At 37.4% G+C, this 72089-nt stretch overlaps 2 protein-coding genes across 7 annotated transcripts; one reads left to right on the top strand and one right to left on the bottom strand.

Annotated features, from left to right (window-relative positions):
* Positions 1 to 44181: 44181 nt before the first annotated feature.
* Positions 44182 to 46847, top strand: LOC107790161 (uncharacterized). 4 transcript variants are annotated; one of them, XM_075230772.1, is made up of 4 exons: positions 44182 to 44353; positions 45666 to 45762; positions 46128 to 46182; positions 46284 to 46421. In XM_075230772.1, the coding sequence occupies exons 1-4, from the start codon at positions 44213 to 44215 to the stop codon at positions 46288 to 46290; spliced, it is 300 nt and encodes a 99-aa protein (XP_075086873.1). In that variant the 5' UTR covers positions 44182 to 44212; the 3' UTR covers positions 46291 to 46421. The 4 variants fall into 4 exon arrangements, with proteins under 4 accessions (XP_075086873.1, XP_075086872.1, XP_075086876.1 ...); XM_075230771.1 differs by having other exon boundaries at positions 44183 to 44353; positions 46291 to 46847; XM_075230775.1 differs by having other exon boundaries at positions 44183 to 44353; positions 46128 to 46187.
* A 594-nt stretch (positions 46848 to 47441) lies between these two features.
* LOC107790171 (serine/threonine-protein kinase BSK2) lies at positions 47442 to 59617 on the bottom strand. Of its 3 annotated transcripts, XR_001648978.2 has the most exons (13): positions 59471 to 59617; positions 59044 to 59255; positions 58701 to 58836; positions 56927 to 57060; positions 55765 to 55870; positions 54386 to 54471; positions 53401 to 53589; positions 53158 to 53316; positions 52742 to 52855; positions 48333 to 48660; positions 48057 to 48087; positions 47840 to 47947; positions 47442 to 47716 (listed from the first exon to the last, which is right to left on the bottom strand). XR_001648978.2 is itself a non-coding variant. In XM_016612073.2 (10 exons), the coding sequence occupies exons 1-10, from the start codon at positions 59541 to 59543 to the stop codon at positions 48409 to 48411; spliced, it is 1461 nt and encodes a 486-aa protein (XP_016467559.1). In that variant the 5' UTR covers positions 59544 to 59617; the 3' UTR covers positions 48154 to 48408. The 3 variants fall into 3 exon arrangements, 1 of the variants encoding a protein (XP_016467559.1); XR_001648977.2 differs by lacking the exons at positions 47442 to 47716; positions 47840 to 47947 and having other exon boundaries at positions 48066 to 48189; XM_016612073.2 differs by lacking the exons at positions 47442 to 47716; positions 47840 to 47947; positions 48057 to 48087 and having other exon boundaries at positions 48154 to 48660.
* Positions 59618 to 72089: the final 12472 nt, after the last annotated feature.

The raw sequence follows: 72089 nt of genomic DNA on the forward strand, positions 1-72089 counted from the left end.
TATCTGCTCTGTATATCATGCTCGGTCTCCTAAGTCACCTCCTCAGCCGATTGATCTCGCTATTGAACCTTTACTGGTGCAATATCTTCTAACCTCAACTTCCGAACCTGCTTATCCTATATGGCCACCGGCTCCTCCTTATAAGTCAAATTCTCATCCAACTGCACCGAGCTGAAATCCAACACATGTGACTAATCTTTATGATACTCCTGAGGCATGGAAACATGAAAAACCGGATGAACTCCCGACAAGTTGGGTGACAAAGCAAGAATGTAAGCCACCTCACCCACTCTCCAAAACCTCAAATGGACCAATGTACCGAGGACTCAACTTGCCCTTCTTCCCAAACCCCATCACGCCCTTCATAGGCAAAACTCTAAGTAGAACCTTCTCACCCACCATGAATTCCACATCACAAACCTTCCTATCAGCATAACGTTTTGCCTGGACTGAGCGGTGCAAAGCCTCTCCTGAATCAACTTCACTTTCTACAAAGCATCTCAAGCCAAATTTGTGCCCAATAATCTAGTCTCATCAGGCTCAAACCAACCAACTGGAGAACGATATTGCCTCTCATATAATGCCTCACACAGATCCATCTGAATACTAGAATGTTAGTTGTTTTTGTAGGAAAACTCTATTAGAGGTAGAAACCGGTCCCACTGACCTCCAAAATCAATGGTGTATGCCCTCAACATATCCTCCAAGATCTGAAGGGTCCGTTCAAACTGCTCGTCCATCTGAGGGTGAAATGCAGTACTCAACTCAACCTGCGTGCCCAACTCGCGTTGGACAACCCTCCAAAAGTGCAAAGTAAACTAAGTGTCACAGTCTGAGATGCTAGAAACAAGTACACCATGCAGGCGAACTATCTCCCTAATGTAGATCTTGGCTAACTGCTCTGAAATGTAGGAAGTCATAACAGGAATAAAATGCGTTGACTTGGTCAGCCGATCCGTAATGACCCAGATAGCATCAAACTCCCTCAAGGTTTGTGGAAACCCTACCACAAACTCCATAATGATACGCTCCCACTTCCACTTCGGTATATCCATATTCTGAAGCAAATCGCCCGGTCTCTGATGCTCATACTTGACCTACTGATAGTTCAAACATCATGCAACATGCCCAATAGTGTCCTTCTTTATCCTTCTCCACCAATAATATTGCTTCAAATCACGATACATCTTTATAGCACCTGGGTGAATGGAATACCATGAACTGTGAGCCTTCTCCAGAATCAACTATCTCTAGCCATCAACATTAGGAACAGAAACCCGATCCTGAAGTCACAATACACCATCATCACAAGTAGTCACCTCCTTAGCCTCACTGTATTGCATCATGTCCCTGAGTACAAACAAATGGTGATCCTCATACTGACGCGCCTTAATGCACTCAAACAAAGATAAATGCGAAACAACACAGGTGAGGACTCTGCTCGGCTCCAAAATATCCAACCTCACCAACATATTGGCCAATGCCTAAACATACATAGCCAAATGTCTCTCCACAGCTGGAATGAATGCTAAACTCCCCATACTCTACGCCTTTCTGCTTAATACATCTGCTACCATATTAGCCTTCCCTAGATAATAAAGAATAGTGATATCATATTCCTTCAACATCTCCAACGATTTCTGCCACCTAAAATTCAAATCTTTCTATTTATACAGATGTTGAAGACTCTGATGATCTGTATACACCTCACAAGACACACAATATAAGTAATGCCTCAAATATTGAGTGTGTGCACAATAGTTGTTAACTCTAAATCATGCACCAGATAGTTCTTCTCATAGGGCTTCAACTGACTTGAAGCATAGGTAATCACTCTATTGTCATACATCAACACACACCCAACACAACACGTGAATCATCATAATAGATCGAATATGACCTCGGTCTTGAAGGCAATACCAAAATTGGAGTTATGTCAAGAAAGTCTTGAGCTTCTGAAAGGTCCCTCACACTCGTCTGATCATCTGAATAAGGCACCATTTTGAGTCAATCTAGTCAATGGAGTTGTTATAGAAGAAAACTCTTCCACAAACCGACGATAGTAACAAGCCAGACCTAAGAAACTCCTTATCTCTGTAGTGGTAGAAAGTCTAGCCCAGCTATGAATTGGCTCAATCTTCTTTGGATCTATCTTGATCCCATCACTAGATACCACGTGTCCCAAGAATGCCACAGAATCCAACCAAAACTCACACTTGGAGAACTTAGCATATAGAGATAGGGGCGAGCTAGGAGCTTACTTCGAGTATTTATGACTCTGGTGGCAACACGTGATAGGAAAATGACATGATTCTCGAGGAGTTACAAGATGACCATGTGATGATGCATCAAATAGATTCAAGGGTGGATGACTCAGTAGGTCCTTGTATCCTTACCTTAATAGCTCTATTTCTTATTCCTGAGCAGAAGGTACACTCAGCCCCTGATACATTGCTATTTCTTAATCCTTGCGGCCAAGGATAATAAGTCGGTTGGTTGTTAGAGTATAGCCTCTCTCATGGATAACAATAAGATTACATCGGCCCGTATGGCGCCGGAACATCTTATTTATCAAATTCATGAAAGTTGTTGGGGCATTAGTCAAACCAAAAGACATCACCAATAACTCATAATGCCCATAACGGGTCTAAAAACCCGTCTTAGGAATATCTGAAGCCCGGATCTTCAGTTGATGATAACCCGATCTCTAGTCAATCTTGGATAACACCTTAGCACCCTGAAGTTAATCAAATAAATCATCAATACGTGACATTGGATACTTGTACTTGATGGTAACCTTTCTCAACTGCCTATAATTAATACACATTCTCATGGAACCATCCTTCTACTTTACAAATAATACCGGTACACCCCAAGGTGAAACATTTGGCCCGATGAAACCCTTATCCAAAAACTCCTGCAATTGTTCCTTCAATTCCCTCAACTCCACTAGTGCCATGCAGTATAGTGGAATAGAAATGACCTAAGTGATCGACACCAAATAAATACCAAAATCAATATCCTTATAGGGTGCCATGCCTGGTAGGTTTACAGAAAATACATCCAAAAACTACCTCACTACTGCAACTGAATCAAAAGTAGTAGTATCAGCACTAACATCCCTCACGAAGGCAAGATACGCCAAACACCCCTTCTCAATCACCCATTGTGCCTTCAGAAAAGAAATCACTTTAGGACTATGACCAACAGAACCCTTCCATTCCAACCTTGGCAACCTCGGCATCATCAACATGACGGTCTTATCATGACAATCAAGAATAGCATGGCACGAAGATAGCCAATCCATACCCAAAATTACCTCAAAATCAACCATATTAAGCAATAAAAAATCAATCCTAGTCTCATAACCCCCAACGGTAACCACACAAGGATGATACATATGATCTACAACAATAGAATCACCAATAGGTGTAGATACATGAAAATGAATATTAAGATAACCACGAGGCATATCCAAATAACGTGCAAAATATGATGGCACAAAAGAATAAGTGGAACCAGGTTCAAATAACACTGAAGCATCCATGTGGCACACTAAAACAATAAATGTGATCATGGCATTTGAAGCAACTACCTCCAATCTGGCGGGGAGTGCATTGCAACGGGTGTCCTCCACCTGACTTACCTCTCCCTCTAGGATGGCCTTGAACAGACTGTGCTCCACACTTAGCTGGTTGTGCGGGTGGTGTAGCTACTGGCACTGAAACCATGGACGGCATGCCCTAGTTATTGTACACAACTCAGAAGCCTGGGGTAATCAGTTTTTAGATGACTCAAGTCCCCACACTCAAAAACATTCCCTCTTCTGACTTTGCGATTGACCAAGAGAATCAGAATATCCACATATAGAACCCTGAGTAGATGGGGCACGGTATGAACTCTGTGTTGGCAGTGCACTAAATGATGACTGGATGGGTAAGCACTGTAAAAATCGTGGCTGACAGAAGAACCACGAGAAATCTGATGGGCTGCCCGAGCGGGCCTGAAAGGGCAGCCTCTATTATGATGTGACTGGCCTCTAGATGAGGCTCCTTCAAAACCACCCAAACCACGAGGCCTCTTGGACTCCCACTTCTCTCTCTCTTGCCTACGAATACTCTCTAAGGGACTAGTAATCTCAACCGCCTAGTGTAAGCTAGTATCTGTCTCGACCTCTCGGGCTATACCATATCGGATTCCATAGTTAAGGCCCTCAATGAACCTCCTAACTATCTTCTTCTTAATAGGGACAGAAAACATTGTGTGAAGAGCTAACTCTGTGAACCTCATCTTGTACTGAGTAACGGTCAAACCCTCCTAGCGTAAATGCTCAAACTCACTACACAACTAATCTCTACGAGTCAGGGGTATGAAGTTCTCAAAGAAGAGAAGTGAGAATTGAGACCAAGTAAGTGGTATTGTGTCAGTTGGCCGAATCATATGTTTGCTACCACCTGTAGGCTGGTCATGTTAGCTGGAAAGTAGTAAAGACAACCACATTGGAGTCCACTAGACCTAATATACGAAGAATCTGATGACACTGATCAAGAAAGCCATGGGCGTCCTCTGTAGGTTCTGCACTGAATTGAAGAGGATGAAGTCTCTGAAATCTGATTAGATTCGCCTGCTCCTCAGTAGTCAAGGATGGTCTAATCTCAGTTCGATCTACAACGACTGACTGCACCGACAGAAACCCTGAGTCTGATAGCCCTAAGCTAGCTGCTCTGGTGTGCGTGTGGCGGGAGTCTGAACTCCTCTCCTGTGAGGTAGCTAGTGCAACAAGAGTGATACCCGCCTGGGCCAAACTCGTGTACACGCTCTGGATCTAAGTAAAAGTCTCCTGAAGACCAAGTGTATCAATAGGTCCCTCCGGAGCCTGAGCTGGTCCCATCGGCTCAACATAAATCGGAACCTACTCCTCAACAAGAGCGACTGGTGGCTGCATAGTGGCTTCCCTAGCAGGGGCTCTAAATGTAGCGTGTGCCCTATCTAGGCCTCTACCTCGGCCCCGGCCTCCCACCGCTCTAGCTGGGGGCACCGGTGCCTACTTGGTCATACACGAAGATCGTGTCCTCACCATATGTGAGAGAATATAAAAATAAAGATTCAAACTTTAGGACAAACAAATCTACACGACAGGGAATGAATGAAAGAGAAATTTTCCTAATAGCCCTGTAGCCTCTCGAAGATAAGTACAGACGTCTCTGTACTAATCCGCAAGACTCTAGTAGGCTGCTCATGACTTGTGAGACCTATGGAACCTAGTGCTCTGATACCAACTTGTCACGACCCAAAACCACCGGTCATGATCGGTCCTAACCCACTTGCTAGACACTCTAGTGATAAAATAATAACGAAAACATGGTAACGAATTACAAAAATAGATAAGTCTGAAAGATCAATAAATATAAATAATATCAAATTATAATACAACTGGTAACACTGAGTCATAAAATGTACAATGTAAATACAAGACTGAAATTCATAAATATTGTCTGAAGAAACAACAACAAAAAGTAAATATAAAAAGAGACGACAGGGATTGCGATGAGGAAGCAGCTCTACCTCGGTCTCCGAACTCAACGAACAACTCCGTTCACAAAGCTTGATTGGGTTCAACTCCAGAATATGCGCAATTAAGTGCAGAGTGTAGTATGAGTATAACCGACCCCATGTACTCCATAAGTATCATGACGAACCTCAACGAGGTAGTGGTAGCAAAAATTACCAATGATACTCACCTAACCACCTACTCAGTTCATAATTATACAAGTACACAACAATTGTACCAAACTAAGCATGAAACACGGGTATAACCAAATCAGTGCACATAGAGAAGATGTGCCGAGTCTTATAATAGTTTAACAGCTCAGCATATAGAGAAGATATGCATTTATCACAAAGTTTCATCAACATTGGAATATAGAGAAGATATGCATCCATAACCAAGTCAATTTTCATAGATTAACATATAGAGAAGATATGTATCATGCCTTCACCTTCTAGTCAAAATAGCATATGGAGAAGATACGCATAAAGAGGCATGTATACATTCCAAAACTAGCATATAGAGAAATATATGCAATAAAAATATGTATACACTCAAGATATTTTCAAATAGAGAAGAGATGCAAAGACCAGACACTGATCAATTTTTCTCATACCGCGTGTACGTCATCCAGAGAGAGACATGAGAGGACGATCCTAGGAGAATTGATCCTTATCCATGTGTTGCACAGACAACTCATGCCATAATATAATAATCGCACGGACTAATTACGTGTCATTATAACTCAAACCGCACGGACCACTCACGTGCTACCAATCCAGTCCATATCACACGAAAATAATATTTAAAAATACAAGTATATGAACAATGGATATCACATCAGATACTCATGGACTGATAAAAGTGACATGCTAAGGTGTAACCATGAGCGAAGTGTCTCCGGATTAGGGGAATACGCCACAAAATAACAGTTATCATGTTTAGATAGGAGATTAACCTACACAAGATCTCTAGCATGACTCAAGTAGTTTATGAAGGGGTACAAACATATGAAACATGATAGCATGAAGCTTCGTATTCAGTACAAGGAATAATATAGCTTAAACACTACCCTGAGCATGGATAAAAACTATGTGCACGCACATATGCTCATCCCCAGCATGTGTGTTACCCTCGACATAGCCATCATCAACAATTCAAGCAACTAGTGCCTCAAACTAAGGCTAGGCAAGATGCTTACCTCAAATACGCTAAATCAATACTCAAATAATTCCTTCCCTCGCAAATCGGCCTCGTAACGGCTCAAATCTAGCCAAAATAACTCGTTAACATCAAATAAAGCTATAGGAATAACTTCCAAACAATAAAGCTTCAACCTTTACACAATTTCTAAAAAGTCAACAAAACTCAACCCGGACCCACATGGTCAAAATTCGAGTTAAATAATAGATCCCAATTACCAATAACCCCACAAGTCCAAATATGTGACTAGATTCAAAAACTAAGTCCAAATCAACCTCCAAATCCTCAATATTAATCTTCTAAAGTTGTAGAAACAATTCCCAAATTTTCCCTCAAAATTCCATGTTTTGGGTGTTAATAATCCATGTAGATTCTCGAAATAATAACAGAAATATGTAGAACCCCAAATCCTTGTGTGAAAATCCTTCCCTCTCCAACTCTAGGGTTCATAATATGAGTGAATGGGCTAAAATCCCAAAATTGGCTCATTAAAACTAGTTGCTAATGTCCCATTTGCGACCAGGGATCCGAAAATGCGACCCTGGAAAATTCTAACATAGCCCCTGAGCTGCAGTCATCGCAAATGCGACCAGGAAGCTCGCAAATGCGACCCAGCATCGCAAATGCGGAATGCCCTTCGCAAATACGGATGTCACAATTACGACACCAGGTTCACAAATTCAAAGCTGGACTTCCCAGCCAATAATCTCAAATGCGACCAACATTCCACAATTGCGGACCTTCGCAAATGCGAGCAGACCATCGTAAATGTGAGTTCTGCAACATCAAAAAAAAATTAACTTTCCAAAGTCAATCTGAAACTCACCCGAGCTCCTCGAGCGCCACACCAAATATCCATACAAGTAAATAAACCAAATACAAACTTAGTAGTAAGCTCAAAGCTAAAAAATAACATTCATAACCAAGAATCAAATACCAAAACACATAATGCAAGCCTTCAAGTTCAAGAACTTAAAGTATTCACAACTAAGTATCTGATTCCTACCAAACCAACTCGGAATGACACCAGACTTTGTGCACAAGTCCTAAATGACAAAACGAACTTATTTCAACTTCCGAAAAAAAATCCGAATCCAATATTACCAAAGTAAATTTCCCGTCAAACGTATGAACTTTTCAAACCTTCAAATTGCCAACTTTCGGCAATTAAAGCCAAAACTCCCTAGAAACCTCCAAAATCAAATCCAAACATATCCCTAAGTCTAAAATCACCATACGAACCTATTAAAACTGTCAAAATACAAATCCGAGATTGTTTACATAAAGTCAAATCTTGGTTATCTCTTATAATTTAAGCTTCCAAAGATGAAACTAAATGTTCTTATTCACTCCAAAACCTTCCTGAAGCCAAATCAACCATCCTCGCAAGTTACAAAATACCAAACAAGCTTAGGAAAAATATCAAATAGGGTAATCGGACTCAAATACATAAAACAACCGGCCGAGTCATTACAAATTATGACTTTAAAAGGAAACTAAAGCCAAAATCTAACCTTCTCATCCATCTTTTTAGCCCTCTCCTCAATTTTTTCTTATTGAGGCTTAAAGGGCATTAGGTGATTATTAAGACCAAAATTGTTTGCCTCGGATAGGGTGCATAATCCTAGCAGTATATTGTATCCTCCCATCTCTAATATTCCACTACAATCTCTATCAAGACATTTATCTTAAAAAAATAAAAAAAACTTGTCCGCGCCAAGAACGACAGACTCACACACATAAAATTCAATTATAGAAAAATAATAAACTCAAGGAGAGAATTTGGAATAGAAAGACTAATAAATAAAAACACATTATGAATGTCTTAAAATAAAATTAGTCAAAGGCGGGGTTATAATATCCATGAAGCATTTCTTGAGAAATTTTTGAAACAAAATATCTACTGTTGACTTCTCATCAGTACATTTTTCTTCATTTGTGCTTTTAAAATTTTTCACTGTTTCAACAGTCAAAAGTAGTTTCCTATAAATAAAGGTTTCTCGCATTCTAGTACCAGTATATATGATATTACAATTAGACCTGACTTTGCTTTATTTTCTGCAAAAATATTACAAATAACCTACAGAATATTTACTCCAAAGAGCAACTTATATTGGTTTAAAGTAACAAAGATTGATTCCAGTTAACATTCATAGTTTTCTTTTATGATTTCATGGAGTAGTGTTTTTTCTAAGAGGGTTCAAGTTTTGAGTACAATATATTGAAGAGACTACATAAGAGTATCATTCATAATTTCTCTAAATTAGCACTTTGAGAAAAGTAAAAGTTGGGTACCACTTTTCAGTAATCAACTTGGTCCCTCAAGCTAGACAAATCTAGATGCACATAGAGAAACCTCACCCAGATGCATTTCTCAACAAAGAAATCTATCTGGTATATTGTCTAGTTACCTGAATGATATTGACATGCCATTCTTTAATTCATTTCAGTTTTTTCCTTTAAGGTGCCAAAAATTTAACAGACATTTTCATGAGTTTAGTCATTTTCAACACAAAATTAATGATCCTTGATTCCCGACGAGCGCAAAACAAACACTATGCTCGCTAGTCGAATATAGTAATTTTAAATATCGTATCCACAAGGATTGGAGTTAAACAGTCATTATCGTAGTTTATAGTTTTTTTGCTATTCAAGATAATCAACAATTAAAATTTATGTGATTTAAACTAGAATTAACTAAGAGTCTAAACTATTGACTAATGACAATCAACGTAAGTATTAAGCAAAGGAAGTTATCGATTGGGAGAAAATAGGGTTTATAAGATAGGTGCAAGATAAATGTTTGGGATTTAACTCTAGATAATTCACTTATAATGTTCAAGTGAGTCTCTCGAATTCATTTGGTTATTAATTCAATTGATTAGTAGAAACTCCTCCCTCGATTAAGTCTCAACCTCACAAGATGAACTAATTTTAAGCATGTGAAGATATACAAGAATTCGTAGTGGATTGGTCTTTAGGAGAACCTCTCTCGATTATTCTCCTAACTAAGTTTAATCAACAATTCAACTAGCCTCTTCCGATTACTAAGAAGAATTTATTACTTCAATCAACAACATATAATGCAAAGATCTCATAAGTTATGCCTCTCTCGATTACATTAACAAGTGAATATAGATGTAATGATTAAAACATCCAAAACGATTTCAATATATAAAACTAGAGTTAGTTATCCACAAACAAGTATCAATACACCAAATCCATCAAACCCTAAGAAAACTACTCCATAGATATTGAGTAATTCATCACAAATATAAAGAAATACATTAAACAATTCAAACTCTTGTATTGAGTGAGAATTGAATGATGAATTCCTTGTGCTTTGGCTTCTCCACCTTCTCTCTAGCCTCCTTCGGTCTTAGATGTGTCAAAAGTCCAGAAAATACCATTTTTCCATGTATTTATACCAAGTAGGGTCGGGCCCAAATAAAATCACCATTTCTTAGCCGAAATAGGAAAACTTGTAAACTTATTGTATTTCATGCATCGCACTGTGCGTAGCAGGGTGTGTAGCATTAGTGCTTTTTCCTCACAAACCCCAAAAACCCAGTCTCTGATGTTTGACAATTTCTAACAGATATTTACCCTGATGTGTCGCACCTTGCGTCGCCCAGTGCGCCGCACCAGTGCATTTTTCAGCATATTATTCTTCCTTGAATTTGATGCCCAGAAGTGATCCTCGACTCCCGAACACGATTCCAGCTTATTACTTTGGGCTTTTACTCAGACTTTAAAGCTTCAATTAGCTCGAATTAGTTCCATAACATCTACATAGCTTGGAATCACTCCTACAAGGCATAAAATATACAATTAGTGCAAAATACTAGCAATTAACGATCAAACTCAATTAAAGAGCAGTAAATTGGAATATAATAAGCGACTACAACACAAGATTATAGCCAACCATCAATATCCCACACTTAAACCATTGCTCGTCCTCGAGAAATCACACCATACTTTATATAGACATAACCTTACTAAGCAACTCTTCTAACTCATTACACCAAGAATATTTAAAATAGACTAAGCACAATAGCGTAACATCTTCACCTCAAGAATTGACTCAAAAGCACCATGCATTATTTACAGCTCACTCACTTACTCTAATATAGAGGTCAAAAACATTGTCTTTCCTTCATGAATCAAGTGCTCTCACAATAATAGAGAGTAGTTCCACACACAATAAAAGTTAAGAATAATTAGGAACTCAAGATAGAAAGAACTCACTCACTCTCATAAACAACATTCATATGCCACAAAAGATGCACCATAGTCTTGCCCGTAGTGTACTACTCAACTAATCGATCCCATTCAGTAAAGGATCAAATAGGACTTTCATTGGTTGTAATATAAGTTGCGGGACGGGTAGCATACATTTAGATATAAGAGTGACTACACCTCCCTAAGCACTTTAATACAGACATTTCATTGTTCGAAACCCCACACTTATCTCAAACCATAACTCCACCTTCACATAATATACATTAATTCCCAACTTATTTAAGCACAATCACATAATAAGTAACCACTATCAAGGAATATTTTTCACAATCGTACATTCAATCTCTTTTTTTTTCAATTCAAGTGGATCTTACATTTTCACAACAGTGCACATTTTTCCTTATTTCAATAGTTCCACTCGAAAGCCCAACCAACATCCCACACTTTAACTTTTATAAAGTTCATGCTAAATTTAAGTGCTCACAAGAGGTAAATGGTTCAAATAGATGGTCAATTCAAATAAATGGGTAAGTCTTGTAATGTGGTTGCCAAAAGAAATAGGATTACAGGCTCAACGGGGTTAACTAAGATACATAACAATTAGGTGGGTAAAAGCATATAACTGGTTCGACAAAGAAATGCCTATATCACTTCTCAGACTGAACAAAACTACTATTTCGCTTTGCAAACACACGGGGCAAGTTCTAGACATCAAATGCAATGCACAGAATAACACAAAAATTTCACACACACATGGCACATAACTCACTCAAGATTGGATGATCAAGACTCTCTAGTCAAAGCAGTTAAGCAAAGTTAAACTTATACAATTTAAGGTGCTTATGCAAGAGTCAAAAACTGAGCCTAAGCATCACAACTAAAGCACTCACTATTCTCAAGGCATAATAACGTCAAGCGACATTGCTTCCAATTCAAATCATAGCACAAGGTTTCCTACTTCTAAAAACAAAAACTAACTACACCCGGTTCAAACAAAACCCTTAAAAAAGAACCGTGGCACAAACAAAAACCATGGGGGAATTATTACACTACCTAACAAAAGAAATTATTTTTTTCTTTTTCTACTTAAATCCCTTAAGAAACCTGCCAAATGATATCCATCATCGGAAAAAGTCAAAAATTAAAAAAAAAATATGTTTTTTTTTCTATATCTAACTAATAAAACAACAAAACTAACAAAACTAAATTACTAACACAGATACATACAACATACAATTTTTTTCACCCCATATTTTAAGTTGTGGCATGGTCCCCATGACACACAATTAAAAAGCATAAAGTAAAGAAAACTTCCCTGAATTTTTAGTCGGGGTCTAAGTCGAAGTCGGGCTCCATTCTACGCGCCCAAACCAATGCACACATCCATGCAGACAGCTTCTTCTCTGCCTTCTTAGGGTATACCCCACACTTATCTTTCTCAATCACTGGTACCTTCTCATTCGCATTTTTCACTCTCCACTCAACACTTGTAGTTGGATTCTCCTTTTTCACTCTAGTTGCTACATTCATCTCAAACGTCACTAGCTCCTCACCCACTCTAAGCATGAGTTTTCTATCATGTATATCCAGTATAGCTCTACCTGTTGCTAAAAATGATCTTCCCGGGATTAGGGGTATCTCCTTATTTTCCTCCATATTTACCACTATGAAATCTACAGGAAAGACGAACTTATCTACCCGAACTAATACATCTTTCACTATCCCCTCGGTTATTATAGTTGTTTGGTCTGCCAGCTGCAGAGATATTGGTGCAGACCTTATCTCTCAAAGATCATTCTCTAGTTTTCAGTAAATAAACAAAGGCATTAAATTAATTGAGACACCAGAATCACACAAAGACTTATCAAAATTAAGAGTGCTTAACGAGCAAGGTATAGTAAAACTCCCTGGATCTCCACACTTTTGTGGGAGTTTGTTTTGCAAGATTGCGCTGCAATGCTCTGTGAGCTTGACCACTGAGGTCTCTTCTATCTTCCTCTTCTTTGTCAGGATTTCCTTTAAGAACTTAGCATAAGCTGGCATTTGGGAGAGAACTTCAATAAATGGCAAATTTACATTAACTTGTTTCAACATATACATAAATCTCTCAAATTGCTTGTCCAGCTTCTCTCTATAAAGCTTTTGGGGAAAAGGTAAAGCAGGCATGTGCTTGCTCACATCATCAGATTCCTCCCTTCTTGAAGTTTCCTTCTTCTTCTTTTTCTCAGCTCCTTTCTTGCCTTTCTTCTTCTCAGTCTTTTTATCTTCTTCAATTTTCAGCTCCTTCCCACTTTCTTTTTCAGGCGCAGCTTCTTTGTGAATTGGAGTGGGATCTTTCAACACTTGTCCGCTTCTCAAGGTTACAACATTTACCATTTCTTTCGGATTTTTTTCAGTATCAGCTGGCAGAGTACCTAGGATTCTCTCAGATAATATAGTTGCAATTTGTCCCACTTGTCTCTCCAAGTTACGCAAACCTGTCCCAAGTTCTTTGATAGTTGCACCATGAGCATCTAATCTCTCATCAGTCTTGACAATGAAGAATTTCATCAAATCTTCTAGCCCAGACTGAATTGGCTATTGAGGTTGAAATTGTGGCCTCGGATGATTCACAAAACCAGGCGCTCCTTGAAATCTGGAGTTATTTTGTTGCCATGCATTTGCACTACCCCCAGGTGAACTCCATGAAAAACCAGGGTGCTTCTGACCCATTGTATTGAAGTTGTAATTTCCAACAGCATTAACTTCCTCAATTGAGGCTTGACACTCATAAGTAGGGTGTCCTCTTCCATAAATATCACATGCTGCATGAGGCTCACTGTGTATTGAAGCTAAAGTTAGCCTCCTTATTTCCTTTTCCATGGCATCAAGTTGTACCTGCACAGATGTGTTAGCATCAACTTGGTGAACACCATTCGACCTTCTTCTTTCAGCAATTTCAGAGGGCCACTGATTTGCATCCTCAGACAACCCCTCTAGAATTGTAACTATCTCCTCTGGAGTCTTTTTCATCAGCGGGCCTCCAACTGCATTGCTCAATGTCTTGTGTGAAGTTGGTGTCAATCCATCCCAAAAATGGAGTTGCATCCAGAGTTCTATTCCACTATGCTGACACTTACGCACTATTTCTTTGAACCTCTCCCAAGCTTCAAATACCGTTTCAGTCTCATTCTGACAGAAGTTGTGGATTTCCCTTCTAAACTTGCCCGTCTTAGCTGATGAGAAGTATTTTTCAAGAAATTTTCTGGTCATCTCATCCCATGTTCTAATCGATCCATTAGGCAAGCTTCGAAGCCAATGTTTTGCATTATCTTTAAGTGTGAAGGGGAATGCCCTTAGATAAACTGCATCTTGCGACACATCATTATATTGAAAGGTGTTCATTATCTCCTTGAAGTCCATTAGATGATTGTTTGGATCTTCGTTCATCTTTCCGCTGAAAACGCAGCTATTTTGGAGAGTTTGGAGCAACCCTTGCTTCAATTCAAAATTGTTGGCTGCGACTGGAGGAGGTCTCACACTTGATAACCCTTGGTTGTAGACCGGTCTAGCGTAATCACCAAGTGGTCTCCCAACACCGAGAGCTATGTTTCCGAACTGGTCTGCACCCAAGGGTTGTTTTTGATTAATTCTTCGAGCCCTCTCCTCCTCATAAGCAATTCGTGCATCTCTGAGTGCTGCTTTTTCTCTAAGTTGGGTTGCCTCTCTCGCAACCAAATCAACATTATCTTCACCGTTTCCAGCCATATCTTTGGTTGAGGATTGCCCAACCTTTCCTAACATCTTGGTGATCTTTCTTTCCTTCCTTAACTGTCGCAGTTATTTTTCCATTTCTGGCTCGTATGGTAGCAATTCCTTCCCAGAAGATCGGGTCATGCATCAACCTATCCTGTAACCTGCTCACCGTCAAAGAACACCAACCATAAAAAGGGAAAAATAAAATAAAAATAAAAAATAAAATTCCTGAATTAGCACTACAAACTATCTCAAACATTATTGATTGCTAATCCCCGGAAACGGCGCCAAAATTTGACGAGCGCAAAACATACACTAAAATATGCTCGCTAATCGAATATAGTAATTTAAAATATCGTATCCACAAGGATTGGAGTTAAACAATTATTATCGTAGTTTATCGTTTTATTGCTATCCAAGATGATCAACAATTGAGATTTATGTGATTTAAACTAGAATTAACTAAGAGTCTAAACTGTTAACTAATGACAATCAACGCAAGTATTAAGCAAAGGAAGTTATCAATTGGGAGAAAATAAGGTTGATAGGATAGGTGCAAGATAAATGTTTGGGATTTAACTCTAGATAATTCACTTTTTATGTTTAAGTGAGTCTCTCGAATTCACTTGGTTATTAGTTCAATTGATTAGTAGAAACTCCTCCCTCGATTAAGTCTCAACCTCACAAGATGAACCAATTTTAAGCATGTGAAGATATGCAAGAATTCGTAGTCGATTGGTATTTCGGAGAACCTCTCTCGATTATTCTCCTAACTAAGTTTAATCAACAATTCAACTAGCCTCTTCCAATTACTAAGAAGAATTTATGACTTCAATCAACAAAATATAATGCAAAGATCTCACAAGTTATGCCTCTCTCGATTACATTAACAAGTGAATATAGATGCAACGATTAAAACATCCAAAATGATTTCAATACATAAAATTATAGTTAGTTATCCACAAATAAGTATCAATACACCAAATCCATCAAAACCTAAGAGAACTACTCCATAGATATGGAGTAATTCATCACAAATATATAAAAAAAGCATTAAACGATCCAAACTCTTGTCTTGAGTGATAATTGAATGATATTCCTTGTGTTTTGGCTTCTCCACCTTCTCTCTATCCTCCTTCGGTCTTAGATGTGTCAAAAGTTCAGAAAATACCATTTTTCCATGTATTTATACTAAGTAGGGTCGGGCCCAAATGAAATCACCATTTCCTAGCCGAAATAGGAAAACTTGCAAACTTATTATATTTCATGCGTCGCACTGTGCGTAGCAGGGTGCGTAGCATTAGTGCTTTTTCCTGACAGACCCCAAAAACCCACTCTCTGAAGTTTGACAATTTCTGACAGATTTTTACCCTGATGCGTCGCACTGTGCGTCGCCCAGTGAGCCGCACCAGTGCATTTTTTCGGCAGATTATTCTTCCTTGAATTTTGACGCCCAGAAGTGATCCTCGACCCCCGAACACCATTCCGACTTATTACTTCGGGCTTTTACTCAGACTTCAAAGCTCCAATTAGCTCGAATTAGTTCCATAACATCTACATAGCTCGGAATCACTCCTACAAGGTATAAAACACACAATTAGTGCAAAATACTAGTAATTAACGCTCAAACTCAATTAAAGTGCAGTAAATTGAAATGTAATAAGAGACTAAAACACAAGATTATAGCCTACCATCAGTTCCAAAAAGAAACACAAAGATGGTAATTACCTACGAACTGAACTTTTTATTCCATACATAAAAAGAAGTAAAACTTTTCAGTAATCAAGTTGTTCCTTGAAACTAAAATATGTGTGAATATATAACAAAACAAACTATATATTTGTATACGATCGAAATAGATTTCGGCCTTCATATGTTTGATCGAGTTCGAATGGTAAGCGACCGAAGTGAGACTTCGAGACGAGTTCCGAAGATAGTACAAACATGCTTCGATCTCCAAGACCGATCGAGGAATCGGCTCGGTATCATTATTGAGCCTATGACCAAATCGAACCGCAAGGCAATGTGAAGGTTGTCGGAGACTCACAAAACGATTGACACTCACCCCGAATGTCGAACTCGAACCAAGGCCGAGTTCTCGACCCAATACCGAGCTCGAGCCAGTATCGAGCTCGCAGACAAAAGTCGTTGCAACCGCACTAGGGGATAGAATCTTGGCGGGAATCGAGGAAGAGACAATTCATCATGGTTTCTCCACTATATATTTTATATTATAAATAAAGTAAGATCCATCTACTATAAAGGGGGGAATCCTTGTAAGCACAGGGCAGGTTCACACATTGTAAGAAAAGACTACTTCTCTTATTGAAGAATAAATCTCTTGAGCTTGTTTTACTCAACATACTCACTCTTCTTGTTCAATAATTTATCTCCCGTTTTTATAGCCAAGAATCTAAACATTTTCACTTCTACGTACAATTTATGTCAAGCTATATCACATATCCTTAGAACTACTTATAAATTCAACTATATCTGATTTTCCGGGTAAACAGTTTGGCGCCCACCGTGGGGCTAAGGGTAACAGTGGTTGTTTGATATAAATCTGCAATACACACCAATTTACAACTTCGAATCAGCAATGGCAAACCCTCGATTGATGGCTTTACCTATCGACCACGAAGCCGGCCTTCAAGATAAAACCAACAACTTGATATCTAGGGCTGGAAGGCCACTTAACGATGTCACTGAAGCTCGAGTCGAAGTACGTGAAATCCGAGTCGAAGTACCGCTAGATGTCAATTCACAAGTGGCTCTTGAGGCGAACCAACGTTCCGAACCAGAAAAAAGCATTCAGGGCGGTACTCGATCCATAGCTCGAGACACCTATAATGTGGAGGAGATCGGAGTCAGCTTACGGATGATCTTCGAGATGTTACAAGCCCAGCAAATAGCGATAGCTCAGTTGCAGAGCCAAACTCAGGTACAAAGCAGACCGGAGCCCAATCCGCTTCGAGATATCACCCACAGAATGGAGCCAGCCATAGTGAAGTCAAACGAGCAAGAATCGGGGACAACTCCCGAAATTACTAAATTGCTCGAGAAACTAACAAAACTAGTCGAAGCCAATGATAAAAAAGTAAAAACATATAATTCCAGGGTCGATCAAATCCCGGGAGCTCCACCAATGATAAAAGGGCTGGATTCGAAAAAATTCATACAAAAGACTTTTCCCTCAAGTGCAGCCCCAAAACCAATCCCCAAAAAAATCCGTATGCCCGAAATTCCCAAATATAACGGTACGATCGATCCCAACGAACATATCACCTCTTACACGTGTGCCATCAAGGGTAACGATTTGGAAGACGATGAGATCGAATCTGTGTTATTGAAAAAATTCAGAGAGACCCTCTCGAAGGGAGCGATGATTTGGTATCATAATCTGCCACCAAATTCCATCGATTCTTTTTCCATGTTAGCGAATTCATTTGTAAAGGCACATGCTGGTGCCATAAAGGTTGCAACAAGGAAATCGGACCTCTTCAAAGTAAAACAAAGGAGTAATGAAATGTTGAGGGAGTTCGTGTCCCGATTTCAAATGGAATGCATGGAATTGCCACCGGTCACAGATGATTGGGCCATCCAAGCTTTCACCCAAGAGTTGAACGAGAAAAGTTCAATAACATCATGTTGGCTGAAGCAAAATTTGATCGAGTATCTAGCAATAACTTGGGCGGATGTACACAACCGATATCAGTCAAAAATTAGGGTCGAAGATGACCAGTTGGGAGCTCCTTCCGGATCCATGCATCAGAATAGGACAGCTATTAAAAACCAAAGGGACATCGACAGAGAGAAAAGGCCGAACAGAGACTGATATCAACCGTACGTCGCAGATCGAATGAACAACGGTTTGACGCGCAATGCCGCTCGAAACAATCGAAGGAGTGATCGAGGACAAAATTCTCGGGGGCTCATGAGCAAGAGTGGCTTTGATAAATTTGCCGATCCTATAGAGGCACCTCATCTATCGGAGTACAATTTTAGCGTCGACGCATCGGGCATTGTATCGACGATCAGAAGAATCAAAGATACTAGGTGGCCCAGACCAATGCAAACCGACCCTACCCAAAGGAACCCGAATTTGATGTGCAAGTATCATGGTACGCATGGCCACAGGACCGAGGATTGCAGACAATTAAGAGAAGAGGTAGCCCGTCTATTCAATGAGGGCCACCTTCAGGAGTTCCTCAGTGACCGAGCCAAGAATCACATCAGAGAAAGGGACTCCAGCAAAAAAGATAAACAAGAGAAACCTCTGCATATCATTCATATGATCATCGGTGGGGTCGATACTCCACAGGGACCCATGCTCAAATACGGCAAGATACCGGCCACAGGGGAAAAACGAACTCGAGGTTATGTACCCGAGGGTACTTTATCATTCGGAATTGAAGAAGCCAAGGGCATCTCTCAACCTCAAAATGATGCTCTGGTAATTTATATCCAATTAAATAAAGTTCAAGTTAAGTATGTCTTAGTGGATCCAGGTAGCTCTCCGAATATCATCCGATCTTGGGTAGTGGAGAAGCTCGGTTTACAGAATCAAGTCGGGCCCGTAGCTCGGTTCTTAAACGGCTTCAATATGGCCAGTGAAACAAATAAAGAGAAATTAGTCTTCCTGTAAATGTGGCCGGAACCATCCAAAACACCAAGTTCCACATAATCGAAGGCGATATGAGGTACAATTCCCTACTCGGAAGACCGTGGATCCACAATATGAGGGCAGTACCTTCGACTCTACACCAAGTGATGAAATTCCCTACGTCGGATGGCGTGAAGACAGTATACAGGGAGCAGCATGCTGCGAAGAAAATATTTGCGGTTGATGAGATAACACCGATACCAACGTTATCGGTCTCAGAAAGGTCGAGCACAAAAGATAGGCGAGAAACCAAATAGCAATCACAGCAACCGGTCTCGACCGAATTGGTGAAGCAGAAAATAGAAGATGACGAGGAAGAGTTTCCGACACCTCGAGCTCTCATCGTCCCTGACGACTCCAATGCCACCAAGTCGGCGATCGAAGAACTGGAGAAGGTTATATTAATCGAACGTCTGCCCGAGAGAAAGGTATACCTGGGAACGGGGTTGACCCCCGAACTCAGGAAAAAACTTATTCAATTTTTTATTGATAACATAGATTGTTTTGCTTGGTCCCATTTAGACATGACAGGGATCCCACCATCGATAACAACGCACCAGCTGAGTTTGGACCCTAGGTTCAAACCGGTGAAGCAAAAAAGAAGACCTCAATCCGAGGTAAAACACGCATTTGTAAGAGATGAGGTAACTAAACTTCTCAAAATAGGGTCAATTCGGGAAGTAAAATATACCGAATGGTTAGCCAATGTGGTTGTAGTCCCCAAAAAGGGGAACAAACTTAGAATGTGTGTAGATTATAAAGATCTAAACAAATCATGCCCCAAAGATTCTTTTCCACTGCCTAGCATCGATCGCTTGATCGATGCCATAGCCGGCCACGAGATTCTCACTTTTCTCGATGCCTATTCCGGGTACAATCAAATTAGCATGAACCCGGAGGACCAAGATAAAACTTCATTTGTCACTAAGTATGGAACTTATTGCTATAATGTAATGCCATTCGGGCTAAACAACGCAGGGGCTACGCACCAATGCCTAGTGAATAAAATGTTCGAAGAACAAATAGGTAAATCGATGGAAGTTTACATTGATGACATGCTAGTTAAGTCCCTGCGCACAGAGGACCATTTGACTCATTTGCAGGAAACGTTCAAAATTTTAAGGAAATACAACATGAAGCTCAACCCTGAGAAATGTGCTTACGGGGTTGGATCGGGCAAGTTCCTCGGGTTCATGGTGTCGGGTCGGGGGATCGAGATTAACCCCGACAAAATCAAAGCCATCGAAGACATCACTGTCATGGATAGTGTGAAAGCAGTGCAAAGGCTAACTGGACGGATAGCTGCCTTAGGTCGATTCATTTTAAGGTCGTCAGATCGAAGCCACAAATTCTTCTCTCTGCTCAAAAAGAAGAACGATTTCACCTGGACTCCAGAATTCCAACAGGCACTTGAACAACTGAAGCGGTACCTATCGAGCCCACCATTACTTCACACTCCGAAGACAGATAAGAAACTGTAATTATACTTAGCGGTATCGGAAATCGCGTTAAGTGGTGTCCTAGTTCGAGAAGAGCGAGGTACGCAGTTTCCTGTTTATTATGTAAATCGGAACTTAGGAGAGGCAGAGACTAGATACTCACACTTAGAGAAATTGGCGCTTGCATTGATAAGCGCCTCTAGAAAGTTAAGACCATACTTTCAATGTCACCCCGTATGCGTTTTAACAACTTGCCCACTTCGAAACATTTTGCACAAACCCAAACTATCGGGCCGACTGGCCAAATAGGCCGTCGAACTCAGTGGGTACGATATTGAATATCAGCCTTGAACGGCCATCAAGTCCCAAATTTTAGCAGACTTCGTGGCCGATTTCACACCAACCCTCGCACCCGAAGTTGAATAGGAACTCTTGTTAAAATCAGGTACATCGTCGGGGGTTTGGACCCTCTACACAGATGGTGCTTCAAATGTGAAGGGATCCAGGCTTGGCATCGTATTAAAACCTCCCATATGTGGCATTATTAGGTAATCCATCAAAACTACTAAATTAACTAACAATGAGGCTGAGTACGAGGCCATGATTGCAGGTCTCGAGCTAGCTAAGAGCTTGGGAGCAGAAGTCATTAAAGCCAAATATGACTCTTTGCTAGTGGTGAACCAAGTGAACAAAACTTTCGAAGTTCGAGAAGATAGGGTGTAGAGGTATTTGGACAAACTACAGGTAACTCTACATAGTTTCAAAGAATGGACCTTACAACATGTGCCCCGCGAACAAAACAGTGAGGCCGACGCACTCACAAATCTGGGGTCGTCGGTCGAAAAAGATAAGATCGACTCGGGGACTGTCGTTCAACTTTCGAGATCTATAATCGAGGGAGGGAATGCCGAGATAAATTCCACAAGCTTAACCTGGGATTGGAGGAATAAGTATATTGAATACCTAAAGAATGGAAAACTCCTATTAGACTCTAAAGAATTGAGGGTTCTATGAACCAGGCTGCTCGATTCACGTTGGTTGAAGATGGAACATTGTACAGAAGGACGGTCGATGGACCACTGGCAGTATGCTTGGGAACAGGGGACACCAATTATATTTTACGGGAGGTCCATGAAGGCACCTGTGGAAACCACTCCGGCGCTGAACCACTAATTCGCAAAATCATCATAGCAGGATACTACTGGGATAGCATGGAAAAGGACACTAAGGAGTTCGTTTGAAAATGCGATAAATGTCAAAGTTTTGCACCAATGATCCGTCAACCCGGAGAGCAGCTTCATTCAGTCATTTCTCCATGGCCATTCATAAAATGGGGAATGGATATCGTCGGCCCTCTACCTTCATCCCCATGTAAAGCTAAATTCATTTTGTTTATCACTGACTATTTCTCTAAATGGGTTGAAGCACAGGCGTTCGAAAAAGTAAGAGAGAAAGAGGTTATAGATTTCATCTGGGATTACATCGTGTGTAGATTTGGTATACCAGCAGAAATAACATGTGACAATGGTAAGCAATTTATCGGCGGTAAAGTGACAAAATTTCTCGAAGATCATAAAATAAAAAGGATACTATCAACACCATATCACCCTAGTGGGAACGGACAGGTCGAATCAACAAAAAACATTATCATCCAAAACATAAAGAAAAGATTGAACGAAGCTAAAGGAAAGTGGAGAGAAATTTTGCCCGAAGTCCTTTGGGCATATCGGACAACATCTAAATCCAGTACAGGAGCGACTCCATTTTCCTTAGTGTATGGCTCTGAAGCTTTAATTCCGGTCGAAGTCGGGGAACCAAGCACAAGGTTCCGACATACATCGGAAGAATCGAACTATGAGGCAATGAATACTAGCCTCGAATTATTAGATGAAAAACGAGAAGCGGCACTGGTTCGAATGGCTACACAAAAACAACGAATCAAAAGGTACTACAACAGAAGAACCAACCTCCGCCATTTCAAGACCGGGGACTCGGTCCTAAGAAAGGTCACCGTCAACACTCGAGATCCTAATGAAGGGAAGCTCGGCCCAAATTGGGAAGGACCCTATCAAGTCCTCGATATAGTCGGGAAAGGGTCTTATAAACTTGGAGCAATGGATGGAAAACCATTACCAAACAATTGGAACATATCGCTTCTCAAATGATATTATTGTTAAGGTATGATTTTCTCTTCTCTATCGTCTATATACGTATATTCGACACTAACTCATTGCAGGAATTCGACAAAAAAATCAAGACCTCTGATTTCAAAGCACGCGTTGTACTCTTTTTCCCTTAAGTTTGGCTTTTTATCCCAAATGGATTTTTCCGGCAAGGTTTTTAACGAGGCAACAATTATGTGCTACCTGGGGACAAATCAATAATATCTGAGGCTCAGCCTAGAATACTGGGGGGCTACCAATCAAATAAATCAAGTTCGGCACAAGAAAGTTGTTTCATATCAAATTCATAACGAACAGGGTCTCGGTAGAGAAAAGTGTAAGGGCCAAATGGTCAAAATGAACCATGCCCACGTAGTTTTGCTCAAACTCTGGCACAAGATACAAACACATGTATAATGACTTATAAAGGAGAACTTCTTCTTTTTTCAGATATCTCACACTTTGAAAAGATCTTCCTGCTTCATGATTCAAACAGGCTTAAAGGCCAACCACCATCAAAAGGATTTTTGATACAAGCAATCATAAAAAGCCTACGGGCTAAGATACTTTGAGTTCGAGTTTGAAACGATCACTTACTCAATTATTAAATCCTAAGGGCTATCTTACTTCGAGTTCGAGCAATCGCTCACTTGGTCATAAAAAGCCTACGGGCTAAGATACTTTGAGTTCGAGTTCAAAACGATTACTCACTCAATTATTAAAGCCTAAGGGCTATCTTACTTCGAGTTCGAGCAATCGCTCACTCGGTCATAAAAAGCCTACGGGCTAAGATACTTTGAGTTCGAGTTCGAAACAATCACTCACTCAATTATTAAAGCCTAAGGGCTATCTTACTTCGAGTTCGAGCAATCACTCACTCGATCATAAAAGGCCTACGAGCTACAATACTCTGAGTTTGAGTTCGAAACAATCACTCACTCAATTATTAAAGCCTAAGGGCTACCGTATTTCGAGTTCGAGCAATCACTCACTTGATCATAAAAAGCCTACGGGCTAAGATATTTTGAGTTCGCGTTCGAAACAATCACTCACTCTATCATAAAAGGCCTACGGGCTACGATACTCTGAGTTTGAGTTCGAAACAATCACTCATTCAATTATTAAAGCCTAAAGGCTATCTTAATTCGAGTTCGAGCAATCACTCACTCGATCATAAAAGACCTACGGTCTAAGATATTTTGAGTTCGAGTTCGAAGCAATCACTCACTCAATTATTAAAGCCTAAGGGCTATCTTACTTCGAGTTCAAGCAATCACTTACTCGATCATAAAAGGCCTACGGGCTATGATACTCTAAGTTCAAGTTCGAAACAATCACTCACTCAATTATTAAAGCCTAAGGGCTATCTTACTTCGAGTTCGAACAATCACTCAGTCGGTCATAAAAAGCCTACGGGCTAAGATATTTTGAGTTCGAGTTCGAAATAATCACTCACTCAATCATAAAAGGCCTGCGGGCTACGATACTCTGAGTTCGAGTTTGAAGCAATCACTCACTCAATTATTAAAGCCTAAGGGCTATCTTACTCTGAGTTCGAGCAATCACTCACTCGATCATAAAAAGCCTACGGGCTAAGATATTTTGAGTTCGAGTTCGAAGCAATAACTCACTTAATTATTAAAGCCTAAGGGCTACCTTACTTCGAATTCAAGAAATCATTCACTTGATCATAATAAGCCTACGGGCTACGATACTTTAAGTTCGAGTTCGAATCGTTCACTCGACTGCTAAGCCTACGGGCCACTTTTATTTCGAGTTCGATCAAGCACCCACTCGACCATTATGCCTACGGGCTACTTTACTTGGAGTTTGAAACATTGACTCGACTACTAAGCCGGTGGGCTACTTTTATTTTAAGTTCGAGCAAACACTCACACGTCCATAAAGGCTACGAAGGCCGAATTCGATGAAATCGCCTAAATCCTTATAAAAACATTCGCAAGGCATGAATGAAATCTTCACAAGGCAAGAAAGCAGAAGCAAGTCAGTAAAAGAAAAAGATATTAGTATAAATATACAAAGATTGTTTACATGACTAAATGCAACATATAAGCTAAGGGCTAAGCTTCTGGGTTATCATCGAGAGCGGTCTCTTCTCCACCGGGCTCCCCCCGTTATCGGACCCGCTCTTACTACCATCATCGTCGTCATCGTCGCCATCAGAAGCCAAGGCTTCAGCATCAGCTTCGAGTTCTTTGGCCCTTTTTATCTCTTCAGCAAGATCGAAACCTCGAGCGTGTATCTCCTCGAGGGTCTCCTCCGAGATCGACACTTAGCAAGTTCGGCAACCTAATGTGCTCAAGTGTCGGCAGTATCCGCTGCCTCTCTTGCCTCCATTTGAGCAGCCTCAGCATCGGCTCGATACAGAGCAATAGACTTGTCCGCCATAACTTTCGATGACTGAATCTCCACCTTGACCTCAGTAAGCCTTGTTTCAAGATCCTCGATCCTCTTGGCCTGAGCCGAACTTTTTTTCTTGACGCTTCGAAGCTGAACATCGGCCGATGATAATTTGGCGAAGAAGTTTCTTTTTCTGCAGCCAGGCGGTCGATAGTCTCCTTCCACCGATCACATTCGGCCTTGATTTGATCGACTTCTTCCCGAAGCAACCCGATCTTTTCAACCTTTTGCTGCAGCTGAGATAACGAAGGGTTAGCTTCCACAGTTGGGTCAAACCCAAATTCTAACAGACCGAGGCTTACCTGCTTATCTAGTTAGGCCTCTTCTTCACGAGCCTTAGCCAAATCTGTTTGGAGGTCCCTTATAACCTCGTCTTTTTGGCCGCAAAGAAGCCGCAGAGCATCTCTCTCCCCCAAGACCTTCTGAAGCTCGACCTCACACTGGCTGAGGTCGGCTCGAAACTTGCTAATGGCCTACACAGAAGGGAAAAAACACAAGTCAGGTTTAGAAAAGAATGAAGAAACCAAGAGCAGTAAAATCATTACCCGAGAAATGAAACATTGGGCCTCTTCTAGGAGAAGAGAAGCGTCACTAATATCGGAGGCATCACCGACTCCAGTAAATCAATCCCGAAAAAGATCCCCCTACACTAGAGCCTCCGCCCATATCGAGGGTCTTCAATTCTTGAGCTTCCTTTAGCGCCTCCTCAGAAAAGGTCGGAAGAGAAGGAAAATGACCCACTATCATGGTCCCGAGCGAATCGCTCGGGACGCTCTGATCGAGACTCGGGGTATCAAAACCGGCCCCGACTGGTGTAGCCGTCATCAGCTCAGAAGGTCTGGTGACCTCGATAGCTTTCGCGGATCGGACAACCAAAGCCAAAGCATCTTCTTCTTCTCTCAGTCATTGGACCGACTCCATCGAAAGAAAAATTGCCTTCCTCCTCACCCTTCAAGTTTTGGGCTTGAGGTCCTCTGACCGAGAGACAGCTTTTCGCTTTTTATCTTTCCCCGATTTCGGGACTGGGGACTTGGTTCCTCCCTCACCACTCGAAGGCCTCAAAATGGCATCCTTGGTTACGCCTGCATGAAAGGAAGTCAGTAACGAATAGAGCATAAAAAACATTTCAAAAAATATGAGAAGTGACCCTCACCGTGATTCTTGGCCTCCCACCTACCTTTCGCCAAATCACACCAAGCGCGTTCGGCATAAGAGAAATTCGAGGCTAACTTCCAAACCCAATCCTCGAGGTTGGCTACCGCTTGTAGCATCCAAGGGGCAGTATCGGAGGGAGATATCAGATAGAATCAGAGAAAGATACGAAAAGCAACGCCTTATGAAAATCACTTACGATCGAAATTACATTCCTCGGGGAACGACATCTTCTCTTCCGGGATAAGGTCACGGGTCCTCACCCGAATATAACGGCCCATCCAACCCCGATCCTTATCTTCGTCGATGCTCGACATTAAAGCTTTCGTTGCCCGACGATGGAGCCTAATTAGTCCTCGAAAGATTTGAGGCCGATACATTCGTATGAGGTGATTTAGGGTAAAATCCAGCCCCCTCCCCCCTCCCCCCCCGGCCTTGTTGTAGAAGAAGCAAAGTAAGATTACTATGCACCATAGAGAAGGATGAATTTGACCGAGGGTGACCTGATATCTTTTGCAAAACACAATGATCACTAGGTCGACGGGACCCAACGTCAAAGGGTAAGTATAAACACTTAAAACCCCTCCACATGAGTGATGATGCTCTCTTCGGGAGAGGGAATTTGCAACACAACCTCGGGACCCCAGTTGCAGTCTTTCCTCGCAGCCTTGAGATGGCCCTCTATTATCGAGCACATGTACATCGACACATGCTCACATCGACCCGGAACCGATGAAGAATTTTCAACCTTAAAATTGATCTTTAGAGTACACGGGCCAAGAACATACTCGTGGGGAGGCGGCTCCACCAGCACCTTGTCGTCGGACGGCCGTGAAGAGGAAGCTTTCTCCTTCTGAGGTACGGTTTTTGAAATTTTTGCCATTGATATAAGAAAAAGAAAAGGAAAGGAAGATGAAAGGTTGATGGTGCCGAACGCTGGTGAAGGTGGCTCTACAAGTGGTGAAACAGAGGCAGAAAGAGTAAGAAAATTTGAGAGATTGAAGATGTAAAAGTGGTAAATAATAAATGGAAGGATTATTTATAGGTTTATACCGTGGCAGTTCAGTATCAGCGGTGGCCAACCACCGTCTGACATGCATTAAATACCTTGAAAGACTAAATCGGCGGGACAGCTATCATGTACGTCATGATCGAGTCCAGTGAAAATATCAGCTTATAATCCGATCGAGCCGTTGAAAATCATATCGCTTCTCACCACATTCTTCTTGAGAAACGAGGGGACTATTTGTATGCGGTCGAAATAAATTTTGGCCTTCGTATGTTTGGTCGAGTTCGAATGGTAAGCGACCAAAGTGAGACTTCGAGACGAGTTCCGAAGATAGTACAAACATGCTTCGATCTCCAAGACCGATCGAGGAATCGGCTCGGTATCATTATTGAGCCTATGACCAAATCGAACCGCAAGGCAATGTGAAGGTTGTCGGAGACTCACAAAACGATTGACACTCACCCCGAATGTCGAACTCGAACCAAGGCCGAGTTCTCGACCCAATACCGAGCTCGAGCCAGTATCGAGCTCGCAGACAAAAGTCGTTGCAACCGCACTAGGGGATAGAATCTTGGCGGGAATCGAGGAAGAGACAATTCATCATGGTTTCTCCACTATATATTTTTTATTATAAATAAAGTAAGATCCCTCTACTATAAAAGGGGAATCCTTGTAAGCACAGGGGAGGTGGACACATTGTAAGAAAAGACTACTTCTCTTATTAAAGAATAAATCTCTTGAGCTTGTTTTACTCAACATACTCACTCTTCTTGTTCAATAATTTATCTCCTATTTTTATAGCCAAGAATCTAAACATTTCCACTTCTATGTACGATTTATGTCAAGTTATATCACATATCCTTAGAACTACTTATAAATTCAACTATATCCGATTTTTCGGGTAAACAATATTCACAAGAAATCAATAATCTGAGCTAGTTAACAAAGATAAAATGTAGTAAAAATTCTGGATCTCACATTCTACGTTACTCCACATCCTTGAAAGAATTGATAGTTTCACACATGGCTTATCCATTTGAGGTCATCGTGCTTCTAATCCTCCATTAGACTTTAGTAGGATGGGCATGTTGTGTGTTACAATGGAACTCCTCCCATTATCGAAAATAAGCATATGTCTCCATCCTAAGCACAAAGAAAATAAGAGAACAAGTACATGTTACGATATCCATACAAATACCAGACGTCACTTTAATTACTTTATTTGATCTTCTTAAATGCATCATAATGTTCTAGCGCAATGCTTCTTCTTGAACATGAATTATGAAAATGAAGTAAATCAACTAAGATATAAGGCCAATAATCTATATATATATATATATATATATATATATATATATATATATATATATATATATATATATATATATATATAATGGACCTCACCAGATAGATTGTATGCCACCTCTATTTGGCCAAGAAACTCAATTATCTTTTTCCTCAATTTTTTGGCCTTTTATCCTATTTTTCCTAATTATTTGCTATTTTAAATCTAAAAGTCACTTCTTTAATAAACCAAAAGTCACCTCCTCCCACGTCTCTGGTGACTATTAACAAAACAGTTATGGTACATTTAAAATTGCTACTAAGAAAATAATTATGGTAAAAGTAAAATTCCAAATGCAATCACTTAGAGAAGAAAAACAGAAAGTAAAATTCCAAATGCAATCACTTAGAGAAGAAAAACAGAAAGTAAAATTCCAAATGCAATCACTTCCTCCAATTTTCTTAGAGAAAAAAAAACAGTGGATTTGTGGTGAGTCTCAAGTCTCAACTATTTTCATTACACCTGATATGATCTTCTTTCTTCATGTTATTTTCCTCTTTTATCCGGTCTTATTTGAATTATTTGATCTCAGTGTTCGTTTCCTATTTTATTCATATTTTCTCATCTTTATGAGTTCTCTTTTCTCCATTGATCCACCCCTCTTCCCAAAAAGGTAAATTTTTCTCTTCTTTTCTTTTTATTGGTTATACGTAGCATTGATTTCATGTGTATTTTTTATTTTTCATTTCACTCGCTGGAACTACTTGTATCTCGTTGTCTCCTTTACCCATTACCAATTTGTAATTAGCAACTCACTTTTTACATTGAAACATTTCCATGCTTACTCTTATCTATGCTTAATGGTTTTCTTTGTAATATTAGGCAGAGAATTGCAAGAAATCATGAAAATTTTTACTATTTGGAATGAGTCAACTCAACTTCATTGGAGCAAGAAGTGATAAAGAAAGAAAATGTAAGAATATGTTAGATGGAATAGAGAATATGGTGATTTTGAAGGTAACGGAGAATAGAATATGCTTAAAAGTTGAGCAATGCAAGATTAATCTTGCGTGAGGTTGTGTTTCAGTTGTTTGTCAAATTTTCTTAATTTCTGTGAGAAAATATAATAAGGAACCTTCCTTCACTACTTGCTTTTTTTGTTTTTTGATTATTTTTTTACTTGAAATGCAAAAGCTATAAATGATGTAACTTGGAAGGTATTGTATTTGTTCTTAATAAAACAATATTTTTATTTGCTTATAAAATGGTTCATACTCCCATTATATTAAAGAAAAAAGAATTGGTTCAAATTACGCTTGGTGAAGTTTGTATTTTTACCACAAGAAAAAAAAAAGATTTCTAACATTTACTTTTATTATTTTCTTTGGTTGGCCCAACAAAATTGGTGCAAGATGATAACTCAAGGACCATAATTGTATACATTATATTTCTATTGATCAATCTATGTCAAGAGAAAAGATTTCTTCCTCTCTTCCTACAATAAACACTTTTATGATTGATCAATTAGGAGAGATTGATTAATTCCCCATAGGGTATAGTATTAAAGCTTTTCAATTCAGACTTTCTTCTTTGTCAGACGCTGCTGGTGACGCCAGTGCCCATGAGGACGTCAATGTGGCCAACATAGTAAAGGTACATAGTGGTAAGGGTTTTCAGTATTGATCATATATATATTTTGCACAATTCTAAAATTATATTTGCACTTTTGGAAACCATTGTTATATTTGAAAAGAAGTGTAGACTTTATTTTTAGTAATAGCACTATATAGCAAGTCATCAGGATTTATTACTGCACAAGTAAATATATTGTGTTCTAACTTTTAATGGATACGTATGAAATATTCTTTATGTGCTTTATTTTTTGTTTTAATTTGGTAAAATTTATTTTTCTTCAGGTAATGAATATTAACTTAATTCTTTGTGAATTTTGTCTCGGGTGAACACTAGAATCCTCTCCTACTATAGATGGAGGTGGTATCTTTTTATTAATTCATTTTTATGTAGTATGCCTTTGTGAATTATTTGTAGAATTTTCATAATCATACAACTGAGACAGATAGCCATAAAAAGTCTCATTAGAGTTTATTAAATATGATGTGTAGATCAAAATAGAACACTAAAATAATTAACTGTTGATAAAGTATTTACTTGGTATTGTGCAATTCCTGTTATTGCTTCATATATATGATGACCACTTTTTGGGTCTGTTATTTGTTTTTCAATAAGTTGTTAAACTGAATCTATGACCACTTTTCAATTGAGGTAAGTAGATTTATTTATAAAACTTCATACGTATTTGAATACTCTTGAAAGCACCAAGACCGGAGAATATACATCAATCATCCATAGGAGGTGTATTTACGAGTAGACAATGGCCATCATATTTGTTCACTGGGACATATGAAGAGTATGTTTAAGGTATGTTTAAATTCACACAAAATTTTGTTAATTCTTTGAATAATGAACTGGGAAACCTTCTATTTTATTGCGTGAAATTTTTTCTTGAATAGGCATTTTATGTAAATGTGATTACATTCTTGGAGGTGAATTCATTCCAGCTCAATCAAAGAGGCATTTATGTTGGTGTAGTCTAAGTTACTTATTTTGTCATGTACAAGCTACAATAACTATTCTTTGCATTCGTGACACTTTGTAAAATATATTTTCCTTAGATTTCGGAGATGAAGTCTCTGAATGTTTGATCATGTAAAAGGTGATTCTTACACTATGACGACTCATTGTTTGAGTTACTTAGTACCTCACAGACTTATGCAAAAAAGTGGCCATAAGAGCCTTTTTTTTTTCCTTTGCTTACAATATATTTATAAGTTCTCTCTTCAATCCTGACTAAATTTATAAGATCATTTTTAATATATCGCGCGAAGCGCGAGTAACTTAACTAGTTTGTAATCTACTGAACCCTCAACATAGAAACTATCAATAGAGTGTAAGGAATCAATTCCTAAAATATAATAAAAGCAGAAGATAGTGAAGATTCCTATATTACCCTAATGTGTTCTTTGCTAGCTGTAATTGTAACTTCAAGTAAACCACCAATAATGGAAGTTCATCGGTCCTGTGTGTCACAAGTCACAACCTTTTTATAATAGAAAACAAGGGCAAAGACATAGCATTCACCTATTTTAGCAAAGAAGGATAAGCGCCAACTAAGTCAGTAGAGAACAACTCAATAAAAATCTGATAAGTGCAGACCCTACAATGCTACTTTGAAGCAAGAACGATACAGATACATGTTTGAAGAAACAAAGAAAACGCAAAGAAGATATCTCTTCAACCTACCCTAAACCACACACAAACAAAAAAAATGAAATTTTTCATCAAATAGAGAGCCAAAATTTTCGAATATATAATCTCCAAGCAACCAAGCCAACAGATACGAACTACCATTAAATAAAAAGTAGGAAGGTCAAAAGAATTTCAGCTCTTAATTAAGATGTTAAAAATAAAACAAAAAGTGCAACAACAATAAATTTGAAATAGTCAGTAACAATAAGGAAATTTTTGAAAATAAAAATAACAAAGTGATAATTTTTTAAGAGAGCAAAGCAGTTGAAGAATACTGTGGTGATGAAAGCAAAAATGATTGATTGTAAGAAAAAAGAACATGCATGAGCAAATCGGCAAAAATTACGAACATGCATGTTGACATCCAAGGAAAAACTACCCAAAAGTTCAAGATGTGCAAAATTTCATTTCTAAAATAGGATCGAAACACGTATATTGCTGAGAAAACAGATGAAAATGCAAAAACAAAAAACTAAAAAGTCACTAAAGAACCCCACGATTTTCCATCCTTAGAAAATTTCAGTTCTTACACTTTGAAAACCTAAATAGACTCTGTTGAATAATAAGTTGAAGAATACATGAGGTAGTACTTGAGACTTACCAATCCTTGTCACATTAAAAAATTAGAAAGAGTGTTCATCCTTAGGAGATCCAAAAGGTAAAACATAAATATAAGAGAAACCAGATGAATAAGGCCTAAAACTGAGCAAGAAATTCCGCACGAGGAGGAAGAAGATTTACTCACCAGGAAGAAAGAGACAGTGAACTAAAGCCGAAGGAAATAAAAATGTAAAACTGTGTTTACAGATGGGGAGAAATAGGCAAACGGGTTAGGAAAGACAAAACCCATGTGCTGTGTGGAATTGGAGTATTGATTTTGCTTGTTCAAGGTAAGTATCTTACCTAGTTTTGGCATGAGGGACTAGTTGCTTGAATTGTTGATATTTGCTACGTGTTGGGATGACGTACATGCGAGGGGTTGAGCATACGTGAGTACATCGGTTTTATCCATATTTGGAGTAGTCTTTAGGCTATATTATCCCTCGTATTGAATATTTGTGGCTCTTGCTATCATTTTTTATATGTTTGTACGACTACGTGACCTTTGGAATTATGCTAGAGATCATTTGTAGGTTTGCTTCCCTATTTGAACATGATACTCATTGTTGTGTCGCGTATCCGCCTAACTTGAACTGTAATTGTACGCTTCGCACACGTATACACTTTAGCATACTATTTTATATGTCCAGGAGTATGTGATTTGATATCCATTGACTGCATACATGTATTCTTGCAAATATTTTCTGCGTTATGGACTGGTTTGACATCATGTGAGTTGTCCGTGCAGGTTGAGTTGACTGTGGCACGTGAGTTGTCCGTACAGGTGTGCATAAGAATCCATCCCCCTAGGGTCGCCCGCTCATGTTTCTCCTTGATGACGTACTCGTGGTTATGGAAAATTGATTAGTGTTGGGCTTTGTGTATGTAACACCCCAAAAAATTTCAAAGTGTTTTAAGAATATTAAGAAGATTGTCAGGTACTAATTATATTAATTCGGGTATGAAAAAGATTAATAATATGAATGATATCAATGATTATGATAATATATGTATGAGGTACATTAAGAATGGTTAATGGTCTAAGAAGATTCCCAAGGCAAAGTCAAGTTGGAAATTATATGATGGGGTAAAGTTTCCAGTGAGTTCACACAAGAACTAACTTCACAAGCATAACTCTCAAGATATGAAGTTTTATATGGTTTATGAACTATCTAATGAAAAGTCTATGTGTCTAGTTTCTAATGCTTCAAACCGTTCGTCATTTGAAAATTTCTACAAGAAGTTATGACTTTTTTACTAAAGGGTGGCACAACAGCTACGCGAGTCTTGCGTAGCCTACGCAGTATAGTAGCGTAGCCTATACAGCATAGCAGCGTAGCTTACGCACAATTGTGTAGGAAAATCCAGCAGCTTCCAACTGAAGGGGGATAGAAGTCCACCCTGCGTAGCCTTTGTGCGTAGTCTACACAAGGAGGCTACGCAACTTTAGGGGCCATTTTAAAGGGGCTGAAACAAGGGGTTTAGAGAGAGAAAATATTAGTTCTTCAACTTGGAATTGATTTCTAGAGAGAAAGAGGAGCTCTTCCACCATGGATACACTTCAAGGTAAGTTGTTTTGGCACAAAGATGATTATATAACATCATTTAGTGATAACAGTAATATTATTATGGATCAAATCCATAGGAAATGGGTTGAATCTTCAAAAACGCCAAAAAGAGGAAAAGTGAGATTCTTCTACCAAGAGGTAATCCTTTCACTTGCGCTTCATATATATGTCATATTAGAGTATGGGTAGCATGTTTATGAGTTTTATTTGAAGTTATAATTGGATATTGTATGAACCCTAAGGGTGGGTCTTGAGAATGCCATTTTTGGGTAAAGAAGAAGATGAATAGTGATGAATTGATATAAATACATATGTCTTGAGTTTCTAATGATTCCAATAGACTTGATAACTTAATTGATGAACGAATTTAATTGATAATCAACATTTGGATAAGATACAATATTATTTCTTGAAATGGATGTTTTTGAACCTAGAATTTTGTTGGAGAAGGCAATGAATAGTGGCCTGATGATGTTGGGTGATTAACATAGTATTATTTATACATGCTTGTACTAATAAGGTTTGTGAGAAGATTGTTGAGCTCAAATAAGTAAGGATTAGGTTGTGGAGTGAAGGAAATCTTGTAGAAAAACCTTGTAGCCAAATTTGCACACCTAGTGTTTGATAAAATGCTCAAATGAGCTGAAACCATGAATACCTTCCTAATTTGTGTTCAATTTTGTTATGTCTCAAAATAGATTGGGATTGCTAGAATTTTCGGGACGTTGTAGTAATTTAAGGAAAGCTCAAAGTGAGGTATGACACACTTTAATCATTTATGATGATCCCTCCAAACAAGCGCAAGCTTATCGCCAAATGTCCTTATTCTATGTTCCGAGTTGTTCCCAATAAATTCGATTGTCCCGAATAAGCAAAGTGTCGAGAATTATGTATTCAGAACGTGTTCAGAATGTTCCTACCACATTATATTATCCTTTGGGAATGTGTTCAAGAATGATATGTGTATTAAAATGCTATGTTTTTGAGTCGTATTTCAAATGAAGGTTATGATTCCAAATTGTGTGAGAAAATCACAATATGCTTAGGACTCTTCATTGCTCATATGTGTACCTAAAGCCTTGATTGGAGATGTCTTATTGTTGATAATCTATAAAGATGGTTAAAAGTGAAATAAGTGAATTGGGGATATAAAGTGTGGCCAACGTGCCAAGAGTGAAAGTTATACTTGTGGCCAATGGTGCCAATGAAATGAGATGATGTGAAAAAGATTATGAAATGAGCTTTAATTCAACTGTTCCAAAATTAACTTCGAAAATAGAATTGCCTAAAAGCTTATGAACTCAAATGATGCCCGTATGTGGCTGTTTTAACTAATGATATGCTTTGTAAGTAGTTTTGATGTGTTTTACGTTCTTACATATTCGTGAGTTGAAATTGTGTATTGCTCTTTTTTGTAAAAAGTATTTCAAGAATAAATTAGGTGTTACTTGGTTATGATTTTAACTTGTGCTTCGATTGCGAATCATTTTACTCCATTTCTTGGAAAGAAATCCATTGTGTTTAAAGTCATTATTACTAATGAACCTAAAGTTGTGATTTCCGGAATATTTTATTTGTTGATATTTACAATGATGATCCATGAAAGGGAAGAAATGAAAGTGTGGAATATGAAATACGGCCATTGTGCCATGAATGAAGAACCATATGTATGGCTAAGAGAGCCAATGAAATAATGATGTTGAAAGTTATTGAAAGTGCCAATGAGGCTATATACGGTATGAAAGGTTATGAGGTAAATACATTTGTAACTATGTTACCTTTGTGTGCAAAAACAAAAATAATATTTTTGGGAGTATCGATAGTCACCGAGGAAGGGTAGGTTGAAATAACCTAACTCTGTAACTACACGTGCCGATGTAGGAGTGGATTGTAATTATTCCCCTTATTTGGGATGAGATTGATGTGATAAAATTATTCCCCTAATTTGGGATGAGATTGATGTAATAAAATTATTCCCCTTAATTGGGATGAGATGATTGATAGAAAAGGGGGATGTCGATCCACACGGCATTGTGGTGAGATGGCCTAGCAGATCGGGTCATGATCGGACACCATGTCGCACACATAGTGGTGATTGTGCTGGAAATTATAATTAAAATTATGATTGTGGTTGATGTCTCGGATGAGACGGCCTAGACGATCGGGTCGTGATCGGACTCCGTGCTAAAAAAAGGTGGTATTGGTATTGTGAACATTGGTATTGGGAACGGTTGTGAACAGTGGTATATCGGTGCTAAAGATCTCCCAACCAAATAATATTATCATCATATTTTGATTATCACTTCACAGTGTTATCTTCATATTTTGAAAATTATTATGTTTTTACTTGGCATTTGAATATCATTGATTGTTGATTGTTGTTTCCTTGATTTTCCCTTTCTTACATTGGCATTCTATTTTGAAAGTGGATAACTAGCTTTACATACTAGTACTATTCCATATGTACTAACGTCCTTTTTTTGCTGGGAGTGTTGCATCTTCAATGGATGTAGGTGATTCAGTAGAGGGCAACTTTGGTCCTCGTTAGCGGTTACTCCCTATTCAGCAGGTTTTGGTGAGCCCTACTCTATTCCGGGCCCGATGTCACTTGATGTTACACTTTGTGTTTTGAGGTATAGCCAGGGCCTTGTTACCGGCACTTCTATACTATTCTTCTGTCATACTTAGAGGCTCCATAAACAGGTTATGGGTGGCGTTTGATGTTGGGAATTAAACTAGATGTGTTGGTATTTTGGAAAATATATTTTTCATTATATCTATAAACTTGTAATAATTTAGAAATTATGAATGAAGCTACTAATGGAAATGAAATGGGAGTTGTTAATGAAATATTTTTAGTGTTTGATTAATGGAGTGCATATCCTCTTTATTCATGGAAGAGTTTGGGTAGAAAAAAATCTAATAGGCTTGCTCGGCCGGGTTCACTCAGTTGAGCGCCGGTCGCGCTCCTCGATTTTGGGGCGTGACAAACTTGGTATCACAACCTGAGATTTTAAAGTGTCCTAGGATGTCTCGGAGCCGTGTCTAGTAGAGTCCTTCTTATCGATGTGTTGTCAATCACATCTATAATGAGGAGGCTACATGGACATTTAGGAATTTCACACTTCTTTGATACTCCAGATCGTGCGATAAAGCTCAAGATAGGAAGTTAAATTCCTCGTCATGTCTCATTTTCCATATGAGTAACCCATGAGTTCGAGGCATCGAGGATGGAATGAAAGAACCAATTGATAGGGGAAGTGTTTAATGTCACCACGCCACCAGATTATGCGGTGAGAGCACCTAAGAAACGAAAGAGGGTTGTTTGTACTATCATGTCCCAATTTGTGCGAATGTGTTTTTTTTTTTGGGTAACTAACCATTTTTTGTATTAATCACCAGTAAATTGTACATAACCATAGCCTACTTATAACTCAACAATTATCTAACTTACAACCAAAGCCTACTCTAACTTTCTATATCAAAACATAAAATGTTGCACCATACTACTAATCCCAGTAGTAGCTCGTAAGTTACATATGTAGGCTATCTCTCGTTCAATACTATCAGATCCTCTGCTTCTCTTTTCAAACAGTTGCAAGTTCCTTTCTATTCAAATGGAGTGAACTATCTCAGCATACACCATCCTGAAGACTTGTGCTTGTCGTGCTTTACCCTTAGCACATTGAATGACCCAGTGCATATGTTGTTCCCAAGTGTCTACATCCATATCTTTTCTTTGTATCCATTGCAGGATTTTGTGCCATAGATCCCTGACAAATCTACATTTGACAAACAAGTGTTCCCTGTTCTATCATGATCGTTACATATAGGGCACCTGGAATCCACAGCTAATCCTCATTGCATCAACCTATCTGTAGTCAGAAGTCTCCCATGTAGTTGTAGCCACATGGTAAATATAGATTTTCGTCTGGCATTATTTTGAAACATCAAGCATTTCCAGCTGACCCTTGGTTACTGTCCAACGGGACGGGACAAAATTAACGGGACGGGACGACATTTAGCCAGGACGGTGGCAGGACGGGACGAAATAGGAAGGGACAAACGGGACGAAACGGTAGGCCCATCCCGTCCCGCTAACAAACGGGACGGACGGTAGGCCCATTCCATCCCGCTAACAAGCGAGATGGGACGGGACGGGACGGGTTCGCGGGCCTTAAGTGCCATTTTTAAAAAAATTATTTAAGCATTGAGTTTGACAACGGATAGTCTTTTGGCAATGACTAAGTTTTTAAAGTTTGCAACATCTAGTTTTTTGACTTATTCAATAAATTTAAAAATTAAACAAAAATTAGAAAACTAAGTAAAGAATTATAAAATATTAAAACAAAAGACTTGTAATAAAATATTCTAGCAATTATAAATATATAATAGAGTTATAATTTATTTAATATAATTTCAATCCATTAAGTAACTAAGTAAGAGTGTAAGAGAATTCATAAAACAAATTCAACGCTTAGAGCCTTTTATTTTATTAATAGAACTTTCAAATCTCACATACAAATATAATTCTTTTGAAAAGCACCTAATCTATGCAGCCACCTTCTAGGAAGGGTTCTGTTTGAACTTTGAACTAGGCCTCTTAGTAGCCAATAAAAAATTATCATACTAATATTTGTAAGCTCCTATATAACTTCGTTGTAACTTATCTATAATTTCTCTCAGACATTGTTCTGGAATTGGCAATGTTGATTGATGTTCTATGAGTTTCATGTCGTCATCGCTCCCAGTGCTAAGTATCTCGTTGTATTCTTCTTCTTCCCTAGTGGTTAATTTTTCAAAACCAAGATTTCTTCTTTCTGAATTAATCCAATCTCTGAATAATACGGAAATCTCTAGGCTGTCCTCCGCTAATGAATGTCTATGATCTCCGATTTGAAATCTTGCCGCGCTAAAAGCACTCTCCGATGCTACTGATGATGCTTGAATAGCAAGGATATCTCGGGTCATTATGGAAAGTGTTGGAAAAGCCTTGCCATGCTCCCTCCACCATGCCAAAAGTTGTTCGTTGCCTTCTTCGTCTTTAATACTTTCCAATCCTTGATTAAGATAAGAATCAAGTTCATCATCAATAGAGGAATCAAAACCTGTTATATCATCCATATTTTCCCATAGAACTTCTACTCGAGACTTAGAAGTAGAAGGAGCAGTTTCACCACCTGTTATTTCTATAGATTTATATTTATCAAATATTGATCTAACATAAGAATATATGTTTGCTTGGCATTCTTCGAGAGATGGTTGTTCATTTTCTTGAATTGCTAAATTCTCATAAATTTTACGAACAAGTCCCTTTGCACCTCTTAATTTTAAAGATGGGTTAAGTATAGTAGAAATTAAATAAACTTGGGAAATAGGGGAAAAATACTTTTAAATTTTGTAATCATTTCATTAATGGCCGGTGCATAAGTTGGATTAGTTTTATACTTACCAAATACAACAGAAATTTCACAAATATACCATAATATTTGTGTAATAGTAGGATAATATATACCAGAAAATTATTTTGTAGCATAATAAAAATTTTCTAAAAATTTAGTAAGCTCTTTGATCTGATCTCAATCAGAATCAACAATTTGATCAGCGGGGATACCATTATGCATATTAAATACCTTTTGTATAGGCACCCGATAATCATAAGCAACTTTAAGCATTTCATAAGTAGAATTCCACCTAGTACAAACATCTTTTGGAACTTTTCTATATGGAAGGTTAGCACTAGCACATTGTTGAGCAAATTCACGAATTCTACTCGCTTTATTAGCCCGAAAAATATAGCCGCAAGCATGTTGTACTTTACTACAAGCATCAGAAAATAAATTAATACCATCTTTTACAACCAAGTTAAAAATATGGCATGCACATCTAACATAAAAAATTACCGGATTAATTGGACAAAATCTAGTTCTTAAACTAGTTGCTGCAGTTGTGTTAGCAGAAGCATTATCTAAGGTGATAGTTAAAACTTTATCAATGAGTCCATAAAAATCAAGTATTTGTAGAACAGTAGTTGCAATATATGCTCCAGTGTGTTTTGAATCAACAAATTTATAACCAATAATACGTTTTTGCATGTTCAAGTGATGATCAACCCAATGACATGTAACAGTTAAATAATCACAACCATTAGGACTACGACCTATATCAGATGTGATGGACACTTTACAATCTAAGTAAAAAAATACACAACGAATATACTGAAGATATTCGGTTTGAAATTTAAAAACATCATTTCTAAGTGTAGTCTTAGAAAAATCTTGAAAAGAAGGATTATAAGTTTCTTGTATATAATGAACAAAAGTAGGGTGAGAAGGAAAAGTAAAAGGTAAGCCACATACAACTACCATTTTTGCTAAGTTCTCACGATCTCTATCTTTGTTATATGGGCATAAAATCGTACCAGAAGCAGGGTCAAGCTGTTGTTGTAAAAAATTAGAACCCCCGCCAGATATACTAGGAGTGCTAGTACAAGTGCTAGGATCTGGTATTTGCCCGGCTTCTATTTTAGCTTGTATCCATAAAGCTTTGTGGTCCCTACCTAAATGCCTAGATAAACCCCCCGTCCCACCACTTTTGGTGTGCACAAATCGTTGCTTACATATTTCACATGTAGCACGTTGATTGACTTTATCATATTAAAAAAAATTTCCATACAAGTGATGTTTTGGGATGTTCACCCTTAGGCTTACCCCTTACAGGAGGTACAGGGGGTAAAGCTCCAGATCGAGATTGACTCTGAGTTGGAGCTTGTGTTGCGGGACTAGTGGGTGTTTCATCTAATTCTTCTTCCTCATTTTCTTCATCCTCATTTTCTTCGTCCTCAATAAAAATATCCTTGCCAAATTGTCTTTGTAAAGTTTCATGATCTAGTTGTTCTCCGAAATTAATATTATAACATGCGGGGGGTTGAGAAAATAAAGTTTCATCAACATGAGTCATTTCATCTATATGTTTTCTAATTATAGGAGAAGGGATAGGATTAGGACTAGGATTAGGATTGCTACTACTTTTACCTTTACTACTTTTTTTACTATTTTTTTTAAATACGCCAAATACATTTTTAGGTGCCATAATTTAAATACGAAATTAAATTTAAAAAGTTAACACAAAAATTAAAAACACAAATGAAATACGAAAATAGAACACGTAAAGTAAACACAAAAATTAAGCACTAAAATAATGCGCAAAAAATATATATTAAAATTAGGAGATGGAACGAGTGCACCGTGATTAAATATTGAAACTTGAAAAAATTGCCCAAACTATTGCTCCAAATACTTGATAAATTAATTTGAAGCTTGAAAGTTACTCCAAATATTTGTCCAAATACTTGAAACTTATCACTTGATTGCGAGAAAATTGAGAGAATAATATAGATAGAATGAAAGGGATCTAAGAGAGAATAATTTATTTTTGTGGGAAGAAATGAAGAAGGATTGGGGTATTTATAGTAGAAAATAGGGCCAAAGTATAATTTAATAAACTTAGGGATTATATTAAAAGTTTGGGGGTAGGGGGTGTTTTGGTGGGAGTGGGGGCCAAATATGGCCGTTTTTGGCTGTTGGGAACGGCTATTTTTGCAATTATAGCTGTTGCCCAACGGCTATAATTATATAAAAAAAAAAGGGACGCGGGACGGGACGGGACGGGATGGGCGGGACGGGACGAGACAAAACGGGACGAAATGGGACGGGATAAAAGGGACGAAATGGCCATCACGTCCCATCCCGTGTCCCGTTTAACATGGGGTCATCCCGTTTAAAATTAAGTAGGATGGGACGGGACGCGGGATGGGATCGGGACGGGACGGGACGGGACGTCCCGTCCCGTTGGACAGCCATAGCTGCAAGTAGAACTTTCTATCATACTATTTCTTGGGTGAGGGTGATGATGCACCTGATGCAGTATTGTTCTGGCATTTAGTATCTGTCTCACCATACAAATTGCTTGTTGAGGGATTGCCATATCTTCAAATTGTTGGTCTTTGATATAGCAAGCATCTATCCACCTTATCAATAGTCTACCTTGCTTATTTGATACGTCCCAACAAACTTTAGCTAAAGCAGCCTTGTTCCATAGATACAGGTTAATCAAATTTAGGCCCTCACTAGATTTAGGTGTACATATTCTATCCCAGGCTACTAGAGCATTTTTTGTGATCACATTTACTCCAAATCATATATAGCTTTTATAGTATGAATCAATCATCTTTAAGACCTTTGAAGGCAAACCAAACAATTGCGACCGATATGATTGTATACCAAAGAAAATAGTTTGGACAAGTTGTACTCTGCCATCATATGAAAGTTTCTTTGTTATCCAGGAGGAGATCTTGGCAACTATCTTCTCTATCAAAGGTTGTCACTGTATCAATGAAAGTTTCTTTGTTGCAAGTGGAATACCTAGATATTTGAATGGTAGTTCCCCCAATGTGAAACCCAAATGCTGCAGAATATTCATTGTCACAACCTGAGGGACTCCACCAAAATAGACTGAGCTTTTCCCCAAATTAGCTTGTATCCCTGATACTTGAGAAAACTGCCTAAAACATCTATGGATGGGAGATATAAAAGGTAGATCACCTCTAGCAAAAAGTAGGAGGTCATCTACATAACTAAGGTGTGTGATACCTAGTCTGGCACATCTTGGGTGGAATCTGAACTCCTTTACTTTTTTGAGCCCATTGAGCCTTCTACTCAGGTACTCCATAACTATGGCAAATAAAAAGGGAGAGATGTGATCTCCCTATCTCAAACCTTTAGCAGCATTGGGGGGAGGGGGAGGGGGGGGATCAAATGGCTATGATAGTATAATTAACAGTGGTAACACATTCCATTATCCATCCTACAAATCTCACAGAAAATCCCAACTCCATTAGAACCTGCTCCAAAAAGCTCCACTCAACTAAATCATAGGCTTTTTGGAGATCAATCTTGATCATGCATCTGGCAGATATATGTTTCCTTGTATATGCCTTCACTAGTTCATGTGCAAGTATAATAACAATAACAACCCAGTATAATCCCAATAGTGGGGTCTGGGGAGGGTAGTGTGTACGCAGACATTACCCCTACCATGCAGTAGAGAGGCTATTTCCGATAGACCCTCGGCTCCCTCCCTCCAAGAACTCCCCACCTTGCTCTTGGGGTGACTCGAACTCACAACCTCTTGGTTGGAAGTGGAGGGTGCTCACCACTAGAACAACCCACTCTTGTCAAGTATAATGTTATCAGCAATTCTCCTACCACGGATGAAACCAGCATGTGCTTCACATATGACAGAAGCAATGACTTGTTGCAGTCTGGCTGCTAGCACTTAAGATATAAGTTTGTAAAGCATGTTATTATTTATTTACTCAAATAGTTTTATTAAGTATTATTTTCTTAAGTTCTTTTTTAAAAAATTGAATTGAATTTGTAAATATGTAAATTTTAATGTAGAAAAGTTGAAGAATCTGTGTCCAATTCATATCGAAACATATATATATTTTAACTCTTGTACCCTAATTAGCCCGATAAGGTAAAAGGATTTTAGAGATCGCTGATAGACAGGGATTCTAAACTACTGTACCCAGGGAATTTTAATAGCTTATTAGTTGGTTGGCTATCTTAATTTTTATTTTATTGGTGAGGGTTCAATTTCCCTTGTTGTAATCCCATTTCCATTTTCGCTACCTCGATATATAATTTAAAAAAAGAAACTACTGTACTTTTCAAATCATATGGGGATTTAAATGCCATATTTTGAAACCTGAAGGTGTCAACTGAATATAATCTAATTTCATTTCATTCTTTATACTGAATCACTTGAATAGAATCTGGAACATTTGTCTGAGATATGGGAGTGATAAGATTGACTTGTTTCATTAACGCCATTGGAGGGGAAGCCCCAAATTCAAGTAACGGTAGACACCCTTCAAATGCAAAGCTACCTCCGCTCCTTTCCGTTTCAAAGTCATCTTGGATCGTCAGAACTGAGGCAAGTTAAATCTCTATTTGCCTTTTTCTGTCTTTTTCTTTTTTTGGTTTATTTCTATCTTTAATTTCTTTTTTCTCGTGCTGACCAAATTTTTTGTCTTGGGCCTGGGGGGGGGGGGGGTACTTGTTTGTATACGTTCTTTTAGTTCCAGAAATTGAATGGCTGACATACGGGAATAAATTTTATAGCTGTATTCAGCATTAGAATCTTAAAACAGATTTTGTTTGATGCTCTAAGTTTTAAGATTCATTTTTCACTTGATGGTTGAGCTGGAGTTAGTCCAAATTCTGTATAGTTTATCCAATACATATCCAACATGACTTTGTGCATCATGGTTTCATGCAACAAATTACTTATAGGAACTCAATTGGTTGAATAATAGAAGAACAGAAAAATACAAAAAAAAAAAAAATTTTTAACCAGAAAGCATAATGTAATTGGGAGAGAATTTAAATGGAGATACAGAATCAGAGACTGCATCTCTTTGCTGAAGTGTCACAAAAAGGATTGGAAAATTGATTGAAATGATAATCCTGGGGAAAAAAAAAAGAGATAGTCACTTGCTTATTAAGGTCAAAGAACAGAAATTGCGTCAACGTTTATTTGGAAAGCTTTCTTTTTTCTTTCTAAGTATTTTTTGTTCAGGGAGTTCCCAATGAGCAAGAAAAGAATACATTAAGTTCTGTACCAAATAATGCTTAGGTATCATCAACTAACCTATTTCAAGGTCTAACTACCATATTTAAGGAAAGACCAGTGCTTTTACAAGCAAAAAGTGCAAAAAAGCGAAAACGTCCAAGAAGAAAAATGCATGCTTCTTTGAAGTGCAGCGCAAAATTTTTGGGAAATTAAGAAAATATCAAACATCTATGAATTTAGTTCTATAAAAATTAAATTGCAATTAAAATAACTAATTTCAACATCCAATGTACAATAATGCCCATAATTTTCCAACTCCTCAAAGTTGAGATTTAAAGAAGGGATCGATTCTTTTTGGTGGAATCACTTCGTGCACCATCGTTTGAAGCGAAAACTTCTCTAATGCACATGAGTTCACTGATGAAGCGATAACCCCTAGCTTCACATCACTTTATCAGATTAAGCAAAGCGGTGGTATTTTAAATATCATTGAGAAAGAAGAAACCTGAAAGCTGTAGTATATGATCATTGAGTTAGTGATTTAGTTCGTGTTGAAGAGATTTTTGTTCTCTGTTTGGTTTGATCGACCCAAAAAGCCTAATAAACACTTACTTTAACGTCAGCAATGTTTTAAGCTTCCATAATTGGGCTTAGATCAAAATCTTTGTTGCAGTCTAATGTTCGCAAAGAAAGAAGAAAGCAGCCAGATCCTCCTTGTGTTGTCTGTAGAGGGAATGGCAGAGTGGAGTGCTACGATTGCCATGGCAGAGGTAAACCTCTCTCTCACACGCACACATGCAGAAGAAATTATTTTAAATCTCACGGTCAAAGCAGGTGCATAATTTCTTGAGACACTAAAAATAGAAATGCATTAACGTTGCCTTTGAGCTATGGTTTTCTTATCATTGAGTGCTTGAAGTCTTGGTTGGGTCTGATCCAACTTGATTTAGTTTGGAGTACTAGAGATAAAGGAAAAATAAAAGTAAGAAAAGGATAATGACGCAAGAAGGCTTCTTTTGGTTTACTTTAACATTTAGAATTTGGTAAAACAGTGGAAAAGGGGAAGGACTCTTAAGAGGAAAAAGATGAATTAATTTTTCACTAGTTAACTTCCTATACAATTCCCTTGATACAGGGAGAACTAACTTTGTGCAACTAGAAGTGCTTCCAGGGGGAGAATGGCCAAAATGGTGAGGTATCAATTTATTCATTTTCTTGCCAATTGTAATACTATGATATTATTACTCTGTTATTACTTGATCTATTGAGGATCCAACAATCTAATCCACAGTTTCTAGGTGCAAGACTTGTGGTGGAAGTGGGCTTGGCTACTGTTCTCGTTGCCTTGGGACGGGTGAATACCGATATATAATGGGATTCCATTTCATGAGACGGGAAACTGATGATCCTGAAGGTAGATAGTGATCATTGAAATAGGCCCGAGTAATCCTGCAATCTGCTTCCAGAGGATCAGCGATTAGACTTTCTAGCTGCAGTTTGAACCAAATTGCGGATTGATGTTTCCCACTCCCACAAGAGCAAGATTGGGGTTTATACCTAGTGGAGGTTATTTAGTTGCATAACTAGAATGCTACATAATGTAACTAATAACAAAAAAGAAGTGAAATGATGTTTATTGGTGCAGTTAAAGTTTATTGTTAGGCTGATGATTTCTACTTTCTAGTGAGTAGCTGATCATGGAACTGTGTTCTTTGGAACACTGTCTCAGGTCTATCTAACGAAAAATCAAGTTACATGATACCTCTTTATTTTCTTTTTCTGGTTAGTATTGTACGCCAATTGGACATATATTATAATATGGATTATACATATATGTATTTTAAGTTTAAACGGTTGGGCGGACATCTATTTAGGTTAATTCTTCTCGTTAATCCGGTACTTTGGTCCATACAACAGAATCAGCAAAGATCTAAGCCTTTCTTTGCACTGCCATTTGTCCATCGATAGTTGGAATGTTTTGATATGTTTCAATTTATGATCGTTCCTCAACATCTATGAGTGCTAAATACAACATTATCAGTTAGTTAATCTGGAAGACCAACCAATGCAAATATTGAAGCAGAATTTTTCCTGAAGCTCATTTATAACAAACATCCACGTCACTGAATGTTGATTTACTTTTTAACACATAAACATATTCCCAAGAAACGATTAGTACCATCGGATGGAGATTTGGTTTATTTACGATATGCTTCAACTTCAGCGGACATTTTCAAAGCAAGTAATTGGAATACATTGGAAATTGATTAATCAAATGACCAAGCCAGAGTAAAAACACAAGGGAAGGTGAGGATAAAAAGTTTAATACTGCACAAACTTTCTCCTACTTCATGATATAATATATAGATTAGATATTTAATCAAAATGTGAAAAATTTAAAATTAGCTTTATAGTTCGTCGGATACTTAAAAATTGCAAATTTCTAATATGGATGGATGAATACCGATATTCTAATATTAGATTAAGAGATGTATAAGTTCCTCCAAAGTACGCTAGACAACAGCTCTATTGTAGGAGTAGAGAAAATTTAATACTATGATTTGAGGTAAATACAAAGGATTCCATGCTTATTTATCCTAACTTGGATGAGCTAACTAGTACGTAATATACTAGATGAGGTTCATGGTCCATGCTATTAACAGATGATATTTTGTAGCCAAGGAGTCGACAAAATGCGGGATTACTGGATTAGATGGTGTTGTGCTGCATCAATAGAAAACTCAAAATATAAGTTTAGTTTTGCAGGAAAATTATTTGAGAGATGAAGATAAAAAAAAACAATAAAATAAAATGACTAAGCTGGAGGAGGAAGATGCTCAAACTCACCCTGACTATGCCAGAGGAAGATGCTTAGCAAAGCAACACGCAAGTTCTACTAAACGGTTAGGGGAACAACAATGTTATGAACGAGCGAATGAGTAACTCAACTGCATTCTATACACAACAGACACAAGACAGATTTTATTACTAGATCATAATGAGCAAATTCCCTTATATAATGCACATCAATGTAGTATAACTTCGCGAATCATATTTACTTTACCTCAAATACTTCAAGAAAACAGAACCTCTATCTGCATAATCATGGTCAACATGCAATATTCAATCAGCACCCTTAAATGTACACACCTCGGCAATAATTGAACAGCTGAACAGCATAATGAATTGCACTCTTCCTGAATGAGTTCCAAAAACTAACAATTGGCATTCATTGGAAACTAAACTACAAGGGTTTTCACCGGATGACTGCTTTTTTACATTTGAGTATGTTACTATCTTTGCTACAGGAGAGGGTAGGTTGAAATAAATGTAACCCCACCTCCATATAAATTGTGGTTCAAGGCTCCAATTTGAAAGAAGGATCAGAGATTCAGCATTATATTTTTGTGTGATAGTCAGTTGCGCCAACTGTTCTGCTTCTTTGCTTCAAAGGACGCTCCATCGTTTAACATGTCTTGTGCATCAATTTCCATTCCAAGTTTGGAGAGGGCAAGAGCCTGCATATAGAATGCAGTAGGCCACTCGGGCAAGCAGACCTGAGCCTGCATAGCATCTCTCAATGCAAGTTCTGGCTGGCCATTTATCAAATACGAGAGGGCTCTCCTCACAAAAACAGTCCCAGAAAGAACAGGCATCATAGATACTAACTGTGGAAAAAAAAAGAGCCAAACAAGTCAGCTTTGATCCAGCCAAAGCTAGGGCTCAAAAGGTTACAAACCAGATGGACAACAGCATTTGATAAACATGAAAATTGACCCTGGAGTCATTAGTCAATCATGAGAAGAATTATGTCGTGTGACGTGAAGAGGAGAGAAAAAGAGCAAAATATACATAACATATAACATATTTCATGCTAAAATATGATACAACTATGCCTCAATCCCAAGTTAGTTGAAGTCACCTATATGAATCCGTGAGGATGTCCATTCCTCTCCTTTATCAAAAAAAATAAAAAATAATACTCATTCCTCTCCATTTGGACCCATTTCTTTCTAATACTTGATATTTTGTTTTTAAGAAATACATTAGGGGTTTTCTAGTACTAGAAATTTGGTACATTTTACCCAGGAATCATAAAAAGTGTTAAGCAGATGAAGATTTTGAGATCTCTGCCACATACTAGAATGTAGCAAAAAACTCTAGAACATACTACTAGAAGACGTTTGGATGTGCTAAGCACTAGCTTGCCTGCAGTTGCGCAGATTTCCAATTTAAGCATGTAATTGTGAAGTACCTCATTATTACTCTTTTTTTTAGATGAAGTAAGATGTTATATTACCGGCATCAAGAAGATGCAAAAACAGTACAAAAGAGGTTGGTTAGCTCCATTTACACAAAAATACAGTTCTGGTCAGGGAGCTAACCAAAAACATAAAAAATCTAAGGTTGGCAATCAAGCCAAAGTCAAAGAGCTAATAAAATCTAGAAAGGGAATTAACTCATTTACAGGGGAAAGGTTGCTCCAGCTATATAGATTCCTAAGACACTTTGCTTTCAGGGAGCAATTGGGAGTTGATAAGCCATCAAAGCATCTGTGATTCCTTCCTGTCCAAATACACCTCGCTATTGCACTATCTTACAACATCTGATGCAGATTTTCAATTTAAGCATGTAAAAAAGGAGTAACTTGCTAAGTGTATGGACAAGTTTTGCTCCTTTTCAGCACATCATGTTTGGAAATAATTACTTGTCTATTATAGAGCATTTCCTTCCGTTATTCATTTTAAGTAGAAAGCCCGAAGATCTTGTCAACCTTTTACGTCATTAGTTATATTGCGCGCACCAGTCTCCATGATATTCAAGAACCTGGATTCCCGGAGCACTACTATTACTCCTGTTTCATTTCTATATGGCAGTGTTTCATGAAGAGTCTAATAAAGAATGGAATACTTTTGGAACTTATGGCCTTAAACATGCCATGAACATTTTTATACTATAAAAGCTTGTCATTAAAGATATAATGAGAAGTTTAAAGTCAAATTGTTTCCAAAATATAGAGAGGTACCATTCTTTTGTTAACAGACTAAAAAGGAAAAGTGCCACATAAAAAGGAACAGAGGGGGTATTAGATTATTTTAGTTATTACTTTGATTTAGGCTTTAAACATCTTCCCCTGAATTTTTTAATTTTGGAAACCAACAACAACTACTATACCTTAATCCCAATAAATCCTCGCTATCCATGTTGGTCCATTGAGACCGTCTCAATCCCATATTAAACAATTTAGATTTTCTAACATTAAAAGTTCTCTATATTTTCTACTTAGCATACAAATCTCTAGCAAAATAAGAAGACTCTTAAAAAATATAGGACCTAAAGTAAGCATCCCAACTAGTTGCTATCACCTATAATCTTATTTTTTTCATTCGTTATGCTCTAGTTTTTCCAACTCTGCATGGATTCCACGAGATTATAGTTTTTTCAAGATATCTTCGTTCCATGTGATTTTAGGTCTACCTTGTCCACTTCTAATACCTTCAATTACCGTGGTCTCACACCTACAAAGCGATGCATCTGGATTCTGGAGTTCTACATAGAACATGTAGGATATGATCAAACCACCTCTAGCAACCTTCTCAGTTTTTCCACTATATGCACTACTTACACCTTCAGCTGAATGTGATCATTTTTAATCTTGTTTATTTAAAGTGATTAAAAAATCCAAGTTGAAAAAGCAGGAAACATGGTAAATATCATTTCTTTCATCATAAAGTAAAAGTACGAGCATGTTTAAACAGTAGCAGTTAAACAATCAAAATATCAAGATGTAGAGGTGATACAAGTTTAGTCCAGTTATCATGAAGAACATCTAATGAAAAATTGAACTACACATAGCCTAAAGTATCAAAATACAATGAGAAGGCAATGATAGTTTAGCGTGAACAGGAACAGCCTATTACTGTTTAACAACTTCTTACTTTACACAAGTTCGACCTCTAAAGGCAGGAAAACTCTAATCGGTTCCTATCTATCTCTTTGGAAATATCTAGCACACATTTTGCACCAGGAAAAAATATGGATAAAAAACCTGTTCACTTAAATAACTGGAAGTACACTTATTTCACTGATAAGGTTCCTCTACAGTAGTCAATGTGCAAATAGTTCTGGTTCCAGTGAGGAATACAAGGGCAAAGCATGGAGAAACAAGCTGGGAAAGGATATGGATAATTCTCATAACTATTCACCATATGGAGTATTCTTATGCATTTGCAACACAACTAGTTATCCCAATATAACTACTTGAACACCAGTTACTGTTAAATGAGAACCAGAACTTGGTCGCGTTTCCTTTTTTCAGCCTTTCAATTGTATATGATAAATGATAATTTTGACGGAATGGGAATTCATACCCAAGACTTGTATCACAGTACATAGAATAGGTAACCAGAAATTACAAAAGGCAGAATAGTCTAATAGACACCTCTACTAGTTCGGTTTTGACATCCTGGTCCCCATACTTAGCGAAGTTTCATCTAGACACCTCTACTTGTTCAAACCTAATGTTTCAAACCCTTCTGACCATTGACTAAGCATATGTGGCATTTTCTTTGCTGAGTTGGATAAAACGCGTGATTACACGCTTTAAGAAGCGAGTAAGATTTGGTGATTCTAATTAAAAATATCAAGAAATAAAAAGAATAGAAAAAATTAAAAAAAATTATTCTTGCACAAAATTTTTCACTCTTCGAGGTTCTTTCCCCCTCCCAATTTTTTTACTCCTTCCCCCCCCCCCCCCAACACACATCAACCTACCTCTTCTTCCACCTCTCCAATTTTCTTTTCTTTCTGCCCCTTTCCCCCGGCCCTTGTCTCTTCTAGTTAGCCTCAAAATCAAGTCGAAGATAGGCAACAATAGAGGGATTTTTTTGTAAAAAATAAACAGACTTGGGAATTTAAAAAATGGTGAATTTTCTGGTGACTTGATTTAGGAGATGTGATTTTGATTTTTCACTAATTTGAAGGTTCTTGTTTACTGGTCTAAAGGTCTATTGTACAGAGGAGGAGTTGGGATTTTGGCATTATTTTTGGAAAGTAAGAAAGAGAGAAAAATGGAGGAAGGGTCGCTATGGATTTCCCGGCCATTTTTTAGGGGTCGTTCTAGTCTATGGTCTTTTTTCTTTTTCTTTTTTGGGGTCAAAATCTGAAGGTATCGCCTATGACTTGAATTTTACACAAATTGAATTGGATACTTTTGTTCACTGTATATTTATGGAAAACCGGCAGATTTAGTGTTGCAAATATTAAGAAAGAGAAATGATGGATTTTGGTTTAGAGTTGATAGAGAATATGAGATGATGAATTTTGGTTCTCAAATGGCAGATGGCTGATTTTCAGAAAGAGAAAGGCGTGAAGGTGCTTGTGAGAGAAAATGTTAGGATCCATCTTTTTTTCAAAAATAGATTTCGTGAATAAAAATAATGACGTGGAATATTTTATCTGACATAGATAATACAGTAAAATGATTGAGGAACACACATAGTCAGAAGGGTTTAAAATATTACGTTTGAACGAGTAGAGGTGTCTAGATGAAACTTCGTTACGTATTGGGAGCGGAATGTCAAAACTGAACAAGTAGAGGTAGATATCAAACGATTAGGCTATTCTGCCATTACAAAATAATGAAAGGTATTTCAGAATGCAGTTTGAGCTTCACAGAATATCAAACGAATCTGGAAGCAAAAAAGAAACATACATTTTCTTTAAGTTAGTCAGAATAATAGAGAGTACCTTCGAATAACAGTCAATTGCACTCTTAAAGTCCTTATCCCTGAAAGCAATATCACCAAATTTCTTGGTGTTTAACATATCTTGAACTTGCTGCGTCCACTCTTGGAATGAGAGCTTCATGAAAGATCACACAAACAAAGAACCAGAAAATCAGATCTCCTGCTTCAGAGAAATAATAAAATGTGTACTTCCAATTAACGGCTAAGCTTGAGAACTTCTCCAAAACAAACAAGAGGCTAAACTGAGGAAAGAAAAGAAAACCATGTATAAAAAGAAGCATATCCAATGTAATAAAGGATAACCAGACCCTTTTTATTTGGATTATGTCCCTAATTATCATCTCTTGCCATCTAGTTTGTCGATTTCTGATTTCCCTTTACATCAATATGTGGTAGTATGCTAAGGAATTAACTCACCTCATTTTCGGCACCCTCTTCATCTTTATAACCTGTCTTAAGCAACATATCATGAACAGCGGTAAGGTCCATTCCTGCACAAGCCTTTCCAAGAGGAGAAAGCATGGTTGGAAGCACCACTGGAGCTTTTGTTAGACCCATTAAAACATATGATACAACCTAGGATATAAATGTGAATAAGTAATCTGGTCAATTCATCATAAATAGGAAAGGTTCCATCAGGATCAAAATTTTCTAATCTACCTCCCCTTGCTTCTGGAGAGGTACTACAGCATTAAGAATGAACTTGAAATCAGGCCGATCCTTAGCCTCATACTGGAGGCACTTCGAAGCAAGCTCAACCAATGCAGTAGCATCTTCATCGGCATATTGTCCTTCCAAGGATGAATCCATTAGTAACAACATATTCTTTCCCCTTATCAAATCTAATGCCTGGAAGAAGAAGAAGAAGAAGAAGAAGAAGAAGAATTACATGGTAGGCCACCAGTTAGATATTTAATAGCACAATCCCTAACTAAGCATAACAAACATACTAACAATATATATACTAAGGATTTTTGCCTATTGAATTGGTGAATTTGTTCAATATGATAGTGAACCTTTTAAGCTATTGAGAAGAATGACCAGCTTGCTTATTATGATATCACTCATTATCGTTACAACTCCATGTTGATTATAAAGGAAAAATTCATTTTTTTCATGAGCGTAAGTTATATATACTGTAACTGTAATTTTTTTTACATTATCAGGTTACGCAAAGGATATCTAAAGGTAAGCCTCAAAATGTGGGATTAGTAATCTTGAATTAAACAGTGTTACCTGCTACAACAGGTAAAGGTGGATGGTGTAAAAAATTTCTTACACTGACGGTGCATATAACTTTTAACTCATTTTACATTTGGTGGTAAGCTCTAGACTGTATACACTTGATATTTCGGTCCTTAAAATTCAATAAATAGTTGTAACACTAGCTTTTAATAAGTTTTACATTTAGTGTATGCTCTACACAGCCGACTCCTGAAATTTTGGTACTTAAAATTCAGTACAGTGGCCTACATCTTCACTTAACAGCTTTGTCAAAGAGCCCCATATAGATAAATTGGAAAGGCATTAAATCCATTTTTGGCATACATCATGAAATTTTGAATACGACTAACATAAACTGAAAACAAATTTAACCAACTGGTGCAGCAATCATAAAAGAGACGTGTATGCTAAAAACCATTACATGGCTTGGAGGAATATGTTTTCCACTCAAAAGGTCCAGCAGAACAGTCCCATAGCTGTATATTACACTCTCCGCAATGACCCTGCCTAAAAATAACAAGATTTGGTACTGAGCACGGTGCCAATTTTCTGAAACTTGAGGATTTCACACTTCAACTACGGTAAATAAAACAGCTTAATTTCAACGTCCATAATTAAATATAAAAAGTTAAAATACAAAATACGGCAGCTGACTGTGCACAAGAATAGAACCAGTTATTATGTGAGCCTATGTTGCGCGGACTCTCCAAAATGATGCCGCACCCGTGTCGGATCCTCCAAAAATACACTATTTTTGGAGAATCCGACACGCACCCGATAACATTTTCGGAGAGTCCGAGCAACATAGATGTGAGCTTAAAAAGCACAAGGCAGTGGTAAATATATTCCTAGAAAGCAGCAAAGAACAAGGACTCAATGCATGTAATCATTGTCGAAGTCTCAAACTTCAAAAACCAATTATATTAGCAAACAGATCCCCAAGAATATGTATTTTCTTACTTGATTATGAAAGGCAATTTTTTTTTTAAATTTTTTTTACTTTTGGCAGTTATTCAAGAACTCTGTATATGTCATTTTCATAAATCATAGCTAGTTCCAAGCACGAAAAGCTCCACTCTGCAACAAAAATATTTTTAAAAAATAGTTTAACATGAGGAACCCTTCAAATACTTGACAGTTACTCAAAAGACCTTGATATTAGTCTATCTCCTTCATCTATGAAGGAATTTGAGGCAGACACATCTTTACAACTGCGGACGCAGTATTACTATGATGGCAGCAGCCAAACATGGTTAATCCAACGTAATTATAAAAGCGTCTTCATATTTTTGGTAGGTATCTGGAAACTTTTAATGTCATTTTCATAAAGCATAGCTAGTCCCAAGCCCGCAAAGCTTCACTAGGTGATCGAAATATTCAAAATTTAGTAAAACATGATGATCCTACAAATACTTGATTGACTGTAGGTAATCAAAAGATCTTGATATTAGTCTATGTACTTTATCAATGAAGAAATGCATGTCAAAGCCACAACTACATTAGCTTACCCTATCTCCATGGTGATAATACTCATAATCTAGATGTGCTTGCCAAGTTAGGTAGATGTAGTAACCACAGCTACAAAAGGAAAGTAAACCAAGTAAAATAAGTACTTGGCACCTTGAGTCTTCTGATTTTGTAATGGTTGGCAGTTTAGAGTAAGGATTAGGTGATTGCATTATCATTACAGTACAACTGCAAGGAAATATCTGAATCCTACTTTTAAGTTTTAACTTACAAATGGCGCCTACTTCACGCAGGTAACTAATGGAAGGTGGTCTGCAAGGAAAAGGCACGCACCTGTACGCATAAACTCAGGAGGTGTATAGGCCAGATTAGTGCTATAACTCTTTCCATCTCTACTGTTTTTCATAAGGCCAAAGCTAGATAATCGAGGGTCACCATCCTGCGATATGAATTAAATTAAGCAAATTCAAGAACAAGCCGCTCAAAACCACAAGATATAGTGAAACTTGCAGAACTGCAAGAGTTAGGTGACAAAATGTATGTTTAGATAAGTGTATGTATGTGGGAGAGAGAGATAGGAAACAAGTGATATGTAAGAAAAATTAGTCTTGCAAACAAAGAAATTGGAAAGTCACAAGGTACGAGAATATGTTAAATAACATAGCTAAGTTCCCTATGGATCAATTATCATTTAATTATTACGACACTACCACACTCTGGCATAGTTTTTCAGTATGAAGTTCTCAAGCAACCAAAAGATGATGAATTTAGAAAGATATCCTCCAGTTTCATCAATTTAAGTTCCCAGCTTCTATGCTAAATTCATGGTCATAATTTGATTTATTGAAGGAATGATGTCACTTTAAGCTTTAAGAATAACCAATGACAAGTTATAGTTACTATAACTCCTATTCATTTTTTATTTTTTTTTTGATGACCGAGAAATCCGTCTGGGGCCGATCCTTTGGACCAACCGCAGCCTTCGAAACTCGGTACTATAACTCCTATTCATAAAGCACTCTTTCATATTTGCCGGCATTATGTTTACAATATATTTACAACTTTTACAACTATGAAGAATTCAAAATTTCAAATTCATCCAATTATTTAAATTTTTAACCTTGATGTGATTTACTCCCGATCAAGCTGCTTCTTCAACCATCATTGTATTATATTCTTCCACTACCAAATTTATAATCAGAATAAATTTGGAATCCTTGTCAAAATAAACACCCCATATAAAACAAGAACGAGCGAATATTTGTTTCTAAAGTTGATATCGTTATAATATTCTAATGATCAACAAATAATAAGGTCATGTGACTTATATATGCGACAAAAATAAATATGGTTTGACTAGCATACAATAGAACAAGCTAATTAGTACTTCCCCTTCACCCTTTTTTTTTTTTGGGGGGGGGGGGTTGTTATCTACATCTATTTCACTTATATACAGAAAATGATTATAGAACTCCAATATTTGAAGTTTGAATACCTCATCAAAAAGAACTCTGTAAGCATTCAAATCATGATATATTTTTCTGTTCTCAGCATTGCAATGATCCAGAACCTGTGCAATATGGTATGCAACTCTGACTCGCATCTCCCAAGGCAAGGGCTGTTTTTCCCCTGCAACACAAGATCCAAAACCCATGCAATGATCATAGAGAAACCTGAAATGCTAGTTGTAGTGTAGTTACGCATAAATGGTCGTTCTTGATGAATATAGCATTGGTGTCCCGTATATATAGCTATGTACATTGTAAATGGGTGATTAGGTGCGTATAAAAGGATTCAAGAATAAGAAATTAGTCTTTACACATTTTCTTGAACTCTTATCCTTCTCTGAACCTTGACTTACACATCTATCCAGTAAAAAAAGACGCAAGATTTGGCCAGCTTTATTATAACATTAGAGAAACGGAACACCCAACCTCAGACATCACATGATTCCCTATCGTGATAGAAGCAACAATAGAATAGGAGTGCACAGGTTCGCAACTGAACTTTTCTCTGACTTTTTCTTGCTGAGTATGAGAGTATTTATGAGAAGCTATGCATTACCAACAAACCATGTGACCAGGAGGTCACGGGTTCGAGTTGTTGAAACAGCCTCTTGCAAAAATGTAGGATAAGACTGCGTACAATAGACCCTTGTGGTTCGATCCTTTCCAGGACCCCGCGTATAGCGGGAGCTTAGTGCACCGGGCTGCCCTTTTTTTATGCATTACCAACAATGCCCAAGAGAAGAAAATATCAATACCGTGTATTATCTCAGCAACTGTCACGTCTGTATGAGGTTTGGTTGCTTTCTATGAGTGCTGTGAATAAACCAGCATTACCGGGCAACTTGGTATGATTGTGTGACCTAAGTCAAGAAGCCACACCACAGAGGAGATCCCAAGGAGCCACCAGCAGATTGTATGTTACGGCTTGGGCGCAGGTATAGCATACAAAATATTTCAGTGATGATTTTTTATTTTTTTTGAAAGGTAAGGTGATGAATTAATGCTACCTTATACTAATTAAGTAATTTCCTAATGACAAATCCTTTGGTTACAGGGATTTCCATTTTTAATCAGCTACATATCATACCGTTCACATTAAATAACAGTAACCTAGCAATTTTCAACATGTATCTAACGTGTTCAACAAATTGGTCAGGAGATAATCATGCTTTGGTTAAACATGGCTTAGAAAATCACTGACCCAACCGGAACAGCTAAGCTAAGCATTTGTTGCCTAGTATAAATATGAATTTGACTAAGAATTCCGCTGGCCACTAATCAACGTGATATGATTGATCTCCAAAGCCAAAGCAGATGCTTCATATCTCTACCCTCTGATCTCGTGTCTTAGTACGACATATAATTTGTGTGCAAGTAATTAAGGTTTTGAAAGGGAAATGCCTCACTTCAAAATTCAAACAGCTGATTCAGCATATGCTTGAGTAGGCGGAATTAGCACGCATTCAGCTTCCATCATCAACAGAGAATTATGTGAAAGCATAATACGGTGCTCAATGGGAAGTTTCAGCTAAACCATTGCGCTTATCAATGTCAGTGAAATGCCAAGGGAAGGTCAACTATGAATGGCACGATCTCTTCAGATTTAAGGAGTGGAACAGCACAATTATGTTAGTTATGGAACATCTATCAAGAGATAGAAGGAAACACATGGTAATTGGAAGACTATAACTACGTAGAAAATGTGATTCCTCGCTATTCAACCATATGTATGTTTAAAAAATGCATAAGGCAAAACCATACAGTGAAAGAGATGCTTTGAGAGTGTATCATTAGGCATGTACTCTGCCACCAAAAGTCTTTCATCTCCCTCAGCACAGCAACCAATTAGATTGACCAATCTCTTATGTCTGACCTTGCCCACTCCAGCAGCCTCTGCCTGCGATGTACCAGTAGGAATTAGATTTTCAATAAGTTTAAACTAAAGGGCATAAATCCATCTAGGAGCTGATGTAACAGCAAAGCTGACATTGCAATTTTGAGTTCTAACAATAAGTCACAAGTAAGCAAACAACAACTACTACTAAAATACAGAAGTTTTTTAAAAAAAATCTAATCTTCAAGTATAAAAGAGTAAGCGGTTCACCACAAACTGATGAGGATGAGGCCATGACTGCTTTGAGAAGCGCTTAATGGCAACAAGCCGATTGCTCCGAAGCTTCCCTCTGTAGACTATATTGGGTGCTTTCTCACCACTTTCAGAAACTATCAATTCACTGCTAAACCCATTCGTTGCAGCTCGGAGATCCGCAAGACCAAATTCCTTGAAAGCTGGCACTTTATCTTGATTCCCATTCGCTTCATCAACAACAGAATGTATGTATATATGTAGTGACTGTATTTACTTACACAAGGTCATATAAAAAGCACTGATTGGTAGTAACTTAGAATAAAAACTCCTATAACAGTTTAAATTTCACATAAAAAATTCACTACACTGTCAATGTAAATAACTTAAATCCTACGGACAAATGTAATACATTGACTAGAAATAGAGAGATAAAAAATAATACCAAGATCTATTTCTTTAGGAGGTTGTTCGATGGTGGACTTAATATTGGCAGTTTTGGACTGTAAACAGCCCATTTATACCTGCTTGCATAGACAACTAACACTCTCTCTCTCACTATATATATATATATATATATATATATATATATATATATATATATAGCTATGTATTTTGAAAGGCAAACTTTGGATGAATGGAGAGGTGATTAAAGAGCTAATGATTGGTGAAGTGAGCTAGAAAGGTGAGAAGAGGAAAGGGAAGAGGAAAAAGCAGGGCCGAGAGTCACATGATGAGCACGTGAAGAGAGAGAGAATTTATGTAATTACTTGTTGCCATTACGGTGTTCAAAATCGAACCGAAACCGAAGCTTAATGGCTTATTGGTATCGGGTTAACGGTTTAACGGACGGGGAACGGATTAAAGTTTTTTTATTAACGGCTTATCGGTTTGGGGGCGGATTATTCAATTTTCTTAACGGATAATCCGTTAACCTTATCCGTTAACCCGTTAAGAATATATATATATATATATATATATATATATATATATATATATTAAATATCAAAAACCCTTCCACTTCTTCCAGTACTTTATCTCTAAGTTCTAACGCCTAATTCCTAAATAATCAGAACCCTAACGCCTAAACTTCAACCAGCAGCCACCAGCAGAATTATGGTTCTCTTTATTCGACCATAATTCAACCAGCTTCAGTAGAAATTCAACCAGCACTCCAGCAGTCACCCGCAGTACTCTATTTCGTCGACTTTCAGGCTTCCAGCACTCTATCTTAGTGCCCTAGTATGAAGAGCAAGCTCATATTTTTGCCTTTTAAAATTGTAAATATGGATCCAGCATAGCCTTTGTGTTAATTATTAATATATTGTTAATGAACAAGAAACAAAGGGAAGGACCACACGTTTATTGTAATTTTACTTCGTTTGTGCTATGAATAAATTAATAAAAGCTTAGATACCATTATATTTAATGAGCTAAACTACTGAAATTGTTCCTTTGCATCTAAACCCAGGCAATCACATAGTTATCTCAATGAAATTTGATATCCTTGTATGATCCATGTTATAGCTAGCAAGAGTTACAGTGACATATCCATTAGAACTACTTTTTCCTTAATTACATCATATCATAGTCTGCTTTGGGATGTAATGTAGACTACAATGTGTTTTGCTTTTTTCACTCTACACCACATGACACACTATATCATTCTTATGTAGGCGTTAACAGACATGTATGTCTGGACTCAGTGTGTAATTTTCTATTCTGAATTTGTATGCTAGTCGGTCAACAAACAATTAATGCACGCAATATAGATTGAATTAGGCCGATAAACCGCCCGATAAGAGCTAAACCGATACCAATCCGCCCGATATCTTATCGGGTGGCTAGCAGATTAATACATTTAAAAGCCGATAACCGTTAAGCCAAATCGTTAAGAGTAATTAACCGTCAAATCCGCCCGATAAGCGGCCCTAGTTGCCATAGACACTGAGTTGCTTTTTCGTGCGAGGCTTGTGACCCGTGCAGCGATATGTTTTCCTTGGCTTTGACAATTTGAGGTGCCTTTTCTGTTTTATTTTATTACTACTATTTAAATTTTATATTAAAAATTTGTATCAATTGTCATTACTATGATTTGTAGTATATTTTTATTTAATTTTTAAACAATTGGATTTATTCAAAGATCTTATAAAATTTATGTCTAAATTCACACAAAAAAAGATTAAGTAAATTAAATCAAGATATGAACTTTGCAACATAAAATGGGACCAACACGAAAGTAGTAAACTTTGCAAGAACTTTATGGAAGAAGTTTGTGTAAAAAGACTTCTCATGTCCTACTTGAGCTTTTCAACATTTTTATGTATATTAAAGGTATATAGTCTCATGTATGTTTCGAATGAATTATGTAAACATATGTATATTTGAAAGCTAATTAGATTTGTGTTATATTATCAACGCTGATGACTTCTGTATTTTATACCAGAGGTGGAACATTTAGGGGTCGTTTTGGCTGCTTGGTGAGCTATGCAGATATTAGTAACGTAGGGATTAGTTATGCAGTGTTTAGTTATGTAGAAATTAGTTATGCAAGATTTTGTTATGCGTGATTTAATTATGAAGGGATTAGTTATGTAAGGATTAGTAATGCATGAATTAGTAATTTATAGATTGTAATGTAGAAATTATTTTTTGTTACATATTTACTTTATTTTAATTATACAATATGTAATATAAAATAAATATTAGGGCTTTTTGGTCATTTTGTTGTTTAACTTATGTATTACTAATACATGTATTAGTTATTTCACATTTTACCTTGCATAAATAATACATAGATTTGTTGGATAACTTATTCATGTATTACGTATACCCCAATGGAAAAAAGCAACCAAACATAATGTGAGTGATGGTGACTGTACAAAGTAACTAAATGCTACCAAATATCGTAGGAGTAATAGTTATGTTACTGCTAATACATAAATAACTTTTCCCGTAACGCTACCAAATAACCTCTTAGGGCCTTGAGTGGATATTCTGTATCCCTTGAGGAACTGTTTTGCAAATGCAGAAACGTTTGAAATTTGATATGACTGTCATGTTAGTAATCTTTTTTTGTATGGCCTCACATACTAGTATATTATACAAAGAATATGCAACCGGTTAAAAGACCCTAATTATGTAAATTATATGGGCCTAGAAAATATTAATTTTTTAATATTTAATTTGATGAAAATATATTAAAAAGGCACCTAAAAGCTTGAAAGGCGCACTTCAAATAACGTTTAAAAGGAACCGGTCCTTAAGCGAGAACACAAAGTTTCTTCTCTTTTCTTTTCATCTCAGAGAAGAACGATTACAAGAGCATTGTTCAAGATTTAAAAGATTCTAACTTCTTCAAACAGTTTTCTACATTAATGGATCAAAGTTAATATCCTTAACCGTTATTCTAGAATCGTTCATCAATGTTTAATCATTTACTTGAAATCCTAAGTGAATTGATTGTTAAAATGTTGCAGTAAATCATTTTGTCCATCATGTCACATGCATATTATCACACACACGTATGCCAAGTGCGGCGAGACTTTGGCTTACTAGCTAATGGTTCACTCTGTCATAGCATACATGTGGTGGCACTTATCTTTTCAAGTGGATGGTTGGCTCACCTAATTGCCGAGTTGATAGTCGGATATATTGTGTTGATATTCTGCGGATATATACCTCCCCGATATAATTTCCTAATGTTATGAAATTAAATTACGTACATAATAGGGCCCCTAATGTGGTATTATTATGATTTATTGTGTTACATTTTGCATGCATTATACTATTCACAATGTACAGATCTACTTTAAGTCTGATCCCACTTTACAAAAGTGATAATTGATACTTAATGGATCGGCTGGCTCATTATCTTAACATTGAATTTAGAGATTTTGGTGTTGGCAGACGAACTCCGAGACTGATCTTCTTGGCTGACGAACTCCGAGACTGATCCTCCATACTTAAGCTAAGGCTACCAAATGCTTTATTTTGCCCTTCTTTTGTGTTGAGTTGTGCCTCATATTTTGATGCAATCTAATTGCTCCATGCACACTGTTGACCCTAAAAAAACGGATAACAATTAAATTTGTAAGTGATTTTAAGGATATGCAGGTTAATTCGATACAAACGATAAATTGCGTTAGATTAAATAAAAAAAAGATATAGTAAATTCAAACCACGTGAGGAGGATAATTCCAGCCTTTATAAAATATTCACCCTCGATCCGAACTCACAATGGCCAGCACTGATGAACGAGGATAAGAGCTTTCAATCATAGTAAAAATAATAGTATATTGCTTTGGGATATGTGTTACCATCTCCTCAATGAATAATCAAGCTCTTGTTTAACTGATTACTGGATTCCCGTCGGTACGTGTCGAGATCTGCGCCGCGATACCCAGTTGGTGTCACACCTCCTTTTTTCCGAGGGGGATAGGGGAGTTTTTTCAATTAAAGTAACATTGTTCGAAATTGGATTATTTATTTAATCAGAGTCGCCACTTGAAATGATTTATGGTGTCCCAAGTCACCGGTTTATTTTAAATCCCAAATCGAGGAAATTGACTCTTATTTATGGTCTGCGAATACAGAAAACCGGGTAAGGAATTCTGTTAACCCGGAAAAAGGTGTGAGACACCCTCGAGTTCTGTGGTTTTAGCACGGTCGCTTAAAAATTAATATTTGGCCTAATTATCTGATTTATTTCATGTTTTAAGACTTATGTGCATTTTTACCTTCGAACCGCTTTTAAATAGAATTTTAACTGCTTTTCAGGACTTATGGCATTTAAATAAGTCGCGATGTCGTGCACTTATTGTTTTTGTACACATTGCGAATCGCGTCACGTGAAACGCACCCGCGATTTACAACATGTTAATTTTAATTATTATTTGAAGTTCTGATCGAGTCACGTGAAACGCACACTCGAATGGAATTTATGTATCGTGACCATGCCACGAGAACCGTACCCATGGCCACGATGATTTATTAATCACGCCTAAAGCAAGCTACGGTGTTCATGATTATTTCTTTCTAAGTTTGGGATGGATGTGGAGGTCATCAGTTTTGCATGTGGAGGTCATCATGTATGAAACACAAATGTATCTTAAATGGTATACATGAATACAAACCAACATCAAATTGAGTTTACAAATCCAGCATTTGCTTATCTTAAAGATGTGTTTAAAATTAGCACAACCAAAGTCTTATATGACATTACTGTAACAAATACCAAGAAAAATGATTCCAACTCAATGTTCCTTCTGTTTTGCACACTCTCGTCTTCAACCACTGTATTTGGATTCAAGCTTTAACGAATTAATTGACTCTCTCAATGATTCAGATGCGATTCATAAAAATATATTTTTATAGACTCAACTTAAAGCTCGTAGTATTGAAATTACCGCTTTCTTACTGCTCGGAATCTCTTTATACTCAATGTTTCATGCAAACTTTAATTTAAAAAAATAGGAGAACAAATTCAAATATCAGTCAGTACAATCCCTAAGTGGAACAACATGTACCTAATGAAACAAAAATAGAATTACATGTGAATTTGTATGAGACACATGATGATTATACACATCAATTCATATAATGTAATGGCAGATTAGATGAAATCAGTACTCAACAAACACTAAGTAACAAACATTTCAATGAAATTTCAGCATGTATGTGACAAATTTGAGCGCACACTAAATGAGAGATTAAAGGAATACCTAAAATAAAAAATCACAATGAGAATGCCGATAGAGGCTAGATGATAAATGTAAGGAACTCAGCAACGCAGATCCCACAGAATCAGCACACAGCAACCACCAATTTGAGCTTTGATAGCTTGCAGAAATTCAGGAAGAAAAGAAATTCATCTTTGAACTCGTTTTTCTTCAAATCTTCATTGAAAAATCCAGTTTTCTTTCTATTATTTCTAGCTTTTGATTTTCAGATCTAGTTTTGGCATTTCCCAGTGCATCTAGATGACTTAGGCGCGTATGTGAGAATGAGGAGTATTGTGTGGGGGATTCGGTGAGAGAGCCGGAGAAGGAGGAGAGGCGACTCTAGGTTTTAAAATGGGGGAAGGTCCTGAGAGAGATTGAAGATGGAGCAGAGGGAGGGGTGCGCTGCTTGTTGAAGCGAGGGGGGTCCGTTCTTTTCAGTGTTGAGAATCAAAGGAGAGGGTGAAATTAGGGTCTATTTTAGAGATGAAGAGGGAATATTGGGTTGGCGGGTAGTGGACTGGGGTAAATGAAAAGAAAATGGGCCACTAGAAGCACCTGGTCCAAAGCTGTAATGAAACCCCATAGCCTTCTCTTTTCTTTCTTTGTATTTTTCAAGACTAATCAATTTATTTAACACTCCTAATTCCAACTAATTTGTAAAATTAACCTAATGACCTATTTTTCTACAATTAACTAATTCATTTAGCTAACAAATGCATGTAGAGTTACTAATGTATTTTTTGGTATTTTAGTGTTTTACAGATGCAATTAATTATGCAATTAAAATATAAAAATTAAAAATATTTTTGTATTTTCTTTAGGATTTAAAATGCAACTTAAAAATGCATCAAACATGAATACGTACAAAGCAAACTAAGTAAAAATATAGAAAAATAATTTAAAGCTATTTTTTGGATTTTTAGGAGTAATTTTATATTAGGGCAAAAATTAGGTGCTCACAGCTTCCCCTCTTTGCTTGGGAAAACGAAGAGTTTTCGGGCAAAGATAAAGTGAGCAATCATGAACAATTTTTGCCCGTTTGATACTCCATGTGAAGCATTTTGGAAAAGTTCGACCGAACCCTGCTTCACAGGTTGCCTACATATCCTTGGCTATAAAGGAATCAGGTCAGTGTAGTTCTGGAAGTTTAGGTAGCTGGGACTACCGAGAAGCTGTGATTTCACTGTTGTTGTTGTTGTTGTTGTTATTGTTGTTGTTGTTTACTGCTTGCTGAGCTCCCTATTACACCAAAGTCAAAATGAAAAAGAAACTAACTAAGCCTATCAGCTACGAGTTACAAGATTCCTATCTATGAGTCTTCTAAAGGTTGATCTTGAGTCTTGAATAGTTCTTCATGCGGACTTTTGATTTGAACCTTGATGCTTACTAGCTGCAGGTGCTAGTTCTTTCTTCTTCAGCTTTTCAGATCAAGACGGGACATACAAAGCTTGTGACTTCAGCCATGTCTTGAGCAGTTCACATCTTTCATCGACTTCTGCATTTTGGATTCACTTCTTTTTTTTTTTTTACATTCTGGATTGAGACTTCTTCCTTTGGTCATCTCGGACTGTCAGCTCGCATTCTTGAGGCGAGCTTCTGCTACTTCTAACTTGAATTGAATTCTGAAATGACTTCCCTCGTTCTTCAGGTGGGCGCCTACAATTGACTTGAAATTTGAAATGAATTCTCTCGTTCTCCAGGTGGGCGCCTGCTAATGACTTGAAAATTGAAACAAATTCCCTCATTCTCCAGGTGGGTGCCTGATGCTGACTTAAAACTTGAAATAAATTTCCTCGTTCTCCAGGTGGCCGCCTGATGACTTAAAACTTGAAATAAATTCCCTCATTCTCCAAGTGGGCGCCTGCTGACTTTAAAAACTTGAAATAAATTCCCTCGTTTTCCAGGTGGGTGCCTGATAACTTAAAACTTGAAATAAATTTCCTCGTTCTCCAGGTGGGCGCCTGATGACTTAAACTTGAAATAAATTCCCTCATTCTCCAGGTGGGCGCCTGATACTACAACAAAATAGACAAAACAAAAGAAACTTTTCTGCCCCAGTTTGCACTAGGAAGATTTGTGAGTTGTTAGTAGAACTATAAATCACCTATGCTATTGATGAATGATGCAATGATGAGAGTAAAATTGAAGACTCGACTAGAATATGCGTCTCCTAAAGAAATAAAAATCTGAAAAACCCAAACTAGGAAGTGCGTCTCCTAAATTTGAGATTGAGCTTGCGGAAAACTATAAACTAAGCTTGACTAAACTAAAAACTGACCCTATTCTCCAGGCGGGACCCCTGATTTTAAGAAAATTAAAGATTGATAACTTAAGAAAACTAAAAATTGACCTTTTTTTTTAATCCAGACTTCCCTTTTTTTTAAACTTATTATCCTAGGAGAAAATTCATCAGACTAGTTTTTTTTATGGTGTCTTAGGAGAAGATTCATCATACTAAAATTTTAATCCTAGGAGAAAGTTCATCAGACTAGGTCTCTTTTCTTCTCTTTTTTGGTATCTTAGGAGAAAGATTCATCAGACTAAGATTTCTATCCTAGGAGAAAGATTCATCAGACTAGGTCTCTTTTCTTAGGAAAAAGATTCATCAAACTAAGATTTTGATCCTAAGAGAAAATTCATCATATTAGGTCCTCTTTTTTTGTTATCTTAGGAGAAAGATTCATCAGACTAAGATTTTGATCCTAGGAGAAAATTCATCTAACTAGGTCTCTTTTCTTTTTCTTTTTTTGGTATCTTAGGAGAAAGATTCATCAGACTAAGATTTCTATCCTAGGAGAAAGTTCATCAGACTAGGTCTTCAATCTTATGAGAAAGATTCATCAGACTAAGATTTCGATCCTAGGAGAAAATTCATCGGCCTAGGTCTCTTTTTTATTATCTTAGGAGAAAGATTCATCAGATTAAGACGTTAATCCTATGAGAAAATTCATCCGACTAGGTCTTTTTTTTTGTTATCTTAGGAGAATAATTCGTCAGACTAAGATTTCTATCCTAGGAGAAAATTCATCAGACTAGATTTTCTATCTTAGGAGAAAAATTCATTAGACTAAGATTTTTATTGGGAGAAAATCCATCAGACTAGGACTTTTTATCCTAGGAGGAAAAATATGAAGAGCAATGGCAATATTTTATGCACACTAGCAAGACAAATAAAGGCAAAGATTTGAGAAACTTCCCTTTGTCGGCTCTTCTCTTCTCTTTTTTTTCTTCTTTTGAACCACTTTCCTTGCACTGCTTTGTTCCTGTTTCAAACAAAGGAAATTTTGTCAGTTTTAAAAGTAGTGGTCGGTTTGTGACCTTGAGTCTTGGGCGGCTTGGCTTTTGCTCAATCAGCTTTAGTCGGTTTCAAGAGACTTTTTGCTTTACATCAACCCTGATCGTTTCACACCCAGTACCATTTATATTTGTGGCTCAATCAGCCTTATTCCAACTAGAGATCTTTGCTTAGGTGACCTTTTCTATATCTTGAATGTCTTTCTGCTTTTTGAACAATTTGTCTGTCAGAGAGAATCACAACTGGTAAGTGTCTTTTGCATGATGTGCACACTTCATAGTTCTTGTTCAGTACTATAGAGAGCCCGAGCCCCTGATTAACCTCGAGGTTATCTTTGCTTGCTTTAGCCAAGTAGGCTGACAAGGGTATTTTGGGGGGAAGCCTTTGCATGAATCCTCAAGGCATGTTGACTGTGACACCTGACTGTGCTGGCCAAATTAACTTTGTGCAACTAAAAAGCTAGTAGCAGATTTTGAAATCTTTTCTTGCTTGTTTTGACAAGGACTGACTCAGAGTGAATGACACAATGATGCCAAGAAACAATATTAACAAGAAATGCCCATGTCGAGAAGGACATAAGGAAGAGTTTTTTAAAAAAAAAATAGCCAGCCTTAATGAATCATGACATGAATTTTGGACTTAATGGCCGATCTATCAAACTAATTCAATCTTTCCTTTTACCATTCTTATGATTTTGAAGTCGGGCTTGTTCGTGACAATCTTTTGCATCAGCTTCACGACTCACTATCGACTAATGGTGCCCCGAGGGGTTTTCACCAACAAATCTCTCTCATTTATTCATCTCTGCTTACCGTCGTCTTACAGTGCCCGTGAGGGTTTTCACTAGTAAGACTCTCTCATTTTTTCTTCTTTATTTTTCTTTTTCTTTTGCTTTCTAGTATGAGCAACTGACGGTGTTTTATGTTACGTGACAATCGTTGCTCATTGCATACTTCTCTTGGCATTCTTGAAGGCATATCAGGAGGTCTTTATTCAAAAAGTTTTTGGATAGGGTTGGAAAGAAAGGACGACATAAGACTCAAAATGAGGGGTTGTAGACTTACAACTCTTGGAATCGACTCTTTCAAAAGTAGAATAAAATCTTTGTCCCAGTTTCTGATATTGGGGATTTTTGGTTTTTTTTTTGAATTCTTATTTGGTTGGACTGAACCGTGTAAGGCTGCCTACGTATCCTTTTTTTAAGAAATCAGGTCTAACGTAGTTCAAACATCTGACCTAATATTTTTTTCTTTCATCTTTCTTTCTTTTTTCCCCTTTTTTCCATTTTTTCCTTCGTTCTTCTCTTTTTTTTTCATTTTTTTTTCAAAACAATTTGCCCCAGCTTTTATTTTCTGGGGGCATGAACTTTGACTGTTCTTTTCTTCTTCTTTTGTTTTCACTTGAACTTTCTAAGAGTCGCCCCAGTTTGTACTCTTGGGACATGGACTTTTCTTTTTATTTTTTTATTTTTTTTGGACTTTTAACTCTAAACTTGATTCCAAAAGAGGGTGGTCGAAGAAAATAACACAGGCTCAAAAGGGATAACAAAGGGTATAAAGTATTTGGGTAGCAGAAAAAGGGCCTCCTAGCCTTGAGAATGCCAATCATGGTATCCTTTCATGATCACAACATTGATGGACATGTTGCTTTCTGGGTCTTTTTCAGTGTAAAGTTGTATGAGCAATACTTTCCTCGCAGTGAATGACCCTTTCAATTTGGGTGACTTTTTCTTGGATTTTGTCTTGATGTAGAAGATGCATTTTGCCACTAACTGATCCATTTCAAGTTGTCTGGAATACACCTTTTGAAAAATACTTTTTATCTCTTGGTGCTAAATAGACTTCGACCCATCCGATCATCCTTAAGCCCAATTTTCTATCATCCTTAAGCCCGATTTTCTCAAATGATTCAAAATGTAGAGATCCTTAACTTCCATGAGCACGACTGCTTTGGTTCCATGTAAACTGGCTCATGCTTATCTTCTAAATGTTTCATGTATTTATTCATCTTCAAAAGTGTCTCTTTCTAACTTATCCAATTCAATACTAAATCAGTTTTCTAAGATCTGGCCAAAAATTCCGCATGCATGTCATGTCACTAGAACTAGCATGAAAAGAATTACGCACAAAATGGACACAAAATGACTGACTGTTTTTTATTGAATAAAGGATAGCAGGGTCTGGTAACATAAAAAGAAAAAGAAAAAACGACAAAATAAGCTACCATGACTAAAAGAGGAGTGACTTTTCAGTTACTAAGCGACATCTTAGCCACAAATTTGCGCATCAGCACTACTATGACATTCAACCCTTTTATTCCTTTTGAATCAACACTCAAATTTTAACTTTTTGATCAAAACATTCCCAATATTAACTATCGAATTTCAGTACTGACGGCATGGAAAATTTCACAGTAACTTTTTTTCAAAAGATTTGGAAGAATTCTCATGTCTCCCCATCATCAAATCATCCCAAGCAGGCCATGTCCTATTGCTCAAATCTAGTAAAGTCAACCCCATATTTGTCTTCATTTTTTTTTCATCGCCAACTTGCCTATTTGCCTTTTCGTGAACTTGGATCAACAACAGTGGTGCTTGTTCCATTGGTTGAGAAGAAGCTTTTATTTTCGAAGGATCTTGGATTATTTTTGTGACTCGCCATTGCAAACCAACAAACCGACCACCTTAAACCAGGTTTTATTTCAAAACAATAAGCATGCTAGAATAAACACTCTCTTTCTTTTTTCCTTTTCTCTCTTTTTTTTTTGTTTCTTTCCTTTCTCTTTTTTTTTGTTTCTTTCCTTTCTTTTTTTTCCTTTTTTTTCATTCGATCGAACCTGATGTGGGTTGCCTACGTATCATGTGGGAACATGAATCAGATCTTGCGTAGTTCGGGAAGATCAAGAATAAAGGAAATAAACTAACTCTCTTTTTTGTTTCTAATTTTCGAAAGAAAGACTTATAAAGAAGAAAGAAAACATATTTGGATTTCGATTTATTTTTTTTTGTTTGAAAAAAAAGACTTCTAAAGAAGAAAGAATTTTTTTTTTTTGAATTTCGATTTTTTTTCCCGGAATTTCGAAAGAAAAACTATTAAATAAGAAAAGAAATATTTTTGGATTTATGGACTTTTATTTTGAATTTATGAAAGAAATACTTCTAAAGAAAAAAAATATATTTTTGAATCTTGAATTTTCTTTTCAATTTTCGAAAGAAGAATGAAAATATTTTTGGATTTTGAGAAGAAATTAAAAAGAAAATATTTTTGTATTTTTTTAAAAAAATTAGGGTCTAAAAGAAAGACTTATCTAAAGAAGGAAGTAAAGGATAATATTTTTGGATTTGTTTTGAAAATTGTGGGCCGGAACCGATGAGGTTTGCCTACGTATCTCACATCCGGTGAGAATCAGACCCGCGTAGTTCTGCCATTTTGATGCACAGAAAAATATGATTTGTTTCGAAATAATTTTCTCTTTTTATTCTTGAAATTTTGACAGAGTAACGGGATTTTATTTTTGAATACCGGGATTGTCAAAACCAGGCGTTTTTCTATCCTACCTCACTCTTTCATTTTTCTCTTCTATTTTTTTTGATTTTTTTTTTCTAACTCAAGAAGTCGGTCAACATACAAGCCAAGCAAATTAATGCACAAGTAGCACGTAAAGAATGCATCAGGATGGTCCTTTAATTTTGGGTACACTTATCCTAAACGGACCCAACCCCTGTGTTGAGTCCCCTAAGTCAAATGCACGTGATGCAAGCAAACGTACCTAATAGGGATCCGGCATGAGGCTGTGTTATTCTAAGTTTAAATCCTGGGTGTATTGTTCTAGACCTGGCTTACCCGAGCGGACAACTCGAGCCGAGGGGGACAGCGTACCGGGAATACAGAAGCTTCACTGGCTTTGCAACTTGTCCGAACCTCGTTCTAAAATTAGGATATGACTCTAACAGAAAAGAAGCCACGCGAAGCGCAAGCTTCCCAGAAAATTTAGAAGACTCAGAGAGAAGAAAGGTTTTCGTAACAGTTTATATACAGTTCATAACA

The sequence above is a fragment of the Nicotiana tabacum genome, chromosome 15, assembly GCF_000715075.1.
Source record: "Nicotiana tabacum cultivar K326 chromosome 15, ASM71507v2, whole genome shotgun sequence".
Taxonomy (NCBI): Eukaryota; Viridiplantae; Streptophyta; class Magnoliopsida; order Solanales; family Solanaceae; genus Nicotiana; species Nicotiana tabacum.

What these genes read in the sequence shown, in the direction of transcription:
- LOC107790161 (XM_075230771.1), top strand. Translation starts at nt 44,213, where the DNA reads ATGGGAGTGATAAGATTGACTTGTTTCATTAACGCCATTGGAGGGGAA. An exon ending in CTACGATTGCCATGGCAGAG is followed by an intron (nt 45,763 to 46,127) that starts GTAAACCTCTCT and finishes CCCTTGATACAG; the next exon opens with GGAGAACTAACTTTGTGCAA. An exon ending in GGGGGAGAATGGCCAAAATG is followed by an intron (nt 46,183 to 46,290) that starts GTGAGGTATCAA and finishes CACAGTTTCTAG; the next exon opens with GTGCAAGACTTGTGGTGGAA.
- LOC107790171 (XM_016612073.2), bottom strand. Translation starts at nt 59,543, where the DNA reads ATGGGCTGTTTACAGTCCAAAACTGCCAATATTAAGTCCACCATCGAA. An exon ending in TCCTAAAGAAATAGATCTTG is followed by an intron (nt 59,256 to 59,470) that starts GTATTATTTTTT and finishes TTGTTGATGAAG; the next exon opens with CGAATGGGAATCAAGATAAA. An exon ending in CTCATCCTCATCAGTTTGTG is followed by an intron (nt 58,837 to 59,043) that starts GTGAACCGCTTA and finishes GGTACATCGCAG; the next exon opens with GCAGAGGCTGCTGGAGTGGG.